Source organism: Humulus lupulus, chromosome 7 (genome assembly GCF_963169125.1).
Source record: "Humulus lupulus chromosome 7, drHumLupu1.1, whole genome shotgun sequence".
In the NCBI taxonomy this organism is placed as follows: Eukaryota; Viridiplantae; Streptophyta; class Magnoliopsida; order Rosales; family Cannabaceae; genus Humulus; species Humulus lupulus.
In genome coordinates, this window is record NC_084799.1 from 108,431,501 (window position 1) to 108,503,589 (window position 72,089).

At 37.9% G+C, this 72,089-nt stretch overlaps 3 protein-coding genes across 5 annotated transcripts in view; 2 read left to right on the plus strand and 1 right to left on the minus strand.

Moving 5' to 3' along the window:
• Positions 1-24,692: 24,692 nt before the first annotated feature.
• Positions 24,693-34,404, plus strand: LOC133788523 (E3 SUMO-protein ligase SIZ1). Of its 3 annotated transcripts, none has more exons than XM_062226039.1 (18): positions 24,693-24,971; positions 25,089-25,247; positions 26,557-26,637; positions 27,399-27,441; positions 27,889-27,961; positions 28,068-28,233; positions 28,348-28,478; positions 29,043-29,111; positions 29,993-30,080; positions 30,167-30,242; positions 30,453-30,526; positions 30,670-30,777; positions 31,124-31,285; positions 31,559-31,663; positions 31,743-31,823; positions 31,918-33,139; positions 33,594-33,933; positions 34,048-34,404. In XM_062226039.1, exons 2-17 carry the CDS (start codon positions 25,224-25,226, stop codon positions 33,659-33,661), a joined length of 2,571 nt encoding a protein of 856 aa, XP_062082023.1. In that variant the 5' UTR covers positions 24,693-24,971; positions 25,089-25,223; the 3' UTR covers positions 33,662-33,933; positions 34,048-34,404. The 3 variants fall into 3 exon arrangements, with proteins under 3 accessions (XP_062082023.1, XP_062082022.1, XP_062082021.1); XM_062226038.1 differs by having other exon boundaries at positions 24,698-24,971; positions 25,177-25,247; positions 33,563-33,933; XM_062226037.1 differs by having other exon boundaries at positions 24,699-24,971; positions 33,563-33,933.
• Positions 34,405-35,198: 794 nt separating this feature from the next.
• On the minus strand, positions 35,199-38,097 carry LOC133788524 (general transcription factor IIH subunit 2). Its single transcript, XM_062226041.1, has 4 exons — positions 37,637-38,097; positions 36,682-37,143; positions 36,031-36,406; positions 35,199-35,562 (listed from the first exon to the last, which is right to left on the minus strand). Exons 1-4 carry the CDS (start codon positions 37,910-37,912, stop codon positions 35,414-35,416), a joined length of 1,263 nt encoding a protein of 420 aa, XP_062082025.1. The 5' UTR covers positions 37,913-38,097; the 3' UTR covers positions 35,199-35,413.
• A 32,286-nt stretch (positions 38,098-70,383) lies between these two features.
• LOC133792063 (protein FAR1-RELATED SEQUENCE 5-like) overlaps positions 70,384-72,089 on the plus strand; it is a 2,562-nt gene continuing 856 nt past the window's right edge. The window contains exon 1 of the mRNA XM_062229969.1: positions 70,384-72,089. This exon is cut by the window's right edge and continues 856 nt beyond it. Within this exon, the coding sequence (XP_062085953.1) occupies positions 70,384-72,089 (1,706 nt within the window).

Genomic DNA, 72,089 nt, shown 5'->3' on the forward strand with positions numbered 1-72,089 from the left:
CCAAGCCGACCTAGGCGGCAAAATACAAGCCAATCCAACCCTAGTTCCTCCAAGATAACCCCGGTCGTGGTGGTTGAGTAGTCGCATATGTACACGCCGCCACTAAAGCTCTCCAACTCATGGCTGGTCCAGCTTCTATTTCCCCTTACCTGCACCACATAGCACTCATGAGTCGGGGCTCAGCAAGAAAACTTAAACATGTGCATGAACAGTAAATAGAGATTCCATATGCATATCTAGCATGCCCAACAGTAATAACCTATTTACGCATGCATACAATTACAAATAAATGATTATAGGATCATTATGGGGCCCGCTGCCCTGAATAGATGACCATAAAGCCAATTCGGGGCCCTATGCCCTAGTTAAGTGACCTTAGAGTCACCCAGGGCCCTTTGCCCTATCTAAGTGTCCATAGAGTCACCTGGGGCCCTTTGCCCTTGCTCTGAGTAACTAGCCATAGAGCTAGCCAAGCGCTTTGTTTTTCCAAACAACCATAGGGTCAATCAACGTAATAGTACGTCCCTGATTAGGCCTAAGCCTCTCAACCAATACATAACGTGTTATTGCCGCCCTTAACTAATAAGTCAATGCCTTAACCAGATATTCGGACAACCAAATAACCAAATACTGATAAGCATACTTCATATAATACAAGTATGCATACATATTAATCATATATATCTTAGTCAACTAAATACCAACACAGTAATAATCATGTTCCTTAATGGGGTTGAGCCCTAATCACGCAGATAATGCAAACAAGAGTATATTATTTAGCAATTATCCGGATACAGAGCATTCACGCATGCTTAATCAACGATCACGGGCATAATCACAATCATGTTCATCTCAGGGGCCCAAGCCCTATTCATTATTATATTTAACAACCGGGCCAAGCCCTAATCACGTATATCACGTATTGGGTGCAGTTTTCTTACCTCGGTCTGAGTGCAATGTATAATAAGAATGACCCTAGAGCACGATCCCGGTTCCAAGCCCCTAGCGGTAACCTAGTCTCAACCATAATATAGAATCCAGTCAATAACGAGGCTTCCAAACCGAGTCATGGCCTTTAGGACGTCAAATTCTACTAAATCGGGTAGTATAATTGATCCCAAGCCCTTAGGTTTGAGTTCCCATCACTCAAAGACCATCCTAGCCAATTTCCCCTATGTGCATCGCGGTGCCCTCTTACTGGTCGCGACACACCTCAAGTTGAGAGCCCCTCAGCCCTAAAGGGTCACGACTCGCCTAGGCAAAACAAAAAACCCCAGGCCTTGGCTTCACGTGGGTCGCAACGCCCTAAGAACAGGGTTGCGGCGCAGCCCTACGAACCCAGATTTCCAGCTTTTTCCTCAAGCCAATTCTTACCCAAAAATCATCCCGCATAATTCCAAAAACCATAATTCAGTAATAACAATATATTTCCAGCAACAAAACCCAACCTTAAGTTCACTCAAACCCCCCAAAAAACTCCAATTCAATTTCTTGAGCCACAAGCACAAGAACACTTCAAGAACTCTTGGAAACCATGGCAGAATTAATCAAAAGAGAGTTTGTAACCTTACCTCAGAAGTAGATTGAGTCCTCCTAGCTGCCACTAATCCAACCCTAGACTCAAGCCTTCGATTCCAAGCTTGAATTCCACTAATTTTCCCCAAAATCAAGCCAAAACATAGAGAGAGAGAGAGAGTGTGTGTACACGAGTGCAAGAGAGAGTTTGAGAGAGTTCTATGTTGTATTTTCTGTTTTGTGTAGCTTACTTAGAGTTCAAGTAACTTTAAGCAAATCACGAGGCTCGGGTTACCAAAAACGTCCCCAAGGATAAAATGATCAAAATACCTAAAATTCCCTCCTAATCTCACTAACTCCGAATATATCCTCCAATATTTATTCCCATTACCCGATATCCCATTAATGTACTAAATATTCAAAATTCCTCTTGACTCACCACGAGTATGGTATTTGGTCCCGTTGTGACTCTCCCCCTAACTTGCTCCCTAGGATCGCCTCGTGTCGAGTAACCCAAATATATCCACATAATATTGTGGTCTCACACATATATGGCATATATGAACTTATATTCCAAATATACCCGTAACGGGCCAAATTACGAAAATTGTCCTAATAAGAAACAGGCCCACATTCATATTTAATACACCTAACACATGCATATCTAGAAATATTATAATTTAAATTACGTAATCATATAATAATACACATATATATCACATAAACACATATTTCATAATTAAATCACATATATTCAAGGAATTCTTCATAATTTTCCATCATGGCCCCTTAATCAAGGCCTTAAGCCTTATTAGGTAATTTGAGACGTTACAACTATCCCCCCTTACAGGAATGTCGCCCTTGAAATTTTACTTGAACAGCTCGGGATACTGATCCCACATATTTGATTCTAGCTTCCAGATCACTTCCTCAACCTTACTGTTCATCCATAATACTTTAACCAAAGGTATAGTCTTGTTCATCACAACCTTGTCTTTCCTGTCTAAAATCTAAACTAGCCGCACCTCATAGGATAAATCTGTCTCCCACTTGAGATCCTTGTAACTCAACACATGAGTCTAATTTGATACATGCTTCCTTAACATAGAAATACGAAATATGTTGTGCACACTAGACAGTGTCAGGGGTAAGACCAACCTATGGGCTACCTGACAAATCATCTTCAAGATCTCAAATGGTCCAACAAACCTAGGGCTCAACTTGCCCTTCTTCTCAAATCTCTTCACCCCTCTCAGTGGTGAAACCCTAAGGAAAACGTAGTCTCCCACTTGGAACTCCACGTTCCTTCGCTTTTGGTTTGAATAACTTTTATGTCTACTTTGAGACACGAGCATCCGAGCTCTAATCTTTTCAATAGCCTTAGTAGTCCTCTGAACTGCCTCAAGACCCAAATATTTCATCTCACCCATCTCATCCTAGTGAATGGGCATTCTACACTTTCTACCAAACAACATCTCATAAGGTGCCACTCCAATAGTCGACGGGTAGTTGTTATTGTAATGCCCTACTTCCTTAGAGCCATTACTAAGTGAGTTTAAAACATGAAATTAACTCGCTAATCGAGGTTTTAGGTTAAAAGTGTAGCTAAACCATAATAAAATTCATACAATTTGAAAATATAATCATCCATTGAAAATTATAAAGCGATATACATTTGGGATCCCAAATCACTGTTTAGAAATACTTACAGCTCAAAAATATAATTAAAGTCGACTAAACGACAAAATCAAGTTTAGTACTAACATCTCCCAAAAATAACCCTGGCCGTGGTAGCCAGGCAGGTCAAACATGTACACGTCGCTTCACGCCCTCCGTACTCATGGTTGGTTGACTTTCCCCATGCCCTTACCTGCACCATAGAGCACCCGTGAGCCAAATCCCAACAAGAAAACTCCACACAAGAAAATAACATATGCATATTCATCAATTAACACATAACAAAACTGCCAACAGGCTAAACACATACGGTTATGCCGTCCCAGGCGCTTTACTAGGCCCTGGGTTTGCGGTCTACACCATGAGGATATCCTAGATATCCTATAGGGTCTTACCCTGGCAACTCGTACTCCGTGTGCTTAACGCTGCTCCCGACCCCATGTCGTTCCTAGCCCTCGCCATTCCCGGCACTTGCCGTTCATTCACATATGCACACATAGCATAATTAAACAAAAGCTTAAACACGTATAAACATAATCAGTGGGGCTACACCCTACAACACAGTCATATAGGGTCATGCCCTGCAACACAAACTATAAGGCCTCGCCTTGCTCTATGGGTACAACAATTTTCTTACCTGAGTCCCAAGCTTTCCAGGCACCGATGTCCTGAGCACAGTCCCCTAATCTGAGCCTTGCTGAAAACCTAGTCACGACGTATCAACATCATCCATCCATCAAGTTCTAATCCATTAAATTATTTTGGGTCATAATTCTAGTCTCCAGGACCTTGAATTCTATCAATCCGGTTGATAAAATCCATCCCAAGCCTTAACTTTTGGATTCCCGAGCCTAAAACCTCCTTGGAGTCCAAAAACACACTAAGTGTCGCGGCCCCATGAACCCATGCCACGGCCCGCCTCAACCAGAAGCCAACCCCCCCCCCCCCCCAAAAAAAAACACCCCATGCACGCCTCGGCCCAAGTTAGGGTGTGCTGCGGCCCGCCCTTCTTCCTGGCCTCCCAAATGTTCTAGAGGGTTGCGGCTCAGCAAGAACAATGCCACGACTCGACCCTTCGAACCCAGAAATATCCTCCATTTTCTCCACCAAATCCAAGCCAATTTACCCCAAAATCAACCCAACATTTCAAGTCAATCATCACAGAAGTTCTACTATAATCTCAGCAGCAAAACCTAACAAGAATTAACCCCAAACCTCATCTAAAACTCAAGAGTGATTCTCCACCTAGCTCACATGCATAACTTTGAAACACCAGCAGAAAACTCAACATAATTCAGTTAATTAAGTGTTAAAATCCTTACCTCAACTGATAGCTTTGCCCTTGAACTAATCCTCAACCACAACTAGCTTCAATCCCTTAAGAACTAAGCTTGCCAATTCTTTAACTTGTCAAAATCTTCAAACTCAAGAGAGAGAAGGGAGATAACCGAAGGAGAGAAAGAGAGAGATGTTTGGGTCGGTTCCTTAGTTTCTCAGGGCTTCCTTGGTTTTGTTTTACTTGACTTAAGTCTCTAAGGTTACCTCAAAGGCTCAGGGTACCAAAAATGTCCCCGAGGGAAAAATGGTAAATTTTCCCCAATATTCCCTCCTAAACGTTCTAACTTCAAATATATCTCCAAATATTTATTTTCATAACCCGATAACCCAATAAAATATCTAATACCCCTCGACTCGCCCCGAGTCAGGTATACGACCTCGTTGTGACTTTCTAGCTAAATCGCTCCTTAGGACTCTCTCAGATCGTGCAACACAGATATATCACAAATATATCATAATAATCACATTTATACCCTCAACAAGCTAAAATTACAAACATGCCACTAATACCCAAATGGGGCCCACATGCATATTTAATTCACCTAAACATGCATCTCTAATCACATACTCATCAAAATTCACATATTATAATAATAAATCACTTATTGCCTTCCAGGCATGCTAATCAAGGCCCTAAGTCTTATTAGCAAATTCGGGATGCTACAGTTATTATAGAAAAACACTATTAAGAGGCAAATATTTACTCTAGGACCCTTCAAAGTCCAATACACATGTTCTCAGCATATCCTCCAATCTGTATAGTTCTCTGAGACTGACCATCAATCTGAGGATGATAAATTGTACTGAACTTCAGCTGTGTACCCATCGCCTTCTGTAAACTTCCCAAAAACTTGGAAGTAAAAACAAGGCCCCTATTTGACACGATAGACCTCGGAGTCCCATGAAGGCGTACTATCTCTCTCACATAGAAATCTGCATACTGATCAACTGTGTAGTTCGTCCTCACTGGTAAAAAGTGAGTTGACTTTGTATACTTGTCCACAATGACCCATACTGAATCATGCTAGCCCACTGTCCTGGGCAACCCCACCATGAAATCCATCATGATGTCCTCCCACTTCCATTATGGGAAATCTAGAGGTTGTAGTAGCCCTGCTGGTCTCTGATGCTCTGCCTTGACCTTTTGACATGTTAAGCACTTAGCCACGTACTCAGTCACGTCCTTCATCATCTCAAGCCACCAATATAAAGTTTTTAGATCCTTGTACATCTTCATGGTGCCTGGATGTAGAGAATAAGGGGTAGTATGAGATTCATCTAGAATCTCTCGTCTGATCCCAGTGTCCATCGGAACACAAATTTGATCCTTGTACCTTAATAAACCCATGTCTGACACTTTATAGTCCTTAGTCACTCCAGCTTGAACGTCCCCTCTAATCTTTCCCAACTGTGGGTCACTCAACTATTTCTTTTTTATCATCTATAAAAGAGTAGACTGCAGGGTGATGTTGGCTAACTGGCCCACCACTAGTTTAATACCTGCTCTAGTCATATCCTCTGCCAACTCTCTAGATATCTGCCTAGAACTATACAATTGTCTCGGACCCTTCCGGCTTAAGGCATCTGCCACCACGTTGGCTTTCCCTAGGTGATAAAGGATCTCACAATCATAATCCTTCACTAGCTCCAACCAATGCCTCTGTCTCATCTTCAAGTCCTTCAGGTGAAGAAGTATTTTAAACTCTTGTAATCAATGTATATCTCACACTTCTCACCACACAAGTAGTGCTGCCATACCTTCAGTACAAAAGCCACTGTTGCAAGTTCTAGATCATGTGTGGGGTACCTCTGTTCATATTCATTTAGCTGACGTGATGCATAGGCAATCACATTTCATGTCTGCATAAGGACACAACCTAAACCCTGTCTCAAGGTGTCACAATAAACCACAAATGTGTCCTGATATGTAGGAAGACTCAGAACTGGAGCGGTGATCAGATTCTTCTTCAGTCTCTGGAAGTTGTCCTCACATCTGTCTGACCATATATACCTTTGATTCTTGCGTGTCAACTCTGTCAGTGGTGACACAATCTTGGAAAACCCCTCCACAAAGAGTCTGCAATAACCTGCCAATCCCAAGAAACTTCTCATTTCTGAAGCATTCTTCAGCCTTGGCCAATCCCTGACTGCCTCAATCTTCGCTGAATCCACCATAATTCCATCTTTACTGACTATGTGACCTAAGAAAGTCACATGTTGTAACCATAACTCACACTTCTTAAATTTTGCATACAGCCTGTGCTCCCTCAACCTCTGTAGTACTACTCGTGCTCTGTCTTTGACTGAGAGTACACCAGTATATCGTTGATTAAAATGATCACGAACCGATCCAGGTAATCTTTGAACACTTTATTCATCAGGTCCATAAATACTTCTTGGGCATTAGTCAATCCAAATGACATCACCAAAAAGTCACAACGCCCATACCTGGTGCAAAAAGCTGTCTTCGACATATCTTTCTCCCTGATCCATAGCTGGTGATAACCAAATCGAAGATCTATCTTGGAGAATACCATCTTATCCTGTAACTGATCAAACATATCATCAATCATTGGCAGATAATACTTGTTCACGATAGTTAACTTGTTTAGTTCTCTATAATCGATACACATCCTCAGAGAACCATCTTTCTTCTTCACGAAGAGAATTGGTGCGCCCCATGGCGAGAATTGGGCCTAATAAAACCCAAGTCTAGTAATTCCTGTAACTGAACATTTAGTTCCTTCAGCTTTGCTGGAGCCATCCTGTACGACACCCTAGACATTGGTTCTGTCCTTGATGTCAACTCAATCACAAACTCTATCACCCTGTGTGGAGGTAACCCTGGCAGATCCTCGAGAAACACATCCAGAAACTCACACACCAATCTGGTATGTCCTGGTCCCACTGGCACGACCTAAGTTGTATCCACCACACTAGCTAAGAATCATATGCATCCCTCGTGCAATAGGTCTCTTGCTCTAAGTATAGATATCATAGGTATACAGGGTTCATGCACAGTGCCAAAAAATACCATCAGGCTCAAAGGGATCCTCACCCTCAGGCTCAAAGGTTACCATCTTCTTCTTGCAATCTATCGTTGCCCCATACTTGGCTAACCAATCCATACCCAACATCATATCAAAGTCGGTCATAACCAACTCTATCAAGTCAATTAACAACTCTCTACCATCTACTGCCACTTGTAATGATCTGACTCATCTCCTGGAAACCACTAACTCCCCAGTAGGCAGCAAAGTACAAAACCCCACAGGATAAAAGTCACAAGGTCTACACAGTCTATCAATAATCCTACTAGCAACAAAAGAATGTGTAGCACTAGAATCGATCAAAACATTATAAAGGGTCCCAGCACTAGAAATCTGATTTGTAACCATCGAGGGACTAGCCTCAGCCTCTGCCTGAGTCAAGGTGAACACCCGAGCTGGCATTAGGCTATCCACCTTCTTGAGCTCTTCCTTCTTGGCTTTCAGGCAATCCTTTTTCAGTTGTCCCACAATCCCGTAGACGAAGCAGGCCTTCGCCCTACATTCCCCAATATGGTGCCTCCTGCACTGAGTACACTCTACGAATGCTTTCCAGGTCTCACCGCCACCCCGGCGGCCTATCTGTACGCCCCATGGCCTCCTATCTGACCCTGGAGCTGAAAATGTATCTAGAGTCTTCCTCTTTTGGTCACTAGGGCCTCCGCCCCTACTGTGATAGTCAGTATCCTGAGATCTGTAGGGGGAAAGACCGGGTAAAGCTGTTTAATCCCACACTGCCTGGGGAAGGTTAAGTGTGTTGATTCCAAAACTGTGTAGGTATGGGACTACACAGTTGAAGAGGGCTTAAATGGATTGGTGGGTACTACCTATGCCAACAAGATGCATCTACTTTTCGGTAGCTCATCACTTGAGAACTCCAAAGTTAAGCGTGCTTGACCTGGAGTAATCTCAAGATGGGTGACCTCCTGGGAAGTTTTCCCAGGAAGCATGTGAGTGAGGACAAAGCACGCTGGAAAGACTCATGTTGGTTTGTAGGGCCAGTCGTCATTCCAGGAAGCAGCCATAGTGACGTGGGGCGTTACACCTAGCAAAGCCTACAAATGGAGGTCCTGACCTCCTAAAATCCCTTCTAGCCGCACTCTCGCACCAGATCTTATTCTCTGCTCTCTCAGCTATGAGCGCCTTCTCAACAACCTATGCGTAAGTAATCATTTATGTCACAGTAGTGATGCAAACATCTCGGGCTATCATAGGTTGTATCCCCTGGAGAAACCTCTCCATTCCGGTCCCATCAGTGGGCACTAGCTCCCCAACAAACTTTGCCAATCTGTAAAACTTCAAAGCATAATTGGTCACTGACATGTTGCCCTGAAGTAACTTGCTGAACTCTTCGGCCTTCACAACTCTAACTGCATCGTTGTAATATTTCTCATTAAATAGAGTTATGAATTCTTCCCATTCCATAGTATCCTGGTCTGGGATACCACCTCCCACCATATTCAGGCATCCTCCCGAAACATATCAGCGGCACAGGCCACTTTCTCATTATGCCCACCCTCATGAAATCCATGATGGAAGTTATCATTACCATCCACTTCTCAGCCTTTAGTGGATCTGAGCTACCCTAAAAAATCAGAGGGTGTTATTTCCTAAACCTCTCATACAGGGGTTCCCATCTGTTTTCCACTACCTGAGGTTGTACTACTACTGGTACCGCTAATTGTATCACTGCCAGTATTGCGGGCTGTAGGTTCCCTACTGAAACTTGTTGCTGTCTTAAGAGGCGAATCTCATCTTCTTGCGTCTCTAACCTGGCTTGCATATCAACAACCACCTGTTGCCAGTTCTCTGGAGTTGGCGGTAGGGCCTGGCCCTGGTCATTCTCTTCCCTGGCCTGTATTTCTTAGTCAGCCAACCTCTCTGACCTTCGAGGAAGCATACTGACAACTGTCCCACTCTACAGTGATCAATTCAGCCATTAGGTAAGTAATAATTATACCTCTTACTACCTGGTGGTCCAAGACCGAACAAACAAACAGATGCAATGCTAATAAGCATGCCAACACATAATATATTCAACCATGGTGCTAATAAGCACTTTCTGACATCCATCAGCAAATAGCGATGCTAATAAGCATTTCTGGCATTCATAAGCAATTAACGATGCAAATAATCATGTTTAAGCATTTATACATGTACATCAATGCTAATAAGCATGTTCTTTAATCCTTGCAAGTATTAATGGTGCTAATAAGCATTTCCTAGCCTATATGTAATTAACAGCGCTAATAAGCGTTTCTTTAACATTTATAATCAATCATAGTGCTTGTGCATCCTAATTTCAGCACGAGTCCTTTATTCAGCTCATGTACAACTGGCAAGTAAAGGCACGAAAAAAATGGCCAATGAATCCGTGTATTCTCCACGAAGACAGCACGGTCCCCAAGGTGATGGCACGAGCTGGGGTGTATAAAGCGATAGGAATGAACTTATAATATGTATAAGGCATAGCATCAATGGCACGAGCTCATGGTATATTCAGCTTGGGGCATGCTAAAGATTTGGCATGTCCCTGGATCCCTGAAAACCCAGACACGTTACATAATCATGCATGGCCAGACATGGCATGTCCGCGGATCCCTAAAAACCCAGACACGTAATATAATCGTGCATGGTCAGGCAGGGCATGTTCGCATGTCCTTGAGGATCCAAGATTAGTTTTATTTCCTGATCAGACCATACCTTAGGATAAATTGGAATATTTATAATAAGTGCAATACTAATAAAAATAGATGTTAAGTCGCGTGATGACCCGAAGACCTATCCAAAGATTTTCTCTATAAATACTGAGATCTTGGATAGAGGGAAGGGGGAAGGATATCGTAATACTAAAACTCTGTCAAAATTCAGAGAGAGAAAAATAACATAGACTCGTGGACTAGGTGGATTTAACCACTGAAACACGTAAAAAAAGATGAGTGTTCTTGGGAATTTCCTTTGGATAATTCTTCAGAGTTCTTTTCTTATTATGATTTATCACTCGCACTAATTCATCCCAGTTATTCTCTTAATTCATTGTTGGCAAAAAACTGCGTCAACAATTTGGTGCTTTCATTGAGAGCTGCAGACTAGTGCTTTCATCAAAATCCCAATCAAAGTTCATCATGATGGTCACTCGATCGAGACACGGCAATGAGATGGAACAGCTTGGTGGGCAGGAAGCTCACCATGCCGCTGTTTCTAGTGAGCGTAGCCCTGAAATCCAGCAGTAGTCGGGAAGGCAATTGATGGGCCACGTCGACATTGGGAGTTCGGTGTCATTGCCGTCGAATTTGAACCCAAATTACTTGACTGCGGTAGAACTGGAAAACATGCAGTTAAGAAGCCACTTGGCCAAAGCAAACAAACAAATCGAGGAGGTTTTGGCCCGGCTACCCCCTCTTGCAATCGACGTTAATGTCGAAAAGAGGCAAAGTGGGTCTCATAAATCCCGCAGGAATGATCGATCCAAACCAAGTCGGTCAGGCAGAACTGCCACCCCAAGTTCTGCGCCCATGGCACAAGATCACCAAAATGCTTAGCCTAATGGCCCTCTCAGGGACCATCGACAAGTCAGCTGGTCGGTTAGGACCTCGACCCCAAGTTCGGTACCACCGTCGTATGCACTTGGAAACACCCATGGAAATCCACGGGGAAGGTCCAGTGCAAGCTCGCAAAGACAGCATGTTCCAGCCAACCCTCTTGCATCACGATCAGATCACCAGACGTAGAGAGTTAGAAATGGTGGAGCAAAACGACCGCAAGCTAATTTAGTTCATCCTGATGGTACAGGAATTGCCTCGCCAGTCAGGCATCCCCCATCACCCATAAGACATCCAACACCGCCTCGTTCTGCGCGAAATGTTCCTGCTTACGGGGACAGTAGGAGAAATCCTCCACCCGCTGCCCCTACTTATGCCCTGCGGACGTGCGTCAATGATCCAGATCCTCAGCCTCAACCACGAGCACTGAGTTTCACTAATGGGAGTTATTGGACTGGGAGCCATCGAAGTGGCAGATCCAATGTGGACCTGAGAAATCACCTGAGTTCGGCTCAGAGCCCTCGGTTCGATCCACAGCATGATCTGCGAGATCGCCTAAACTCACAGAGGAGAAATTCTGTCCAAAACGAAGGAGCCAGTTACACTTATCAAGAGGGAGGTCCTTCTGATGTACGTGATAATGGGAATGACCCACCAAACCAAGGTCGAACTTGGAGGGATAACAACCCGCTGAACACGTACGGTAGGACGGGAGCTGTTGAACAGCCCCAGAATAACCAAGGAATCAAAGACCAAACCCTCGAAAGGTTAGCCTAGATGGAGGAGCTGATGAAAATACTCCTATCAAAAAAGGAAAAAGATGAATATGATTCAGGGGATGAGCTCGAGCTTTTCGCCCCAAACATTGCAGCAACTGCATACTCGCTGGGTTTCAAGATGCCCCATTTATCAAAATTTGATGGAGAAAGAGGTCTGTTTGACCACTTGGGGATGTTCAACACCCTGATAATGGCCCAAAACATCAGGCCCGAGCTAAGGTGCCTCATATTCCCCTCGACTCTAATCGGGGCGGCTAGGCAATGGTTCAAACAATACAAAAAACACTCTATCAGCTCGTGGAAGAATTTCTCTGCTGATTTCAAGAGAGCTTTCAAGGCTTCTAAGGCAGCTCAGATTAAGGCCAACTCCCTTGAAAATGTAAAGCAGCAGCCCGGAGAACCTTTGAAAGCATATCTGAGTAGGTTTGGCAACGTTGCCGCACGAGCTAGAGACGCCAACGAGAGTTCTAAGCTCATGGCAATGAGGACGGGAATCCTTGTGGGAGGCAACCTATGGCAGGAACTACAGAGAAAGGGAGTTAAAACTGTGGATGAGTTCCTGAACCGAGCTCAAAGGTGGAAAAACCTAGAAGCGGTGCGAGTTTCTATTGTAGGAACCAGCCAAGCCCCTGTTCAACCCGTTGGAGCGGCAACAAATATGGCTGGTGTTGCAGCTCAAACCATTGCCCTGAATAACCAAGGGGGTAATAAAAGAAAGGGAAATGGTGAGGGTGACCAGAGCAGGTTAAAGAAAAAAAAATCCGTGGAGAAGTTTAAACCGGTCTATGCAACCTATATCGACCTCACAGATACTAGAGAGCGCTTCTTGGCAAATTCTGGTCGCCTTCCGTGGAAGAAACCAGAGCCGTTAAAGAATCAAAGGGCGAAAAGAGATCCCTCAAAATTATGTCGATTCCACAATGATATCGGTCATAATACTGATGACTATAGACAACTAAAGGATGAGATTGAGACTCTCATGAGGGCAGGACCCTTGGCTCAGTACGCCCGGAATCGAGTGACTTCCAGACAGCCCGCTGGACAAAACATTCCATCAGCTCTGGAGGCTCCAATGAATCAAAATGGAGATCAGATGAATCAAGACAACCCTCCTCTGATAACGGGAGGAGATATAGCAACCATTTCTGAAGGTCCTCATCTGGCAGGCACGAGCAAAGGTGCCCAAAAGAGGTGTATCAACGAGCTAAAATCCTACAACGGAGTGGAATTTGTTCCGGGGCCGCGATCATCAAAGCATCAATGATTGGAGAAGCAACCAATCTCTTTTATGGAGGAAGATGCCAGTCATGTCCAGTTCCCGCATAACGACCCTCTGGTCGAAACGGTCCAACTCGCCAACCAGAGAGTTAGGAGGACACTAGTAGATAATGGGAGTTCTGTGAATCTACTATTTAGGTCTACCTTAGAAAAAATGGTGCTCTCTATAACAGACCTGAAGGAAACTTCCATGATTCTGTATGGATTCTCTGGTGAGGGGTCAACGTCCATTGGGACAATCAAGCTAGTGGTAACGCTGGGTGAAGTTCCACAAACTATCTCCAAGCTCTTGGAATTCGTGGTCATCGATTGTCCAGCGGCCTATAATGCGATCTTAGGCAGACCTGCGTTGATGGCATTTGAAGCCATAACCTCTATCCATTACTTAGCAATTAAATTCCCCTCATCTGCGGGAACATGCACTGTTAGGGGTGATCAGCTCGCCGCCAGGGAATGCTATAGCATTTCCACCAAGGGAAAGTCACAACCTGGGCAGCAGACAATGACAATAAGCGACGGAGGCAAGGAGTCCCAGGAGAAGGAGGCTGCTCTAGGGACAGAAAAACCTCAAAAATCCAAGGATAGAGACGTCACCCCAAGTGATGATATCGACCCCCGAATAGGCGAGGACAAGTCAGAGCTCTAGGCTATTGAGGAGGTAATATAGATCCCAAGGGAGCCTCGAGAATCGTTAAGATTAGGAAAAATCTTGATGATGGTAGAAAAAAGGAGCTTGTAAAATTCTTGCAGGAGAATCTAGATGTATTTGTCTAGTCTCATGAGGACATGATGGGGATCAGCCTGAGCGTGATCATGCACACCCTGAATTCGGATAAAAGCGTGCTTTCCAGATCCCAAAAACAGAGGCGTCTGGGAACAGTCCAAGCTGAGGTGTTGGAGGAAGAAGTAGCTCGGTTATTAAAGTGCGGGTTCATTCATGAAGCAAAATATCTGATCTGGGTCGCGAATCCTGTCCTGGCCCCGAAGCCAAACGAAAAGTGGTGGACCTGCATCGATTTCTCCAACTTGAACAAAGCTTGTCCTAAGGATTGCTTTCCATTTTCGAGAATTGATCAGTTGGTAGATGCCACCGCAGGGCACGAGCTTATGTCCTTCATGGATGTGTATTCTAGATATAACCAAATCGCAATGAATCCTGCAGACCAGGAGCATACTAGCTTTATGACTCCAACAAATGTATACTGTTATAAAGTTATGCCCTTTGGACTAAAGAATGTCGGGGCTACCTACCAACGGTTAGTTAACAGAATGTTCGTTGGCCAAATCGGAAAAAATATAGAAGTGTATGTCGACGACATGCTAGTAAAATCTAAGACTGCCGACGGCCATGTGTCCGACCTAAATTAATGTTTTGAGATCCTGAGGAAATACAATATGAGGTTGAATCCTTAGAAGTGTACTTTCAGAGTGGCGTTAGGAACGTTTCTGGGATTCATAGTCAATACAAGAGGGATAGAGGAAAATCTAGATAAAATCAGGTCGCTATTGGAAATGCCTTCTCCCAGATCGCATAAAGAAGTCCAGAGCCTAACTAGAAGGGTGGTAGCCCTAAATCAGTTCATTTCAAAATCCATTGACAAGTGCTTACCATTCTATAACTTGCTCCGAGGAAATAAGAAATTTGAATGGACTGAGGACTGCGAACAGGCATTTCTTGATCTGAAAACACATTTGGTCGAGCCCCCAGTTTTGTCTAAGCCAGTGGCAGGGGAGCCCCTATTCCTTTATTTGGCTGTGACAGAAAATGCACCAAGTGCCATGTTGGTTCGGGAAGAAGATCGGGTTAAAAAATTGGTGTATTATATAAGCAAAAGACTTCTCAGAGCTGAATCACGGTATCCCTTAATGGAAAAGATGGTGTTCTGCCTGATATTAGCCTCCAGGAAGTTTAGGCCATACTTCCAATCCCATTCAGTCCACGTCATGACCGACCAACCTCTAAGGCAAGTATTGCAAAATCTTGAATCGTCGGAATGTCTCTTAAAATGGGCCGTCGAACTCAGCCAGTTCGAGATACTGTACGTACCATGGACCTCGATCAAAAGCCAGACCCTTACTGATTTCATGGCTGAATGCATCGGATTTCAAGATGAGCTCTTGAAAGAACCAGTGCAAGAGTTGTGGAGAATATCCGTGGACGGCTCCTCTAACGAGAACGGGTCTGGAGCTGGAATCATAATGATCTCTCCAGAGGGGCATCGATTCCACACCGCGCTACGATTCAGATTCGAAGCATCAAACAACAAAGTCGAATACGAGGCTTTGTTAGTTGGGCTTAGAGTGGCAAAGAAATTGAAAGCAAGGACCGTCCAATATTATAGTGATTCTCAACTCATGGTCAATCAAGTGTTAGGGGAATACCAAGCGCGGGGTACCAAGATGGCAGCTTACCTAGCCAAGGTGAAGAAAGAGCTATCAGAATTTGAGTGTGGCACCTTCGAACAGATCCCTCGTGAGCATAATGCTAACACAGACGCTTTGGCGAGGCTCGCCACCTCCAAGGAAGCTGAGACTTTGAACTTAGTACCGGTGGAATTCTTGGAAAGTCCAAGCGTGGCAGGAAACGCGATGGAGGTAGAGATGATTGACACTAGGCTGACCTGGATGACCCCCATGATGGAGTATCTTACAATAGGGAAGCTACCTGAAGAGAGAAAAGACGCAAGAATGATACTCTATCAAGCTCCAAGATATGTAATAATGGATGGAATATTGTACCAACGTGGCCATTCATTGCTTCTTCTACGGTGTGTTCTGTCGGAAGAGGCTAAAACCATTCTACAAGAGGTGCATGAAGGCTTCTGTGGGGATCATGCTGGGGGGAAAAACCTAGCCTTAAAAATATTAAGGCAGAGTTATTTTTGGCCCACTTTAACAAAAGATTCCATCTCCCATGTTCAGAAGTGAGACAAATGCCAATGCTTCGCCACAGTCGCACGAGCTTCGCCAGTCGAGCTAACGATGATCTCATCCCCATGGTCATTTGCAGTATGGGGAATTGATTTAATAGGAGCTTTACCTACGGGAAAGGGAGGATTTTGTTATGCAGTGGTGGCCATTGATTATTCACGAAGTGGGTAGAGGCCGAGTCTCTGGCAACCATCACCTCAAAGAGAGTCCTCGACTTTGTGGTTAAGAGTATTGTGTGCCGGTTTGGGCTTCCCAAGAAGATCGTGTCAGATAATGGAACTCAGTTCGACAGTGATCTCTTCACTAATTTATGTGAAAAGCATGCCATAATTAAAAGTTTCTCTTCAGTTGCGTACCCACATGCCAATGGGTAGGTCGAGGCTGTGAATAAGACCCTCAAAGTGAGTCTTAAGAAAAGGTTAGATGAGGCCAAGGGATTTTGGCCTGAGCAGCTACCGCAGGTACTATGGGTGTACTGAACCTCCCACCAGACCTCCACGGGACACACCCCTTTCTCCCTGACTTTCGGGAGTGAGGCTGTCCTTCCCGTCGAAGCAAAAGTAGCCACGCACAGGCTACAGACATTCAACCAGGAACAGAATGAGGAGTTGCTTAATGTGTCTCTCGACATGATTTATGAGAAATGAGAGGATTCACAACTACAGTTCACACATTACCAACAGAAAATCACTCATTATTTTAATTCCAAGGTCAAAAGATGTAGATTTGGTTTGGGCAACCTGGTTCTCTGAAGGGTCTTTTTGGCGAACAAGGACCCTAAAGACGGCGCTTTAGGTCCGAACTGGGAAGGGCCCTATCAGATTGTGGAAGTCATGCGTGAAGGAACTTTCAAATTAGCTCGACTTAGTGGAGAAACAGTCCCACAGACCTGGAATGCCATGCACATAAAGAAGTATTATCAATAGTGATACCATCCATCTATGTAAGGCTTAGATATAAAAGCCATTTAACTAAGAAATGAAGGGATCTTCATGTATTTCTTATTTTCGTATAGTTTTAAGCTTTTCCCTTCGCAAGATTATTTATATATCAGTTCGTGTGATAACGATCGTCTAAGTAACCAAGAAAGTTCACATTCTGGTTACTTGGGGGGCATATAACCTGAGATAGATTAAAATTAGAATATGCGAATTAAGGATGAGTTTGAAACACTTAGCATCCTGGATATAAGCAAGTACAAAACTATCCTGGATACAACCAGGTCCAAAACTTAGAAGTTAGTAAAATTGATTAACCGATGTTTTTCTTTCAAGAAAAACACGAGGTGTTAATAAACCTAGCACGAACTAAGTTTGAAACATTTAAAATTCTAGATATTACCAGGTACAAAACTATCCTGGATACAACCAGGTCCAAAACTTAGAAGTTAGTAAAATTGATTAACCGATGTTTTTCTTTCAAGAAAAACACGAGGTGTCAATAAACCTAGCACGAACTAAGTTTAAATCATTTAAAACCCTGGATACAACCAAGTCCAAAACTTAGAAGTTAGCAAAATTGAAAATTCGATGGCTTTCCTAGAAGCTCGAGATATTAGTAAACCTAACGTGAACTAAGTTTGAAATATTTAAAATCCCGGATATAACCGAGTCCGAGGCCTGACACTTAATAGGTATGATATAAATCAACACATCAGGTTCGAATGTAGCCAAATTCAAAATATCTATCTCGATCTAATAGTCGAGTCCTAAAATCTCGAATGTGCAAATACAAGAAAGCATAAACATGAGAGAATTAAGGAAAAGATTAAAATTAGATATACGGATTAAAAATAAACTTGTCTCGAAAAAAAAACCACAACAAATTGGAGCTCTGCATCAGACTCCTCCAGGACACTTCGAGGAGGTGACCTCCTCAACCTCCTGCTCACCCACAACAGAGGCTTCCCCTGTCTCCGATGGCTCTTGGAGGATATGAGCCTTGAATTTCTCAAGATAGGGATCCCACAGCTCTGGAGCCATGAAAGAAAAGTTGCCATCCTAGTTGAATGCCCAGCAATGGTACAACATATCTTCCATGGAGGACATGGAAGCCGCTTTCTCATCCTACACCGCAGACTCGGCCTCTTGCAGCTTTGCCTTGGCCTTAGTGACCTCGACCTGAAGAGTGGCCAGGGTGGCCTTCACGTCCTGCTCACTTTCTTGGGATGATGCAAGGGCGGCCTTTGCATCGTGCTCGCCTTTTTGCACGACTGCAAGGGCAGCTTTGGTAGCCTGCTCGCCCTCTTGAGCTGCAGTCAAGACGGTCTTTACAGTTTGGAGCTCGGTCTGAAGCTCATCGTTCCTAGCTCGAGCTCGGGCTATGTTGTGGTGCTAAGCTAGGGCTGCCTGCAAAGTACAAAGGGGATAGTTAGGCGCATACTAGGAGGCAAAATTGAAAAGAAAAAATTTCACTAACTTAAAGGAAAAGATCTTATCGTGAGGGTCATCCCCAGAGCTGACTCTAGGACTTTCTCCGGGCTGCGTTCCTCTATCATCTTGAGGTCCTTTGGGTTAGCTTTGTAGACATGCTCCACCATGTGGTTTGTAGTCTCATAAAGGGTCCCCGTGAAGGTGTCAGGGATTTTCTCCAGGTCGTGGGGATCCATGGGAATACAAACGGTAGCAGCAGGGGCAGCAGGAGCTAGGGGATTGACTTGTATGACTTGATCTCGAACAGGTGCAAACCGAGGAGGAAGAGGAGGAGGAGGGGGAATCCTTTTCTCTGTCACGGTGGAGGCCAGAGCTACTAAGCTCGTACCTTTCCCCTTAGCAGGGGACTTGGATGTGGTTCCTGCCACAGGAGGCGTTTTCTTTGTATATCGGGGCCTCTTTACAACAGGGCCCGAGTTGGACTTCCCGCCCTAGAAAGTGGTGCGAAGATCGGGAACCCCAGGTCGCTCCATTTCTTCGTCTGAAAATAATAAGAAGGGAGTTAGAGCATGGTAAATAAAACTCAGAAGTCAATAAAAAAAAAGAGTTTAGGTGAAACAATAAAATTTACAGTGCGGACGTCGGTGAGAGAAGTGTATTCCGCAAGGATGGGAGTGCTCACTCTTGAGTAGTTGTATGAATTGGTGTTGAGAAGATCTCGCAACAAAGAGAAAGAAGGAGGTTTGAAGATGCAGAAGATGGAAGACAGAGAAATTTTTTGAATAAAAGGTGATGAACTGTAGGAATGGTCTATCCCTTTTATACGTAAATGGCATAAATCAACGTGAGCCACCCGATTTGGCCAATGCAAAATCCGAGGGTTGCGATTTGAAAGACGAAATGGCGGCAAAGAGTTAACAAGACAATTAATGCAGTCCTCGGAACCCGAACAGACGCCAATTGTAATGTCCCACGTGTCTAGTACTCGAGTAGTGGGCAAACTTGGGTAATTGAAATGGAAGTCTAAAAGTCCCTACTGTGTAGGTCAGAAGATGACATCATAAAACATGAGCAGGGACTTGGGGGGCAAATGTGCATCCTAATTTCAACACGAGACCTTTATTCAGCTCGTGTACAACTGGCAAGAAAGGCACAAAAAAACGGCCAATGAATCTATGTATTCTCCACGAAGACAGCACGTTCCTTAAGGTGATGGAATGAGCTGAGGTGTATAAAGCGATAGGCCCGAACTTATAATATGTATAAGGCATAGCATCAATGGCATGAGCTCATGGTATATTCAGCTCGGGGCACGCTAAAGATTTGCCGTGTCCCTGGATCCCTGAAAACCCGGACACATTATATAATCATGCATGGCCAGACATGGCATGTCCGTAGATCCCTAAAAACCCGGACACGTAATATAATCGTGCATGGTCAGGCAAGGCATGTCCGCATGTCCCTGAGGATCCAGGATCAGTTTTATTTCCTGATCAAACCATACCTTAGGATAAATTAGAATATTTATAATAAGTGTAATACAGATAAAAATAGATGTTAAGTCACGTGATGACTCGAAGACATGTCCAAGGATTTTCTCTATAAATACTGAGATCTTGGATAGAGGGAAGGGGGAAGGATTCTGTAATACTAAAACTCTGTCAAAATTCAGAGAGAAAGAAAGTAATAACATAGACTCGTGGACTAGGTGGATTTAACCACTGAACCATGTAAAAAAAGACGAGTGTTCTTGGGAATTTCCTTTGGAAAATTCTTGAGAGTCGTTTTCTTATTACGATTTATCATTAAGCACTAATTCATCCAAGTTATTCTCTTAATTCACTGTTGGCGAAAAATCGCGTCAACAGTGCTAATAAGCATCTCTCTATAATGCACATAACAATCAAGGGCCCTGGCCCTATCAGATAACCTCATGCTTCCTAATAAGGCATATACATTCATTTAAATAATTAAGCACTTAATCATGTAAATAGTTACCAAACCCTGAGTCGAGATTATCTTTAGTGGCGAGTGCACATGCCTGGCCAGTCTTCAGGAACCCTTAAACCTCGGTAGCTCTGATACTAAGTTGTAACGTCCTCCTAATCTAGGACTGTTACACTATGTACTTTAAATAGTGCCAAACTTTCTAATCAAGTCCCTTGGTTATAAACGTGTCAATAAGGTTAGTGACAAGGGTTAGGATTAAAAATTTTAGTCAAAAGGAAATGTTGACTTTTTATTTATAAGTTTAGTATATACATGGGATCCCAAAATAACATAAATAGATGTTTAAAAAGTTATATACAAGTCAAAATACAAGCCAAGCCGACCTAGGCGGCAAAATAAGGGATACAACCCTAGTTCTTCCAAGATAACCCCAGCCGTGGTGGTTGAGCAACCGCATATGTACACGCCGCCACCGAAGCTCTCTAACTCATGGTTGGTCCAACTTCCTTTTCCCCTTACCTGCACCATATAGCACCTATGAACCGAGGCTCAGCAAGAAAACTTAAACATGTGCATGAACAGTAAATACAGATGCATATCTAGCATGCCCAATAGCAATAACCTACTCGTGCATCCATACAATTACAAATAAATGATTATAGGATCATTCTCCGGCCCGCTGCCCTGAGTAGATGACCATAAAGGATATTCGGGGCCCTATGCCCTAGTTAAGTGACCATAGAGTCACCCGAGGCCCTTTGCCCTAGCTAAGTGACCATAGAGTCACCCGAGGTCATTTGCCCTTGCTCTGAGTAACTAGCCATAGAGCTAGCCAAGCGCTTTGTTTTTCAAATGACCATAGGGTCGATCGACGTAATAGTATATCCTTGATTAGGCCTAAGCCTCTCGACTAGCGCACAGCGCGCTATTGTCGCCCTTGACTAATAAGTCAATGCCTTCACCAGATATTCAGACAACCAAATAAACAGATAACCAGATACAGATAAGCATACTTCAGATAATACAAATATCATACATATTAATCATATATATCTCAGTCAATTAAATACAAACACAGTAATAACCATGTTCCGTAATGGGGTAGAGCCCTAATCACGCAGATAATGCAAACAAGCGTATATTATTTAGCAATTATCCAGATACAGAGCATTCGCGCATGCTTAATCAATGATCACAGGCATAATCACAATCATGTTCATTCTCAGGGGCCCGAGCCCTATTCATAATTATATATAACAACCGGGCCAAGCCCTAATCACATATATAACATATTGGGTGCAATTTTCTTACCTCAGGTCTGAGTATAATGTATAATAAGAACGACCCTCGAGAACGATCTCGGTTTCGAGCCCCTAATGGTAACCTAGTCATAACCATAATATAGAATCCCATCAATAACAAGCGAATAAGGAATTCCGAACCGAGTCTTAGCCTCTGGGACGTCGAATTCTACTAAATAGGGTAGTAGAATCGATCCTGAGCTCTTAGGTTTGAGTTCCCGTCACTCAAAACCCATTCTGGCCAATTTCCTCTATGCACGCCACGACGTGCCTCAAGTTGAGAGCCCCTCTTGCCAAAACTCAGGGACACGCGCTGTGACTCAGCCCTGAAGGGTCGCGGCTCGCCTAGGCAAAACAGAAAACCCTAGGCCCTGGCTTCACGTAAGTCGCGGCGCCCCAAGAACAGGGTCGCAGCATGGCCCTACGAACCCAGATTTCTAGCTTTTTCCTCAGGCCAATTCTTACCCAAAAATCATCCCACATAATTCTGAAAACCATAATTTAGTCCCATAACAATATCAACATATTTCCAACAACAAAACGCAACCTTAAGTTCACTCAAACCCCCACAAAACTCCAATTCAATTCCTTGAGCCACAAGCTTAAGAACACTTCAAGAACTCTAGAAAACCATGGCAGAATTAATTAAAAGAGAGTTTGTAACCTTACCTTAGATTGAGTCCTCCTAGATGCCACTAATCCAACCCTAGACTTAAGCCTTCAATTCCAAGCTTGAATTCCACTAATTTTCCCTAAAATCAAGCCAAAACTTAGAGAGAGGGAGAGAGAGAAAGTGTACACGAGTGAGGGAGTTGTATGTTGTATTTTTTGTTTTGTGTAGCTTACTTAGAGTTCAAGTAACTCTAAGCAAATCCCGAGGCTCGGGTTACCAAAAACGTCGGGTAAAATGGTCAAAATTCATGAAATTCATGAAATTCCCTCATAATCTCACTAACTCCGAATATACCATCCAATATTTATTCTCATTACCCGATATCCCAGTAATGTACTAAATACCCAAAATACCCCTTGACTAACCCCGAGTCGGGTATTTGGTCCCGTTGTGACTCTCCCGCTAACTTGCTTCTTAAGATCACCTCGTGCTGAGAAACCCAAATATATCCACATAATAATGTGGTCTCACACATATATCGCATATATGCATATATATTTCAAATGTACATGTAACGAGCCAAATTACGAAAATTGTCATTCTAATAAGAAACGAATCCACATGCATATTTAATACACCTACACACATGCATATTTTGTCATATTATTATATAACTCACGTAATCATATATTGATACACATATATATCACATAACCACATATTTCATAATTAAATCACATATATTCAAGTAATTCTTCATAATTTGCCATCCTAGCCCCCTAATCAAAGTCTTAAGCCTTATGTTGACGCGGTTCTTCGCCAACAGGTAATTAAAAAAATAAGAGGATGAGATTAGTGCTAAGTAATGAACCGAAACAGATGAATGATCTTAAAATGAACTGATGGTACGAATATTTTTTTAGGTGGTTCAAATGTTAAAATCCTTCTACTCCACCAGCCACTGTTATTGTTGTATTTTCGGTATTCTTTACAGGGTATTTCTTTACACAATAGAATCCAACCCTTTGCAACTCCCAGGGTCTCCATATTTATAGGGGAGGACACCTGGGGGTCGGCAAGGGGGTCATCCTGTGACCTTCTTATCCATCATGTCATTCCTGTGACATTCATGATTAATTCTTAAAACCTGACAAATGAAGTGTGGTCTAATCAATAGGTAAGGGGGATAATGGGCCGCATGGCCCAATCCAGTCGTGGGTGCCTGAACACGCATGTTTATGCTGCGTGTCCGAGAATTCAGGGATACATCAGACACGTGATGTCTGGTATATGCACGTTTACATTGCGTGGTTGACTTTATAAAGGGTCACGACTTCCAACTCAAGCTCGACCTCGAGTTGGATGCCTTCTTAACCCGCGATCTTCAGACCTCTTACTCGGCTCCTTGGTAATCTTGATAAACTTTCGACTACCTCGAGCTAAAGAGGTAGGACCTGATAGCAGCAGTTCCGGCCACGTGGATCCACGTGGCTGATATAATTATGCCATACCTCAGCCCGCTAATAGCCCGTGGAAAATTAAGGCGTACACCTTATTAGTTAATTTGATACGTTACAATTAACAAGCTTAATATCTCTAATCAGATTTCTTAACCTCTTGTTGGCGAAAAACCACGTCAATAATTTATGAAATATTATCCAAAAAATAAGAAATAAGAACTTAATCACACCTAAAATTTGAAAACAAAAATATCACCCTAAATTTGATTTTTTTGCATATCATATTCTTTACATATTTTAAATTTAGATTTACCACATAATCACAATTAAACTTATATAGATCATAGATCATGTGCAAAATGAAGTTAGAGTTAAATTTACTAAAAAAAATACAAATAATAATTTCAAAAGGATATTAAGAAAAATATGTTATATTTGTTAATTAAACTATATTGTAAATTAAATGCACATGTAAATTATATGTTGTATATTATATTTTTTATTTTTCAAAATTTTTTATCACATTAAATTTAACAAAGTTAAAGCTAAACTTTCTTATTTAATTTGTGCAGTGGAGAAAAGTTTATACGCACGATGTTTTACATATATTATATTCATATGAATACAAAAGTAGAAAGGTGGGACAAATTTACTTGGGAGTTTCGATTATATTTGCCATTCTCCTTCCTTCTCTTTTCTCTACCCTCCGAGGAAAGTCTTGACAGCCCCACTGTGATCACGCCACGTGTTCGTACTATAAACGAACGGCAGTAATCGACTTGGCGAAATTTTGCGACGGCTTCTCCCAGCTTTACTCGATGACGTGGTGGCATTTTATTGGTTTTGGTGGTGAATAGAAAACACTCGGAGGTGAGTTTTGGCGAGGCGAGGCATGCAAGAAACAAAAATGCACGTGACCGCACCCTAACCCAACCCGGACGTGTCTCCGTCGAAAAACCGGATTGAATTATCGGCGATAGGTCCGAACATTGTAAATGGGGATTTGGTTCTGGTTGGGGTCTCGGTCAAAAAAGATACGCAGCAAAGGCGTGAGAACAGGGACGAGTTAGAGAGATAGAGAGAGAGAGTAAGTAAGGAACTAGGAAGTCGGCGTCAGAGTCCAAAATCAAAACCCTAATTTTCCTCACACCGGTCCTTGATTCCGCATGTGAGTTTTTAATTTTTTTTTATCGATTTTTATTGCGTTTTAATTAGGGTTTTCATTTGGGGCGATTTATTCATTTTACTTGATTATGCTTTTAATTGTTTGTTTTTGTGTGACTAGTTTGATTTTGATCGATTCCTGTTTGGAGAAGAAGGCTATGTGCTGGGTTTATTATTGGTTTGGTGTTTGATTGTTTGGTGCTTTTCAGCTGAGGATTCTTATGCTATTTGGGCATTTAAGTTTCGGGGTCAAGTAATGGATTTGGTAGCCAGTTGCAAGGTAATTATTTGTATGTTCTTAGCATGATCATCTTTTTTTTTTTGGTCTTTTTCTTTCTAAGGATTTATTAGATGTACGTGCATGATTTACCGGGCTTGTGCTATATATATTCTTTGCAAATGTACGTGTTTAGTTGAAGGAAAGCTCAGCAATTATAGAGGATGACGTATGGGATTTAGTTTTAATGAACTTTTTTAGTCTGTTATCTGAATATTAACATCTCGTTTTCTTGTTGTAGCAATAAAAATCAACTTAAACAGGTAGCTTTGGCTGTGGCAGTACCACACTAGATAGTATTATTATGTTTTGTATTGGGTGAAGTGGGATTATAGATTATGCCGTTGCACATGCCTAAATTTTAGTATCTCAATTTGCTTGTTATGAATTCATATTAAGTATATGTATTCTGCTTCAGTTATGTGTAAGACGTAAATACAAGAAGGAACCATTTTTATGTATGTTAGATGGGTGTGTGATGGATTCTTGTGCTACAATCTTATTGTCAAGATAGTTGGCATTGATTTTTGGTAAACATCTTTGAAGAGAAGAGTAGTTCTTATCTACATTGCTGGTGATCAGAAAGGGGTACTGTTCCAATACTGCATTTATTGGTGTTTCCCTTTTGTCACATATTTTTTTAGTGGCAACATTGGTATGTTTCCATGTGAGAAGCCCTGTCATTAACTGTGACGAAGAATATTACTGTTGCGCAAAATTTAGTGTCTATGTTATGATTGAAGTTTTGGGGCAAGCTTTTTGCATATGCTGATTAGAAGTTATCAAAAACTGATGGTGTTTATATGTACTCATGAGTTGCTGTCATTGGTTTTTCACAAAGCAAACCAGCGTAATGGGGTATTGGTATTGGTTGAAGACACTGTATATGTTAATCTTCTCTTATTTAGCAAGCATTTAGTTGTGACAGCAGGTACATCTCAAATGAAATATTGAAGCTGCAATAATTTTCAAGCCTTTGCTGTTTTGCTGGCTATCTGTTTCATTGGGAAATTGAACCAGTTATGCAGATTGAAAACACTTACTTTGGGGATAGCAATTGCAAATTCATGATTTTTTAATGAAAAAATAATGTAGATAGAGGTTGATATGACGAGTTACTGAATTATCATTTACTAAATCTATACAGACCTAAACTTGTCTTGTCTAGTAAAGAGGATAGCAACTTCTATGGCAAAGCTGTTTTTTTGTTAACCTTGTACTTGTTTTTTGTGATGAAATTATTTGAAAGTGTTTGTATGTTGAATTGTTGATGTTGCATTCAAGTTTATTGATGTGTTCGTTTTTGTTGCAGGAAAAGTTGGCATATTTTAGAATAAAAGAGCTTAAGGATGTTCTCACTCACTTAGGTCTTTCAAAGCAGGGGAAGAAGCAGGTGAGATGCTAAAGAAATTGTTTGTGCTGGGTGTTGCCTGCATGTGGATTTGGCAATTTATCACACTTTGGCTTCAACGTTTAAAAATTACATGTTGCTCCTTTCTTTGTTGATTAGGAGTAGCACTTTTTGTTTTTTGGTATGCATAATCCAATAACTTCTTTGTGATGTTGGCTTTGTAAAGGTTTTACTGAGAAGGTGCTAGCTAGTTTAATTGGTAGTTGTTAGTCATTTGGTGTCATGTCGCAGAACATCAGGTCAAATTTTGCCTTTCTTATGGGAAGGGATTATGGGCAAGGGAGAGGGTTACCTCCTGTTGTGTAACCCACTAGTAAGAGAAAAGGTTGTACTAGTATTTTTTTTTTTGGTTATTCAGTTAATACAGAATTCATACACAATTGATTTTTGTATTGGTGTGTATTCTTCTCAATAAATCTTAATTTTTTCTTATTTATCTGTCTCTCCCGCAATTATGTGAGAAAGGCAAACAGTTTGACAGTAGGGGCAGGGATTTGATCACTTAACTTGATGATTATCTGTAATAAAGATACAATAACATCAAGTTCTTGTAACAGTTGCCCATCTGAGAATAATTTTCTGTGATGACACCTTACTTGCACAAGACTAATGAATTTTAGTCTAAATATTGTCTATTTATGCTTTTACTAGAAGGGTGTTTGTTTTAATGATTCATTTTGAGCATCTTGTTAATGTTTTTGGATTGGTGTTTTATGACTTTACATTTGTTGTTATTAATGCAGGACCTTGTTGACCGGATATTGGTTGTTTTATCTGATGATCAAGGTATAGATGGTGTACTTTTTTGCTTTCCTACCCGAAAATAGCTAAATTCCTTTCATTTGCATTTGTCAGTCTTGTGTTATTTACTTTTCTTTCCAGTGAAATTTATATATTTGGACCTTGGCTATGTAGTTGATGTTTGTCTAGGTAGATATCTATTAAATAGTTAGTCTTAAACACTAAAACAGCGATTGTCTACATCACTCATCTTTGTTTTTCTAAATAAGTTATTATTATGTTTTCTATAGGTTAGTTTCCATTTCAAATTTAGCTTTCTGGCATTGTAGCCTGGTATAGAATTTGGTTGGGTTGCTCAAACTTGTGCTTATTAGTACTGTAATTGAGCATTCTGCTTTGAGGTTTCTTGCTTTTCCCATGTCCTGGTTGTGGTCTAAATTCTCTTATTTTGTGTGAAATTAATTCTAGCTGAATTTATGTTCTCTTTTACAGTTTCTAAATTGTGGGCAAAGAAGAATGCTGTGGGGAAGGAACACGTGGCACAGCTTGTAGATGACATATATAGGTTTGTCTTATATCTTGCACTATCTGATTCATAAAGTCACTGGATTCTACTCTTTTTGTTACTGTCTATTTTTTTCCCTTAGAAAATACATTTTCCTGTTTCTCAGAAAAATGCAAGTGTCTGCAGCCCCTGATTTAGCGTCAAAGGGGCAGGGTGTCTCAGATAGCAGTAATGTGAAAGTCAAAGGGGAAATTGATGATCACTCTTTTCAGTCAGAAACAAAGGTTCGGTGCCTCTGTGGGATTTCATCAGAAAAGGAGTCAATGATCAAGGTATTTGTCACACACTTTGTTTCCGTTCCTCTTTATGTTGCTTATGTTTTCTGTTGTGTACAAATAAATTTTGTTCTTGATTTTTGTTGTTTATTCATGTATCTTATATGACAGTGTGAGGATCGGAGATGCAATGTGTGGCAGCACATTAGTTGCGTTATAATTCCAGAGAAGCCTATGGAAAGCCATCCGTCGTATCCTGACCCATTTTATTGTGAAATTTGTCGACTTACTCGAGCTGATCCGTATGTTTCACCATTGTTTTCTTGTACTATGAATTGTATATAGTGTAAATTTTTTCTTTATAGCTGTATCTTATTATCTGTTAGAAATAGTCCCACATGGAAGCAATATGGGAATACAATCACCTTATATAGGGAAGGGTTACTCTACTTTAACACTAATTGGTTTTAAGTTGGAACCCCAATCCTATTTCTAAACAGACTTCCCTCTCAATCGTAATACTATCTAAAATGTGCAGCACATGTATTATTAGTATATGTTACATGGTGTGTCATACCTATTCTTCATAGCAATCGTTCTAGCATTTAGAGTTGTCTTTGAAGCAGGAATTCAGTTTTATAGTGTATTTCAAGTGGCATTTCAGCTTTTTTCCTTTTCATAATCACCTTGCGATATCTGTTTGCTTCCTGAACTGCTTATCTTCAATTATTTGTGCTATTCATCCTGGTTAGACTGTTTCCTAGATTGATTTATTGTTTTGCTGCACTATTTTTTCATCTTTGCTGCTGCTATTGTATCTTTGTCAGTTTATTTATAGTGTAAGTTTTTTCATTTTGCTCATGCAGCTTCTGGTTATCCATTGCTCATCCTTTGTATCCTGTGAAGTTGAGTACTACAAATATTCCAGCAGATGGGTAGGTGTATGATTCTTTTAAAAAATTTAGTTTTGACTACGCTCAATTGTATGGAACATACAATTTTTTTCTTGCTTTACTTATAAATTAATACTTAATGATTTGGACCAAGTTGCAGCTGGAAATGTAACCTATTTTTTTTCTATGGGTGTGTGTGCGCGCAAATGTCTACATGCTTATGTTTGGTGATAGATTTAATGCTTAGGCATATTTGTATTTGATGTTTTCTTGTTTGAAAACCATGAATGCACTCAAAGTGTGTTCCTTTGCTCGTGATGTGATCATGGTAGTGATAGATCTCAGTAATTGCAAGTGTATACTTCAGAAACATTATTATGTTTACCACAATATACAAAATTATACGAGTTTTAATTTAAACATGCCCATATAAAGTTGTTGATATTTTCTTCTCTACATTGTTCTTAGAATGTAAGCCATGTTTTTTAATATTATTTGTTGCCTCAGAACATTTTTTTAGTATTTGCAATGAGGTTCACTTCTGCATAAGTTGTCTTGTATAATATGGCCTATCATATAAGTATTACATCTATCATCTGCAACTTAAACTATTGCATTTATTTCTAATTTTATTTAATATAAAACATGTCAACGGAGGAATTTTAAAAAGTGATGATATGGCCTATCATATAAGTATTACATCTATCATCTGCAACTTAAACTATTGCATTTATTTCTAATTTTATTTAATATAAAACATGTCAACGGAGGAATTTTAAAAAGTGATGAAGGCTTTATACAGGCATAACTGAAGAAGCAGACTTCCAATTTGTGCATGTCTGCCTTTTCAAATGCAGCTTCATATTAGATATTGGGGTTTTTACTTTCCTTTCTCTAACCCCTTCATTTTGCAAACTCTTTAGAAGCAATCCGGTACAGAGTGTGGAGAGAACATTTCAACTAACGAGGGCAGACAAGGATTTAACGTTGAAACAAGAATATGATGTTCAGGTTGGTTTGTCTATTATGTGATTGACGAAAGTTATCCATTTGATAAACAAGATTATTGCTTTGCTCATTGTGACATTATTTTTCAGGTTTGGTGTATGCTTCTGAATGACAAAGTATCATTCAGGATGCAGTGGCCACAGTATGCAGATCTACAAGTTAATGGTATGGTGACTAATGTGTGGGGGGTCTATATGATCAAAAGTTTTTTTAGGCAAAGAAATAATTCTGTTTGTTTAGTATTATGAACTCAACGTCTTTAGTTGTACATTTTTATGCTATACTGAGAAAATTCCTTTTCGTTTTCTGCTAATAAGGTTTATATTGCCTTATATTTCTTTCCGCCAGTATTTATTGCCTTTTTACCTTTGTTAGGTATGCCTGTTCGTGCGATTAATAGACCAGGCTCTCAACTTCTTGGGGCTAATGGTCGTGATGATGGTCCAATTGTGAGTTTTTGTTCCCATGCAAAAGCAAGCTTTTTTATTACATCTTTCTTTTCAGGTCCCGTTTCATGTTTCTACAAATCTTTGTATACCAGGCATTTGTTCTGATTGCAATTTAATTTGTTAGTTTATTTCTAATTTGTCAGATTACAACATATACGAAAGACGGGCTTAATAAGATTTCCTTGACTGGATGTGATGCTCGAATTTTCTGTTTAGGGGTTCGCATTGTGAAGCGACGAACTGTTCCTCAGGTATCTGTCTTTGTGTGTGTGTGTGTATTTATTCACATTTAATAGTGTTCTTTGGCAAAGAATGAGATTTTAATCAGATCCTATAATATTTTTTTGCATAAATTACGAATTAATTTTTGTACTGAAATCACGAGGGGCAGTTGGTTGGTATTTTTTATGTTATTACAATTTTTTGAGTAACTATATATAGGGCAATTGATGATGCTGGTGTAATATTTTCTTAATATATTGATCCATGTTAGGTGTAGCGTATCCTCTTAAAATAAAAGCAAAGTGTTATGTCCCCTTAGCTTAACTATAAGCGTCTGTTTAATTGTACATTTATGTATGAATATATGTTCTCTAGATCCTTAGCTTGATTCCTAAGGAGTCTGATGGCGAGCCATTTGAAGATGCACTTGCTCGTGTTCGGCGTTGCGTTGGTGGTGGCGCTGCAAAAGATGATGCTGATAGTGACAGTGATTTGGAAGTTGTTGCAGATTCTTTTTCTGTCAATCTTCGCTGTCCTGTAAGTTGCATATCCCTGTTTATGTAAAATGCTCATGTAGGTAATTTCCATTTCACATAGTCTACTGGTATTTTTATTCATCTGTAGTTTTGTTACAAGTGTACTTCTTCTGGCATGTTTGTAGCTACCTTTTGGTAAAAAAGATATAAATTCTCTCTTTCTTTCTTTCTCAATATATATATATTGGTGAAAAGTACTTGTATGAGTATCATTTTCGAACTTTTGAACCCTTTTTTTTCTCCCATGTGCTTACTTGTGCATATATAATTATAGATGAGTGGTTCGAGAATGAAGGTTGCTGGAAGGTTCAAACCTTGTGCTCACATGGGCTGTTTTGATCTTGAAGTTTTTGTGGAACTGAATCAACGGTCAAGGAAGGCAAGCTCACCTGAAAAATTCTCTTTCTGCTTACATAACTTTCTCCTTGTGCTTTAGTAACCTTTGATTTTCTCTGCAGTGGCAGTGCCCTATTTGTCTCAAGAACTATTCTCTGGAATATATCATTGTTGACCCGTATTTTAACATTATTACTAAGCTGGTAATTTCTTCCCTGAATACTTATAATGAACTCTATTTTTTTAATATATATTTTACCCAGGTTGTATTATTTTTCCATCATGGGGTTGTTGCAGATGAGGCATTGTGGAGAAGATGTAGCAGAGATTGAGGTTAAGCCTGATGGGTCTTGGCGAGTGAAGACTAAAAGTGAAAGCGAACGTAGAGATCTTGGTGATCTTTGTCAATGGCACTTACCAGACGGTACTCTCTGTCTTCCCTCTGATGGAGAAAAAACTAAAACAGAAATGCTGAAGCAAATCAAACAGGAAGGTATCTCAGAAAGTCATCCTGGTTTGAAACTTGGAATCAGGAAGAATAGCAATGGTTTTTGGGAAGTCAGCAAACCTGAAGATACAAACACCTCTGCTGGTAATAGATTACAAGATGGATTCGGAAACTATGAGCAAAAAGTTATCCCAATGAGCAGCAGTGCAACTGGAAGTGGCCGGGATGGTGAAGATCCAAGTGTAAATCAAGATGGTGGTGGAAATTTTGACTTCGCCAACAATGGAGTTGTTGAGATGGATTCTATCTCTCTTAATGTTGATTCCATGTATGGTATTCCTGACCAAATGCCTTCTGCCCCGACTGGGGATGAAGTTATTGTACTCAGTGATTCTGATGATGACAATGACTTGTTTGCACATTCTGGGTCCATGTACAAAAATCATCGAACAGATGGTGGGCTTGGTTTTTCCATGCCGGCTCCTGCAATTACTGATTCTTATCCAGAAGACCCAACCCTTGTGACTGGTGGTGGCTCATGCTTGGGTCTTTTTAATGCAACTGATGATGAATTTGGAATGCCGCTATGGCATATGCCTACTGGAAATCAAGCAGGGCCAGGTTTCCAGTTATTTGGTTCAGATGCAGATGTCACTGATGCTTTAGTTGATCTGCAGCATGGTTCTATCAACTGTTCTTCATCTATGAATGGTTATACTTTGGCCTCGGAGACTGCCTTGGGATCTGCTGCACTAGTCCCAAATTCTGCTATTGGTCGATCAGATACTGATATGAACGATAGTTTAGTTGATAATCCATTGGCCTTTGCTGGTGGTGATGACCCATCTCTTCAGTTATTTCTCCCATCTAAGCCTTCTGATGCCTCATTGCAGTCTGATTTTAGAGATCATCCTGATGTGTCAAATGGCGTCGGCAGGGAGGATTGGATATCTCTTAGGCTTGGAGATGGTCCCAGTGGAAATAATGGTGAATCGGCAACTCCAAGTGGACTCAATCCGAAGCAACAAGTACCATCTAAAGACGGTCCTGTGAATTCTTTGGCTGACCATGGTTCGTACTTATCTTGCTCTGAATAACTAGATTTTGGCTTTTTCAAGATCATATTATGGCTATTTTGGAAGGGATATTCCATTCTCTTTAGTAAGAATTTGTTTTTTTAAAAAAGTAAAATAAAAAGTCTCCCCAAATTACTGTTGTTCAAAAGTTCTTATCTTTTCTGAAAATTCCCACGAATTACCTCATCGCTTAATACAAAATTAATTTTGGATGCTTGGATACACGAGGTATTTTTTATTTGATTTGTTTTTGGGCTTGTCACCGTTTTTCAAATTGGAAAATGCATGTTGATGATCAGAAACATTTAGGGCTGCTGATATTTTTTTTTTATCTTTCATCTTCTGCCTCTGCATTTCTTTTTCAAATTACCTCTTTTGGTTTTGAAATTATTAGAGCTTAGTTTTTCACCTTATGCAGCTTCTTTGCTTCTTGGTATGAATGATGGTAGATCTGACAAGGCAAGTAGGCAAAGATCAGATAGTCCCTTCTCATTTCCTCGCCAAAAGAGATCTGTAAGGCCGAGATTATACCTTTCTATTGACTTAGACTCCGAATAGAGTGGATCCTTGCTTAAGGAGAGTTATCCATGGTCTCATTTGCCTGGAGATATTATATTATCTGCCTCTCTGCAAGTCCAAGTTTTGTATTTAGAGAAGTAAGAAGGTTGACATAGCCTTTGGATCTTGAAAGATAAATTCTTCAGATGCAACAGGGCATCTAATATAGTTGAAGGTAAAGAACAACAAGGACGAACTGTGCTGGTACCTGCAAAATTTATCCTTGAATCGGTAAGCTATGGAGTGTTTGTTTATTTGTCTGCTCAGCTCGGTTTGGTTCAGTTCAGTTCAGTTTTCTCCTTTCCCTATCCTTTTTAACATGTTGGCCAATTTCTTCTCTTTCAGTTGTCAATGAGGATTGCAGGTCCAGCGCCCGATTTTGTACAGGATTTAAATCTGAAAGAAAAGTCGGCATTAACACATCTGTATCAGAATGAATGCCTTTGGATTTATCGGGGGAACCCCATAAAGTAATACCAACTATCGTAATTTTTTTTCCTTCCTATTTTGGTCTCAGTTCTATGGTGAGAGAAATAGCCGCCTGTAAATGTTCACTCAAATCTCAGATTTAGATATTTATATAATGATATTACTATTCTTTTCAGATGAATATAATTTGGCTGAGGTAGATTTTGTTATAATAAATTGCATATTGCAATAAGAAAAACCTTGATGGCAATTACAATACTACCTTAGAGCTCAGGTGTTAGTTAACTAATGTTTTTTTTTCTTGAAATTGTAAGTTTTGTCAGCTACACCCAATCAAATGAAGTGCTGCTCCTCCGTAATAGCTTTCAAAGTGAGGTGTGCTGTGAGACAATCATCTTGAGTTGTTACAGTAAAAGTCACTCATTTACACTATTTAAGTTTAGAAATAAATCCGTTCTTGCATGCCAGCCGTTATGATAGATCCAAATTAGTACTAGTATTAAATTAATTTAATTATACATTGCTAATCCAATTTTTGTGCTATTATTATTTTAGTTAAGAAATCCAAAATGAAATAGGCTTAGGGTAAAATTCCTATAGTGTTACTCTGTAGACCATGATCAATGATTGATTTTTGAGAAGTGATTTCTTGTAGGCTCTTTGATTTATAAAAAAATAACATAGTGCCCAGAGATGTCAGAAAACGTAACAAATCTAAGACGAATTGCTTTGTTTATTTTCCAAAATTTTTTGAAGGAAGTGCATCTTAGCTGGGACTAATTTATGAAATGGTAGCATGGTTAGTCAAACGAGTCGTGGTTTCTAATTTCAAACCCTATTTCAGTCGAATCACAAGCAAAAGATACTTGAATAATTAAGAATATTCTTGAGCTGCGTGATTCTGATGGCCTTGTAACTTTGTTGCAGTTTTTGATGGGGTATGTATTTATGTATTTCAGAATTTGTAAGGGTGGGTCAGGGAAAAAAAAACTGGAACATCTAAATTAAAGTTGTGGGAGATTTACAAGTATTTGCTCAAAACTGACTAATCCAACTTCTGCCAGATCAAAAAAAAATCTAGGTTTGTCATTTAACACAAATAATTTAGCTTTAAATGTTCTGTTTGGATCATGATCATACCAGTGTTCTCAAAAAATACATAGGCATGTGGAGTTGGTGCAGTAGCATCCATAAATGTTCTCAAGTATGTAGGGTTCTCATCTGATGAATTGGTAACAGAATATTCGTATGGAAGTCTATTCGGTTATGTCACAGTACTTGGTTATTCTTCAGTAGCAGCAACTGGCTTAGAATGCCTTGCGCTCTCACAACCTGGGCAGTTGTGCAAGCTCTCGTGAATGTAAATGTCGCAGTCAAGGCAGAAGTGCTGCTTGCATTTTGGGCAAGAAACTCGGGGACCAGGTTTATTTCCTGTGTCAAAAGAGCATAATTGAGAAGAAAAGACTAGAAACTTTGTCTAGGGAAAGAATATCTTACAGAACCAAAATGGAAAAAATTGTTGGATCAAAATAAAGGTGTTCATCTTAGTGAAGAATCCCATTGTTTCTTAGAAACACAGATTTTAAACTTTTCTCATATTGAAAGACATAGCTAATCCCCACAGAAATCATAAAAGTAAGATAACACGAGGAAAGACATTAACTTAGTTTGCATCTTCACTAAATGTGTGGTACCATTTTTTCATTGAATGTAACTTTCACATTCGCTAGCCTACTTTATACTGCACAAAATCCTATACTTTTTTTTAACTAGATTTATTTCTTTTTAGTGCTTATTAACAAAGAAAACAAAAAAACAAATGCAACCAACAGATCATGCAGCAAAAAAATCTGCAAAGTGCAAACCTTCATTTGTTATTTACTGTGTATAGCAACTTACCAGCATTTTGGAGAGTCTTTTGGCAGCCAAAACAAGCTCTAGGTAATTTTATATGCGGATCATTTAATTGTGACAAAGAAACCTCATCAAACGGTACTATAGGAAAGAGATGATGATAAGATCTCGCCAAATGGGGCGAAGAAATGAGTGTCAATCCACAAGTTCGACACTCTGTAGGTAAATCACATACACGCGCTTTGCATCTAGGACAAGTGTATCCGCCTCCAGCCTTTGCTTCCCTGTGACAAGAACAGATAGCAATGGAGCTCTCAGCCGCTCTTTGTGGGAAGCCCATTTTGATCAAATTAGCAATTGCGAATTCTGCTATGGCAGGAGGTGGGGGTGCATGCTCCAGTATTAACTCTTTGAAGTGTGACTACAAAATAATAAATAAATGAAAATGAACAGAATTAAATAAAAAAATCAAAACAAGTGTGGGGGATCTAGACTGTATTCATTGTCTTATTGCTATTGTGCTCTTGAAGTTGTGTAAATAAAGATGGACATTCTGGGATCTCTACAATAACCAGAAACCAGTTTCTTTTTCTAATTCAAGATTATAATTAATGGTAAAATATGTACTCTAGTGTATAAGAACTGAAATTATAAAGTTATGATTACGGTACACACTCAACAATTAATTAAACTCACCTCATCCAATGCAACTGAGTAAGAACCACCTGTTTCTTGGCAGAGATATTTGCATATAAAAATTTCTGCCGAGAGACCAATAACTGAACACCTTATTTTAGATTTTTTACACGTCTGAACGGTCTCCATTATATCTCCTGGATCACATGTACTTAGTGCTGAATATAAGATGAGCACTTCTCGATGACCATAAGAGGGAATTTGATGCAGATACCCGTGAACAAGGTCCAACGCATTCTGTATGGAGGAATCGCCTGAGCAATCAAGTTTTCCCATCAAAGCCTTCACATGAGACTCGGGACTGCCACCAAGATCTGTTAAGCAATTAGCTACCCCATCTTTAATGGTAACTAGACCAATTTGACTAAGAGGATTTTGGTCAAAGAACTCTCTAATGAAAGCCTCAACATGTTTTACTACTACAGCCCTTCGACTTGGTCGAAAATCCATTTCTGTAGCTGCCTAATGACATTGCCAGCAATTAGAAACCAGCTTAAGATTATACGCACATCAATTACAATAAAGGGTTTTTTTTTAAAAAAAAAAAAGCTCGCACAATATTTTAATACCTATAATCCAGTTTTGATAACCTATCAATTTCAACATTGCTTTTTTTCCATGTTTCATAACATATCAATTTCAGTATTCCTTAAAAGATGATTCAATGAATCCGAACCAAGATTTTAGATGTCCAGGTTAATTTTTTACATGTTTGAACAATTCCCTCAGTCTTCAGCATCGTTCATCAAAGCCAATCTTTAATTCTTTTTTTATATTTTAAATAAATAATAATAAAAAAACACCCATTTCTTAATGAGAGGTGTAGACGCCAAAAGCTCTCTTACCCAGATACCAAATCAATACAAAACACGAAACCCATCAATCAAAACAATGTGAAAAAGAAGTCAAATAGTTCATCAGTCAAAAGGGAACGAAAGAAAGAAGAATTAGATACCTTGGAGAGATCAATAACAACGAAAAGGTAGCGAATGAGTCCCTTCTGGATTCGAACAGCAGAGGCCGTACGAAGGCGGCGGCGGTACTGGGAATGGTAAAGGGACTTGTTATCGATAGGGCGAAGGAGACCAGACTCGTCCTCTTGAAGCGATTCCCATGACCTCTCATCGTTATAGGTTCTCTCCCAGGCGTCCCGGCCACGCCCATTTCCTTCGTCTTCATCATCGTCCTCCTCTGCTTCTACATTCAGTCTTCTTTCCTCTCCATTGTTCATAGTCTTGATTCCCCCAACCAAAGAGAATAATGAAGAGAAGGTATTAAAATCAAACTCAAAATTCAGCTGGTTTGTCAGAGACTTAGAAAAATGTTTTTCCCCGTAGTAGTTTTGTTTTAAGTTTTAACTCTTAAAGCCCCGTCTCTGATCAAGTTCAAGATCAAGGATGTGTTGTGTGTACGGTGTACTACACACCTTCTTCCAAAACCGGAAAATTTTATTATTAAAAATTAAAATAGAATAATTTTTTACCCACAAACAATTTTTTTTTAAAGAATTATTACTTATTCGCACTTTTTTTCTTTTTTATTTTCTAAAAAAATACTTAGAAATAATATATATTTTAAATCTTTAAACATAAATAATTAAGGCCCAATAGTTAATACAAAAAATATATAAAAAACATGTAAAAGTAAAATTTTAATTTATATATATTCCATAATATTTTTTTTGGGAAATTATAAAAATGTGATAAAAGATTGAAAGTCACACCAACATAAAAATATCAAACAAAGTAAAAAAAATATTAGGAATAATTTAATAGAATTAATTTGATTTGATTTTTTTTTAAAAGGGAGCCTATATATATATATATATATATATATGGTATTGCTCATGTGCGGCCCTTGAACCGTATGCACTCGTGGGGACTGTTTTTTTGCACCATTTGATCAAATGAAGGGCTGTGATTTCTTTCTCTCTTTCTCTCACAAGTGACTACAAGTCAGATCTATTCTCTCTCTCTTTCTCTCATAAGTCAGTACAAGCTTTCTCTCTCTATTTTCTTCCCTCTCTGCAACTTTTGTCGGACCCATTTTAGAGCTCAACCAGAGTTACTTTCTTTTGGAAGTGAACCAAAAAAGTTTCAGTTTTCAGAAGACAAGCTTTCGTAGCTTTTGATATCTTCTTGCTGATTAGAGAGAGTTTTTAGAAGACGAAGCTAACAGATTTTGAGAGGTGGGTTATACAGATTTTGGCTTAAATTATTGTTAGCTCTCTTTGTTATGCAGGGACTATCTTTGTCTGTTTATGGATTGAACCCATTACTAATCCATTGATTCTCTCCAAGCTTTTGCCTGTTTATGGATTGAACCCATTACTAATCCATTGATTCTCTCCAAGCTTTTGATATCTTCTTACTGTTTAGAGAAATTATTGTTAGCTCTCTTTGTAATGCAAGGACTAAATATATAATTAATTGAACAACAAATGAAGATAAAATCTAGTGAACAAGTGCACAGTTTCCATCTATTATACGAATTTAAATTAACCATATATGTCTATGGCAGTGGGACGTTAGGCTGTGGTTGATTTCAGATGGGGTTTCAAAGCAAGGCTTCTGGTGGTTTCTTATTTGTGGATTTAGGGGTTGCGGAGTCGGAGAGGGAAGCTTCTCTGTTGAAGCATCGAAGCAGGTTCGACTCTGTTATTTTGGGGTAATTTTTGTGTGGTCCGTAGTGATGTTAGCTTTGTAGCAGGTTTGTAATATTAAGACCAGTAATAATAGTTGATTTACAACTTAACTTAGCATTACCTACTGTGTTTAGTGGTTTTAGTTTGGCATTCTGTTTGCTTGTTATGTTTCAATGAGAGGGGTTTGCAGGAAAAAAAATGCTAAATTAAAGAAGAATGATGTTTATGCATCCAAGATGTCATTTATGTTATTAGGTTGATGAAGAGCTACTGTTTATGAACTTGAGTGAATTTAACTTTTGCTAAGGATTTGTTAAGTATTAAAGCATTTCTATTATTTTATATATATACATGATTTCATGTTGTTTGTTCTATAGAACATCTATAAGAAATGCATTATTAGAAACATCATGTCATTCAAAATCTTCACTCGCATGACTGTCCTTTGGTTTGTTGGTTGTTTCCGAAGTAGGCTGTGAAAACTTATTTGTAATCTATTCCCATGAATTGAAAAAGGTTGTGGTGGTTATAACTATGTATAATATTTTTATATATAAAGCTGGGGACAACATATTCCAATACTACTGGGTTATGATATGTCATTAAACTTTAACAATAGACTGCATTTCATTTTGATTGGTAATGAAATTCGTTTAAAATTGGTGTTTTTATTGTTGTTGATATATTACCCAATTTTGTCTTTATTGTTGAACTATTACTATTGTTTTGACTGGGAATGAATCTCTTTACTATTGTTAATCCATGTGATGAAGCTGATATTTTGGGGGGTTTCGCCAATATGTTAGGCGAAGCTGATATTTTGGTGAAGTAATTATTATTTTAATGTGACACCATTGATGATCTGTAAATGTCGACAACCAATTAAAATGATTATATAATAATTATAATTATGGAAAGAAATTCTTTGTTATTGTAGGCAACTATGGATAGGGAAAAGTTAGGGGGCATCTTGTTTGCATTGAATTCACATGAGAGTGAAGTGAAGGAATTGAAGCAGGAAATTGCATCTCTTAGACATGGTGTTTCCCAGCTTCGTTTGTCTGAGGTTAGAGAAGGAGAATAGGGCAATTCTTTTGAAGTTTTTTTGGAGAAAACATCTTTGCTAATGAGTGAATGTAACATTGTGAATGAGAAAATGAGAACTAATGAGTGAATGTAAAATTGTGAGTGAGAAATTGAGTAAATTGGACGGTGCAAATGTAGATATGGTGGAGGTGGTCTGTTTGGAAGATAAATTTAGTGTAGGAATGCCACCGATGAATTTGGGAAAGGTTGAGTTATCTAAATCAAAAACATTAGAAGTGGAATTGGAGTTGTGAAAACTTGATCCCATTGATTGTGGGGGGGGGGGGGGGGGGGGGGGGGGGGGGGGTTAAAAATTTTCAACTTGAGTCGGAAGAGGTTTGTTTAGTTGATTTAAATGAGAGAAGCAAAGTTGATAAGTTGCCTAGTGTGCTTCGTTGCGATGAGTTGGGTGTAGAAATTGGAGAGGGGCCTTCCAATGTTGGTACTTTTACTCTAGAAATGAATGATTTAAAGGCTGATGGTGTTGATGGTAATAGTTTGAATGATAAGATTTTATTTTATTCTGAAGTGGGTAGGGAGAAGAGTGGTGTATCTAATCATAGTGACAAAGTGTTGTTGACTAATACTTGGTCTGGTTGTGTAGAAGGGAATGATTTATGTATGCAACTGGAAAAATTTACAGATATTGTTAGTGGGAGCAAATGTTGTGATGGGATTTCATTGTCGACGACTGATGAAAAAATAAAATGGCACTTTGAGGGTGAAAGGAAATTGGTTTTGAAATTTGGAGGTGGTGGTTTTGATTGTGATATGTATGACATTGAAGATAGCGAAGTTGATAAAATTGTTGGGAAGGTATTGTTGATTATATTTTTTTGATTTTGGTGTACTAAATCCAATACAAATACATTTAGTTGGAATGATCTTAGAATCTAGTTAATTTGTGGTGTTTGAATTTAGTATACTTTGGATCGTTGTTGCATTAGTGGAGACCTCTTAAGCCAAACAAAGAGGTCAAATTTGGAGTTGTTGAACGATTATGAGAAAAAGATGTTAAACTATGTGATGGACTCGAAATTGCCTCCGGAGTAAGCTTTTGAATACTTTGTATTTAAATATTTGGCCATGTTATCAGTTAAACGGATGATATAATTCTTTGAACTCATTTTTTCATTCACAAGGGAGATAGTTTTCTTGGGAGACAAAGTAGTTGGGCGGAGGTCTGATTTTTTGAGTTTGGGAGATAAACAACTATGCAGCGCAAGAGTGAGGATGTTAAATAAATTTTTAATTTTTTGGTTGGTCAATGAAGACTTATACCCACATTAAATAATATGTGGCAAGTTTTTTAATGTTGAAGGTTGTCAACTGTATGATTGATATTTTATCAGCAGTTGAAGTGGAAAAGAATAGGAAAAAGATGAGATTCTGGTGGATCCCGACAGCTTTATCGGTTTGTATTAGTTAAAAGAATTTTGTTGTTCTTTTTGTATGCCATGTTGATGACAATATTGTTTGGTTTTTTTTATTTTCTTTTTGTAGCGACCAGACAGTTTATGTTATAGTACTATAAGTAATAAAAAGACATGGTTTGAATGGTGTGGAGAGGTTTATCAGTTGGAAAATGTTAAATTGACTACTTTTATCAATAGAATTTATGGCTTCATATTTTATTGTTATGAGATTTGAGTTATTCTTATTGATGACTATCTGGCAGGTTTACGTGCCTTTGCTTGCTAAAAGGCATTGGTTTCTAGCAGTAATCAATTTGTTTGAGAAGAAAGTTAATGTGTTTAATAACTTCAGCATTCCTTCGTATTTATTATGTGGTGGCATAATTATGTCGATGGTTTGTATATATTGTAAAGTTTTTTAATTCACAGTATAATTTCATTTATTACAAATGTTTCAAAATTTATGAACTGTCAATTTTTTACACATTTTGATTTTTTTTTTCTCTTTTGTTAACAGCTATGCTCCATGGACAATGCATTCAGTGAACAATTCAAAAAAGTTTACGGATCCGATTTTTCTTTTACACAATTTAGTAAGTGAACCTGTTTCCCATCGATACAAATGCGTTGATTATGATTGCAGTGTGTATGTCACAAGGATGCTTCTACAAGAATATGTGAAGGGAGTGTTAGGTGATGAAGCAGATGATGTGGTTGATGACTATGTTCCTAGAGTAATTATTCGATTAGGACCATTATATGTTAGTGTATCTGAATGTTTAATAAAAATTGTGTGAAAATATACATTTACTAATAATTATTGTTTCAGTTGTATTAGGTATCGCGGGAGTTTGATAGGAGGGTTATAGGTGCAATAATTTTGACATCTTTACTGAACAAAAGAAGAGATTTTATAATAGAGAAAGCGTCCTGCGTTTGTTAACTTTGTTTTATAATTTTGTGAGTAATGTGGATAGGCACACAATTATCAAATGCAAAGAATGCATTAGCTACAAACCTACGCCGAGGAAGAAGCAGAAGAAGAAGAAAAAGAAGATATTGAAATGTATTGGAATAAATGAATGTGTTGATTTAAGTTTTGTAATATATTACTATTTATCAATTATTTTATAGTTAACATACCTAATTTTGGTTTTGTTTGTACAGTCTACAATCTTTGGAGTAGCTTTTATTTAGAAATAATAGTGAACGTTACTTAATTTCACTTGACAAAATTAGGGAAAAGCTTGGTGTTGTTGAGGCTTTAAATTGTTGAAAAATATTTAATATTAGATGTTTGTACTTAACCAATGACCCACACGCATGGCTGATATTTCAACCATGTAACTGTTAAACAACTATAGGAAGCAGTCACTAATTTTGGATGTTACTTGGATTCTATAACTGGTTATTATACAAAGCTTCATCACAAGTGGTCATATTAATTAATAATACAGAACTGGAAAATTTGGGAAACAATACTTGTTTTTAAAGCACACATATAAATGTCCATTAATAAACAACATCTTCCATATTGTAATTATGTTCTAAAAGTGAAGGAAGAACATGTATGAGAATTAATTTTATTGTTGCTGCTGCCCCACAGACCCACTATATGAATTGTTGATGGAGTCCTTGTAATCTCCTTAGTTGTCCCTTTTGAAATCACTTTCGCTGTCTTCACCTGTCTAGTGAACCTGCAATTTGATTAATTTCAATTAGTTTTGAGTAAAATATAATTCCTATTCTTATATTGTGGATTGTTATTTGATTTAAGTTACCATTTCCTTGTGGACATTTTCAAGTATGTACTTGTAATTATTCAAGGCAGTCGTTGTTCTAATCATTTGCTGCATTAACTCTCTTCGAACTGCATCTATTTTTCATAGACGTGTTTTCGGTGTTGACTGTGTTACCTAATATTGAATTTGAAAAAAATATATAAGATTGCAATATGTATTCACAAAAAGTTTATGGAATACTGGAATGAAGGATGCAACTGAGACATACATGTGTCTTTTTGCACTGTAATTAAAATAAATTATGTTTGGAGTTCGTGCCATAGCGAGATAAAGTGAGATTAAATTTTTTAATACAAAAATACACAGTACACATACCAAGTGAGTTATAATATTGAATTTAACTTTCATCATCAAATTGAATAACATACCTTGTGGTGTGTTATTTTACACAAAACTTCTCTTTTGTACTTTTCACAGTTCTCATTTGTTTATTCTTCCCAGAATTCTGATGTCGATTTACCAGATAAACACCACGGCTTTGTAATTATGACCATTTTTTCTCGAACAAGCATTGACTTGGGTGGTAGCTGTGGTATTCGGCTGGGAACAATTCCACAACTTTGCATTGAAACTCGCTCCCCCAAATACCACTCTGCTCCGTTCGGGCCAACCAGTAAGATTCGACTGGAGTTGGCTACCTGACTTAGGGCACATAATAAGGTTGAATTTCTTCATCTCCCCATGGACAGAGCTCAACCTGGTTAAATTAGAAATTTAGTGAAATTGGTTTCATAATTACAGTGTATACGCTAGCATAGCATACATTTGATTTTACCTCGTCCAATGTTAAATTTGTTAGTTTTTCCCTATAGTACTTCAACAGGACCGCAATCCCCATTGATGGTGGAGGGAAATTACTCCACAGAAGGCTTCGTGGAAAGACTTTTGATGATATTGATTGTGGTGTAACATGTACACATGGTAGGTATTCCCTTGCCCAAACCTGTTATAAGAAGAAAACCGTTTGTTAATGTCAATAATATAGAAAAAACTAATGTTTTATACAACATTCTGTGATGAATAGAAAAAGGCCAACACAAACATGCCTCATATAGAGATTTTGTATTACCTCCCATGCTTTCCAAAGGCCTCCCATGCAATGTGTGTTTTGTCTACATAGGTCATCCATTTGCTGGTACATAAAAGCCAATGTAGCTCCCCCCCAATTGAAAGATCCTATATCTCCTATACTAGCCAAACACGGTAAGTAGTACAAGTGCACCATCTTATTAGAACGTGCAAACAAAGTGCACCCTAGTAGTGCGAGGATGAAGACCCTAGTTAAAATGTCATGGTCTTCAGTATTTCTTAGTTCCATATTGCGGTAAGCTTTGTATAGCCAACTCAATTTCACCCTTCTTCTGCCAATGATTGCTAATGGTTGTCCTAATAACTTTGTTAGTTGTTCTATTTTTTTGTGGATGCGTCTATCCATTTTCAATGGGTTACCATGCACTGGTATTCCAGAAATTGAACTAAAATCCTTGGGGGTCAATGTCATCTCTCCTAATTCCTCGAATATGAACGTATGTGTTGTATCCCACCACTTCTCGGCAAGTACTTGTAATAGTGCAACATCCATTTCTGATTGGTTTATGTTGTCCACTAAAGGTTGTAATCCTGTCACTCTAACTCTATCTTTTACTGAATTTGGGAGCTTAGCATACCATTCGATGATTAGTTCACAATCTCCTGCCCTGTCAATATCAATCTCTTTCTCCTGACATGGTATATTAATTAATTTAGTTCTCGTAATAATACAAATTTTCAATTTTAAGATAATTTAAATAAACACCGACCTTCCCAATACAAATAAGAAATTTTATGTTGTATGCATAAAAATAGAAACATGTAAAACCAACCGAGAGGTGTAAGGACTAGGAATGACTTTTAATAATACGTTGGAATAAGTGTTTGTACAGCTAACATGCCTATATGAAATTGGAGCTATATATACTTAATTTTTTTACCTCAAATGAAAGGTGGTTCATTGAATTTAATCTGATAGTGTCCACTGACTTCCTTCTCCTTAATTTTTTCTCTCTACGAATGCCATGTTGTCCTTGGTGTACAATGATGTTTGAGTTGTGGTCGGACCCCCCCACCATGAAATCCTTGGTGCCAGAGCTGGAGGAGGAGGAGATGGGGGTCTCCGACTTACATACACGCTTGGAGGCCAGCTTCATCTTCAGCTCATCTGACATGGTCATTCCTCTTTTCATGTTCTGTGTTTTGATAAATTTGATTACCAAATTTAAGCTACATTGAAGTGACAGTTATAATTTTAATCCAAAATGCGATGAGACAAATGGAGCTAATGGTACAACAAATAGTGCAAATAAATTGGTGATTCGTACATGGGAAAATATGTATTCACTAATCTAAGACGAATTAAACATATTTTCCAACCCCCACCTCGGGAGTGCAGTAATGTTGTCATTTGTGACATATGGCTTTTACTTGAGGATGCCATCCTTGTGTCCCTCCCTCTGTTTTCCTAAACTTTGTTGCATTAGTTTGGGGAAGACATATGCTTTATATATATATATATAGATATATATTAAAATAACGCAGTGGATGGTTTTGGTCAGTTTGTCAGATCCCTAATTTTCCTCCAGCTACATTTGTAAAAAAAAAATTGTCCCTAAGTTTAATGGATATTAAGTAAATAAATAATGGATGAAGTAAAAATGGAAAGTGATTTTATTTGAAGAACATACACCTTTGAACGGATCTGCAATTTCTCCTTGCCGACGATTGGATTCGAAGCTGGTCGGTGCTTGTGCTTTTGTATTCGACGACCATCGCTCTCCAGAGAACGTCAATGTACCCAGCCACCACCACTGTCGAATCTCTTCGATAGTACAAGTAGTCTACACAATGACTTCGTGAAGGTTGGGAATGGAGTTTTGAGACCAGATTCACCAGAGTTGAGTACAATGTCAAAAAATGTTAACATCCACCATGAATGAAGACAAATCTGTATATTTTATCTTACAAATTAATTGAAAACCTACCCAACCCTAACAGGTACACCTGGCCTTCGTTAAAATAGGTGTAACAGTCCAAAATAGGCCTAAACCATTCAATAATTAATAGGTTATTAACTAACCATTTACACTGATAACCATGTGTAAATTGACATAACTACCCTCATACACTGACATCATTAAAATAACTAAATAAAAATTTCCTTATGGAGAAAAAATTACTATTAAGCATGATAACTAGAGATAAAGATAAAATACTATTGTTTATCATCATTGACTATACATAACATTATTCTTTTGTAAATTTTAAGAGGGGTTTATTTTGAAATGGTGTGAGAGGAGAAATAATGTGTGCCAACTATGACATTAGTACAAGTATTATAAAAAAAAATTGAAAATAACCTGTAAATTAAATAAATCGTAAAATATACCGAGGGTGTTCTATGTATTTATTATTTTTCTATGACCACACACTTTTTTATTAACAATTGGTACGAAAATGTTAATTTAGAAATTCACTTATGCAACTGCCCAAATAGGGAAATTTGACTGCATTAAGTCACACTGTATAATAAAATTATACTAACCGAAAAAACCTCACATTTTTATTATAGTATTATTTGGATTCCCAAAAATGCTCCTATCATAAATTTCCCTCTCTTTTTCTCCCATTGTCTTCTCCCTCTCTATCTCTCAAGCTCTTGTACACAAAAAAAATAAGGCAGCTTAATCTATACAATTTTTCGAGCTTATTTCAAGGAAAGTTGTGCATCCTTTGAAGGCAAGGACTTCATTTTGGATAAAAAATCACATGGGTAAGTATATATTTGTTATATGTAGTGAGGAAACTTGTTTATCAACATTGCTTTTGCTATTTCAAACAGATCTGTGTATGCCTTGATGTTTCATTGTAATTTTTCACTGTCGGAATGGATTTTTGTTCCTTTCTTGGTTATTTTTTTCAGGGTTTTTTGTCTGCCTCAATAGAACTCAATGGTCCTCGATGGACCTCGATAAACCCCTCATTTGTTTATATCATACCTCGATATGCCTTGATAGGAGTCGATGGTCCTCGATGGACCTCGATAAACCCTCACATATTTATATTATTTGTATACCTCGATATGCCTCGATGAGCCTCGATGGACCTTGATGGACCAATACATAAGGGGGAAATGGCTACCTCGATGGTCCTCGATGGACCTTGATAAAACCATCACATAAGGGGGAAATGGCTACCTCGATGGTCCTCGATTGACCTCGATAAAAACCTCAGATTTTAGGAACAATGGGTACCTCGATGAGACTCGATGGTCCTCGATGGACCTTGATAGAGGCATAAAACATAATTTTTTTAGTGTATGCCTCGATGGGACTCGATTGGACTCGATGGGTTGACCTCGATATAAATCGATATTTTGCTGTTTTATTTGTAGTTTAACTTTTTTACCTTTCTTTTGTTGCAGATTTGACTGTTTCCATATGTGTTGCATTCAATGGTGTTTGGGAACTCGAAAATAGGGATTGGACTTTCAGGAATGCTGAAAATCAAGTTCTGCCCGTGGAGAAGGGTGTGACTTATGACCAACTCCTTGAAATTCTGTACGATGAGCTTGAGGTGGATAAATGTGTGCATGACTTGAAAATTGAGGTCCCGTACACATGTCTATCATAATCCGTCAAGCCTACCATTATAAAAAATGATAGGCATGTGCGTGCATTCATTGGGTTAGCATCGAAATCTGTAGAGAAGATAATTCCTCTATGTGTGACATTGATTAAGAAGAGAGGTATAAGAAATGCATCGACTTCTGCCAGCGTTAATAAAGAAGTTCAATTTGAAGAGAACATTTCTCCTCCATGTCATGGTTTCAAAGGAACTCAAGGTGACGTTGGAACATGTGTTCCCAAGACAAATCCAGACGTCATAGTCCATGATGATATCCCGGTTAGAGATCCACCATATTTGCATGACACGGCGAAGTACAATCCCTATGGCTACGATCCTTATGTTAACGACGATCTTGTTGCATCAGCAACAGAACTTGGGGGCTAGATGTTAGGGCAGATTTTCCAACACAGAGTTCAGATGTTATGGTAGATGAGGAGCGCAGAATAGAAGATCGGCAAACACCTGAGACCAGCAGTAGTCGTCCAGGTCCAAGTAGAATCGATAATAGTTTTAGATGGAGTTATCCACTGGACTTAGGTGAAGATCGTAGAACATGGAGTGCTCCCATGTTTGCCAAAGAGGATATAAAGGCCTCACATCAACATCATTCCTCAACCAGCAAAGCTTCAGGAGAATTGCACCTTGGGAAGTTCTTTTAGACCAAGCTTGAATTGAAAACCAAAGCATCCATATTTGTGATGAAGAATAATTTTGAGTTTATGGTGAAGAAATCTGGGACTGATGTGTGGTACATTACCTGCAAGGATCCTGATTGTGGTTGGAGATTGAGGGGTAAGAAAAAAATGCGATCTGAAATGTTCGAGATTACTGTATACAACAAAGTACACACTTGCTCACAAAAAATTCGAGATGAGGACCACCGTCAAGCATCACCGTGGGTTGTTGGGCACCTAATCAAGAGGAAATTTGCTACAGATGGTACTCGGTACATGGAAAACAACATAAGGGAGGACATAAAGCACCATTTTGGGGTCAAAATGAGCTATGAGAAGGCGTGGAGATGTAGAGAAAAGGCTCTTACGTATGTCAGAGGGACACCTGAGGAATCATACTCCAAGTTACCTGGATACCTGTGTCAGTTGGAGCATAAGAACCCATGTACAATTACTGATTTTGTAGCAGAAGATGGTCGTTTCTTGTATTCCTTCTTTCCCCTCAGTGTTTCTAGGCGTGGTTTCTAGTACTGTGGTCCTGTAATTTGTGTGGATGACACATTCTTGAAGAATAAGTATGGTGGCCACATGCTCTATGCTGTTGCGTTGGATGCAAACAACCAGTTGTTTCCAATTGCATTTGCATTGGTGGACAGTGAGAACCATAACTCTTGGACTTATTTCTTCAGAAAATTGAAGGAAGCCATAGGGGACGTTGAGAACCTTGCTTTTGTATCGGACAGGCATAAAAGCATTAATCATGCTTTGGAGCTTGTGTTCCCAGATGCCTATCATGGTCCATGTTACCATCATATCTGTATGAATGTGGTGGAAAAATTCAAAACTGACCACGTGCAAGACATCATGGGGTGTGTAGTGTACGCATTTCGAAGAATAGAATTTCACAAGTTCTTTGACAAGATTAAGGTAATTGATCCACCCATTGCTCAATATCTAGAGGGAATTGGCTTTGAAAGGTGGAGTAGCGCTTATTTTCCTGGTAACCGATACAATATCATGACGAGTAACTACGCAGAAAGCTTTAACAATAAAACCAAGGAGGCAAGGAGCTTTCCAGTCGCCACTTTTCTTGAATTCATAAGATTCACTCTTCAATCTTGGTTTGCAGATAGACGTGAAAGAGCTGCAAAAGCAACAACTGTGTTATCACCTGAGATGGAAAAGGATTTGAAGCAAATAGGTGATAAAGCAATTTTCCTGGATGTCCAAGTCCTTGGTCATCATGAATTTCTTGTGGTCGATGGTAATGGTGATGGTGAGGTGAACTTGGCCACAAAGTCATGCTCTTGTGGCATGTTCCAAACCATTGGGATACCCTGTGTATATGCTTTTGCTCTAGCCAAAAAAAGAAGCATAAACATTTACTCAATGTGTTCCCCTTACTATAGAATTGAGGCATTGAGGGATACTTATAAAGATACTATTTACCCTGTTGGGAACGAGGATGAATGGGTAATCCCTGATCACATCACGGATACGATTTTCGGCGTCCCCGTTGAGAAAACCCTTGTAGGAAGGCCTAGGAAGCAGAAAGTGTGTAGGCGAAAGACAAACCGCTATGCTTCATGCGTGGAAAAGATCGTCAAGCCACATAAGTATAGCAGATGTGGTGGTAGTGGGCACAATATGAAGTCATGTAAGGCTAGGATTTAAAAATTTGTGTTATGTAATTATTCAATTGATTTTGATACTTTGTTGGTTTTGATCTAAATATATGCATTTATTATTATTTAGCTATCGAGGAAGATTTGGTTTGACCCATAGTGTTTTGTCGAGGCAGACACATTATGTGAATTTAGTAGTTTTTTTTAATAAATTTTTCAAAAAATATTGTTTCATAAAAAATAATATACAAAACTAACTATATGGTATACTATACAAGATGTGTATCAAGAAAATGTAAGGAGCATCACAGGGACAAATTATGATAGAATAGGTCCACACACCACTTCATCTTGAAATGCTGGATGTTCTCATCGATAACAGTATCGAGTGGTATCCTGGCAACCAAATGCTCGATATGTTTGCTGGCAAACATACCACAATCCCCACTGCATATAATCGATTTAGTGTCAATACAAGATAAAAATAACTTTGATATTTAGTTTTCAAAATACACTAATTAAATAGGGGAATACCTTGCCTTAGTCTGAGGACACTCCTCTGGAGGAATATGACAATATGAAAAAGGCTTCACGTTCTGCTTAGGAGATACCTGGAGGTCCTCATGGTCGTCAAATATGCCAGAACACCAAAACAACGAAGGCAACAATAAGCACCAAGGCTTGATCACTTCATCCAACAGAGTCGGACTAAGCACGTATGGTTGGAATCATAAATGTTGATGCACCACGTTGGAATGGAGACTTCAATGGAGATCCAATGTGCGGCTTTCTCGACGTGCAAGGCAAAATATACTTCACTCATATTTTGCCATGATACGAGGAATTGATTATCATCTCCCTTCAACATTTTTAGAACATCGTCGTCCCATGTATACTTAGTGCTGGTCTCTCTGAAATGATTCCAATGACCTAGGCACACTTGGGGGAATGTGGTGTTCATGATCGCAGCATCCTGCCGAAATGCAGCATGATAAAAGTGGCGTTGGCGGCATAGCATGTGCAAAGTGGCATCAATATGCTGATAAAACATGAAAATTCGTTAATACTTCAATATATTTTAAGATTGAATTGAAAACATAAATGTAATTAACATACTGAATCCCAAAGCCAAGTCTGGATTGTGTGCAACTGCAAGAACCATGCCACACCGTGCATCCCAGTATAGATGTTTCGATCTCTCTTGTTATCGATCTTCCCGATGATCCACTTATGGAAGCTCTTCTCCTGCTGCGGGTCGCACTTCCTCAAAGGTTCTGCAACTAGCCCCTGTTTATCTTGTCTCATCCTCTTTGTTGGGTCGGTGAAGTCATCAAAATGCTTGGGCCTGCGTTTCTTCCTGACTACTTGAAGGCCAGCTGCCTCCTCAGGCTGTAGTACTCGTACACTCGGACTGTTAGCATCACTGGCAACTAAAAATGTCTGGGCCTGTGGAGTGGAGGGTTGATCACCGGGCTCATAGTCTGCAGGCAAGATATCAGACTCTGTATCTGATTTTACATCGGTGGATCGACCTAAGACCATTGAAAGCAGCTGCGCCAACTGAGCCATGATCGTAGTCTGATTCTGAAGTAAGGTTGCTTGGCCCTCCTCAACCCTCTTGAGCCTCTGCATCAATTGCTCATAATCAGGCTGGGCAACCTAACTAGACGAAGCTGCAGAGGCCTGTGAAGTGCCCTCCTCAACCCTCGGGACATCCTTGTAAAAAATGGAGGCTTCCTTTGCAACTTTTGCCAGCTTCTCTGCTTCCTTCTCAGGTACTACTACTTCCTCCGCTGCAGTCCCAACCTCCCCCACAGTTGATTCCAACTCAGGGAATAACCTAGAATCAACTTATGGGAGGCTGTTGTAGTAGACTACCTCACCGGGGCGTGGCTTCAGCATGGAAAATACCACTAACTGCATGGTTGAATAACATGTGTCAGGAAAACTTTAATAAAATAAATCGCCAATCAATTAATTTGTGACATTTAACAAGATAAAATGGGACTTACTCGACGGTTAGCGAATATAGGAACCAACTGAGCTGTCGAAATAATGATATCAGTTTTCGTAGCCCAGCTAAGCATCCTCGGTATCTGGTTCCCACTGTTCTTGCCGAACTTACTCCTGAGAGATGGCATGGCCTCAAAAGCCCAGTAAAGAAGCGCGGGTGCATAGCCATAGAAACTATACTTCGCATCCTTCTGTTTTTTTCTTGACCCCTCTTTCTTCTTCTCCTCGTAGTGTTTAAATTGCTTCTTCATGTCCTTCTGAACTCCTCTGCTAACCTTCTTAAATGAAAACTTCCCCCATGGATACTTGAAAAAGTAATCAAGATCCTCAACCATCCTCAGGGAATCTCCCCATATCGTCGTTGTCTTCTCGGGGGCATTCAGTACCCCCTCTATCAAATAGCACAAACCCAGCTTAAATGCATCTTCTGGGTTTGTTGAGGCCTTCAAAGCATCTTCTAACTGACCAAAACTAACCTTCGAATCACCATTAAAATATTCCTGGATGATCCGATCACTTGAAAGATGCTCTTTCAATTCATCTGGGGACGGTGATTTCCCAAAATTTAGCCCGGTAACTAAGGCAAACTCTACAATACCAAATCTACTCAGAGTGTTGCCCATGTAGAACTGATCATCTTCAGGCTTCTTGCTTTCTACCTTACGCAACATTAGCTGATGCAGCAGAACCCCAGAAAAACTAAACAGCTTCACCTTAAAGAACTGTCCCAACGGGCATGCCTGTGCCCTTTCAATAAGACCATGCCTCTGAAACTTCTCTATAAGGGTATCCAAGTAAGCACTACCCCTATAAGTGACACGGCCAGGAAAGTGCTTCTCCAACGGCACAATAAGGTGAGGCATCTGAAAAAAAAAAAAAAAAGTAAAAAATGTAAAACAATCTGGTAACTATCGAGGCCTATCGAGTCCCATCGAGGCAGCTACTATCGAGGCTTATCGAGGTAAGTGCTGAAAACCCCAAAGCATGATATCATCGGGTTACTATCGAATTCTATCGAGACCTATCGAGATAGGTGCTAAAAATCCCAAAGTCCCATATCATCTAGCCCTATCGAGGCCTATCGATTCCTATCGAGGCAAAGGCTACATAAGCCATATGCCCCATATCATCGAGTCCTATCGAGATAGGTGCTAAAAATCCCAAAGCATGATATCATCTGGTTACTATCGAATCCTATCGAGGCCTATCGAGATTAGTGCTAAAAATTCCAAAGCCCAATATCATCGAGTCCTATCGATTCCTATCGAGGCAAAGGCTACATAAGCCATATGCCCCATATCATCGAGTCCTATCAAGGCCTATCGAGATAGGTGCTAAAAATCCCAAAGCATGATATCATCTGGTGACTATCGAATCCTATCAAGGCCTATCGAGATAGGTGTTAAAAATCCCAAAGCCCGATATCATCGAGTCCTATCGAGGCCTATCGATTCCTATCGATTCAAAGGCTACATAAGCCATATGCCCCATATCATTGAGTCCTATCGAGGCCTATCGATTCCTATCGAGTCAAAGGCTACATAAGCCATATGCCCCATGTAACGACCCCAAATTCACTATTAAGGCTTAAGGGCCTGGAGTAGTGTGCCTGGAGGGCATAATGGGTTTTGGTGTGTGTCTTTAATGAGTTTTATGCATGATTATGATTTAATGCATGTTATATGACTATTTGATTATTTGAGATGCATGACTATGTGAATTAGTATGCATGTAGACCTGATTGTCTTAAAAAGAGCATAATTGTAATCTGGCCATTTTAGGGCATAACTGTGATAATTGTCTTATGTGATTTTCACATGTATGTGTGGAGTTTTTATTGTGATGCACGCGGCGAGACGGTCCTAGTGAGCTATTTAGTCTAAAAGTCACAACGGGATTTTGTACCCGGCTCGGGAGGAGCCTAGGGGTACTTTGGGAATCTTATACGGTGAGTTGTGAATGAGTGGTTATAGTTACTGGCAATTGAGTAACCTGGGTAACCATTTGTAACTGCTGTGAGTAACAAGTTTTAGATAGAAAATGGTAGAAATGAAATAGAAGTGAAAGGACTTAAGTGCCCTTGAAGGTTTAGTTAGGAAGGGTTATTAGGAAGGGGTAAATTGGTCATTTGGCAAGGAAATTGGACAATTTTCAGCTGGGTTTATGGGGTATACGGTTTGGGCATTGGGTCACTTGGTGTTTTGATAAAATTGGAAGAGAAGAAAAAGAAGAAGAAAGAAAGGCTAGGGCAAGAAGAAGAAAGGAGAAGAGGTGTAGAAAGGGCTGAAGTGGGAGCTTAGGAGGAGATCAAGGAAGCTTTTAGGGTGGATTCTCCACTTGAGGTAAGGATCTTATGCACATTTAAGTTTGATTTCTATTTTGACTTGTGAATCTAAAGCTTGAGTTAGTTTATTTTGAGTTTTGGTTTGAGTTGCTGAAATTAGAATCAAGGGGGTGGATTTTTGGGTGTGTTGGTGTTTGGCTCTTGATTATAGTATCTATAGGTTGTTAGATGGTTCATGTGAGGTTTTGATTTGATTTTTGGGGTTTAGGTAATTGTTTGGGGTGATTTGGAGAGGTTGAAGCTCGGGAAAAACGCATGGGAAAACCCAGAAAATCTGGGTTCGCGAAGGAGCGCCGCGGCCCTGTTCTTGGGCGCCGCGGCGCGAGGATGCTTCATGATGGGGCCAAGCCGCTGGGCGCCGCGGCCCTTGTAGGGAGTGCCGCGGCCCTAGGCCATTTTTGGCAGCCCAAAAGTTGGGTTTTTAGGGCTTTTGCCTGGGGACACGGGGGATGGTTCCGATGTTTTGTTTTATGGATTTAGAGGTCCCGGGAGTACGGGATTGGTCCCGGGAAGTGGTTTTGGGTTTGGTTAGTATTAAAAGTGTTTTATGTGTATTGTGACTAGGATTTCGGGGAGGCTCGTACTAGAGGACCGTGCTTGTGACCTTGGTGCATCGGAAAGCTCAGGATACAGGTAAGAAAACCGTAACACCCGAGAATAGGGCATGGGCCCACTGTGTGATTGCAGGGCACGGCCCTAGATTGTATTGTGTGCAAATGTGTAATCTTAGATGAACTATTGTATGTTTGAATGGTTATTTCAGAATGTATTATATGTGTGATTCTAATAGAATGAACGGCTAAGGCCGAGAGCGGCGAAGGCCGGGTACGGTAGTGGGGCCGGAAGTAACGCTCAGCACATGGGATGCTATAGCCAGGGTGGGACCCAAGGGATACATGAGTTATCCTACGGTGTGGACCGAGACCCCAAGCTTTGGTAAGGCCTCTGGGGCGGCATGGCTGTGCTTGTTTAATCTGATGGTTTTTCTATTTATCAGTGAATTATGCCAGCTATATTATTTGCATATGTTATGTAGTATTTGGGTTTTCTTGCTGGGCTTCGGCTCACGGGTGCTCCGTGTGGCAGGTAAAAGCAAGGAGTCAGTCAACCGGCCATGAGTATGGAGAGCGTGGGGGCGGCGTGTACATGTTCGGCCTGCCCGACTGCTTTGGTTGCGGGCATTTTGTAAATGGCTGTATTAATCCATTCTTTTGATAGTTAACCTGGTGTAAATCTATTTTTGAGTTGTAAATATTTTGTAAACCTTATTTTGGGATCCCAGATGTTTGATACTTAACGTTTTCAATGAAACTAAACATTTTCAAAGAGTACAGCCTTAAATTCTGATTTATTCACACTTTTGGTTTTAGAAACCACTTAGAGTCAGTCAAAAGCACGATTTCTATTTTAAACTCACTAAGTAACGGCTCTAAGGTAGTAGGGCGTTACACCCCATATCATCGAGTCTTATCGAGGTATATGCTAAAAGTTTATATGAGCCTAAAATATCATCTAGTCCTATCGATTCCCATCGAGGCCTATCAAGGCGCAGTCAAATCCCGACCCTAACATATACTATCGAGTCTTATCGATTTCTATCGAGGCGCATAAAAAATCTTGAAAAAAAACCCAGATTTCTTCATTCCCTAGCCCCGATCTATCCTACGAACAAAAATCAACAAAAAAACCAGGCACAGTCAAATATTGAAGATTAAAAATGAAATCCCTCACCTTCCATTTCTTTGGGGTTGTTTCCTAAAAGTTTGGTCTATTTGCTCGACGTTTTCTCCTTCGCCTTCTCTAATCGTCAACTTCGACAATATCCGAGCCCTTGTTCGTGGTCGTGGAAGACAATGCTTGGGTTTTGACGGATTCAATTGGGTTTGAGTGTTACAAAGTTTGCTTGCTTCGGGACTTTGGGATAGAATACGGAGAGTCTGTGAGAAAAAATGCCAGGGGTATTTTGGGTAGTAAGGTCATTAGTAGGACCAAAATGAGAGTGGGTATTTTTTAAATACAGTGTCGCATTAAAAGTCAAATTTCCCTTATTTTAGGGTTTGAGTATTTATGCATAATGTAGGTGCATATATCAAAAAAATATCATTCTTTAACATCATTCCAAAATAATGCTAGTATTTGTTTGGTTTCCAAAAATACCCTTGTCATTTTTTTAGCCTCCATCTGTCTTCTCTCTCGTGTCACCTCTTTTTCACAATTTTGGAATAAACTAGTGCTTAAGGGTAAACCGTAAGGAGAATAATCACTCTTTAAGTTATTTATAATGATATAGTAAGATCACTCGTTCCTTTTTACGTGGTTCGGAGGTTAAAATCCTCTTAGTCCACGAGTCAATATTATTACTGTATGTCTCTCTATTTTGACAGAATATTTGCATTACATAGAGAAAATCCAACCCCTTTTCTATCCAAGGTCTTAGTATTTATAGGAGAATGATCCCTGGGTAGGTGTTGGGGTCATCCCGTGATCACTTGATCCCTCACATCATCTCTGTGACACTGATGATTAACATTTACATTTTATATTGAAGTGTGGTCTAATCATTAGGTAAAATGGATCATGGATCACATGGTCTAAATCAGGCGTGTGATGTTTGATCATGCACGTTTATATTGCATATCCAGGAATTCGGGAGTAAACAAACACGTGATGTCTGTTTACGCACGTTTATATTGCGTGTTCAACTTTATAAAGGTCCTGAGGTACGTCAGACCTCTGCCGTACCACGAGCGAGCGTAACGTCAGCTTGTGCCTTTTGATGCTATACTCCACAAATGGTTCCTGGCAGTATGTTGCTTTGAACTCATCAGCTCGAGCTATTTGTGTAGGGAATCGTGCTAAATTCCCCCAGATGAAAAGTGAACACGTGGAACATCGATTATAGCCTTTTGCTAGGCAGCTGTACCCGAGCTACCTAAAAAGGTATGGGCTGATTTTGAAGGCGTATAATAAGGTATAACAATTTCAATGAGATATTGCATTTGTTACTTTAGGTAAGAATGGGCAGTAAAATCGTAGCCAAATATCAAAACCAATGATTTTTGAAAACCTATTTCAATGGTTATTGTTTTAAAATTGATCTATTCTTTTGACAATGTTCTAGCACCAATGATAGGTCTTTATATTTTTTGTAGTTGATCGTATGAATAGTGAAGAGGCAACAAAATTGGAGGATTCTTTTATAGGAAGGATACTTAATGCGTCTTCTGTTACATGGTTATATTTTGAACATGTTGGAAAATCAGATGCCACAACTGAGTTCCCATTGAAAGTGATTAATTCATTGATGACATTAGATAAAATGTGTGTTCTTTTACATTCGTTAATTTGTTGTTTGTTTTAGAGTATGTTTTGAAGTCTCCCATTTTATTGATGTCATTCAACCAGGTAAGTCTCACAGATTCTTTCCCAGTTTATACTCTTGGCTTCCCATTATTTATTGTGTTTTTGTTAGCTCGGTTGCAATTACACTTGATTAATAATAATAATAATAATAATAATAATAATAATAATAATAATAATAATAAGAAGAAGAAGAAGAAGAAGAATATTAAGTAACTATTAAATTTAATAAAATCCTTCAATTTATATGTTACACCCCCTAAATTGGGAATATAATAAATAGATTATTTATTGCAAAAATAAGGTAGGGAGGTGGAAGAATTGTTTTGTAAATCAAGTGTATATGAAATGGAAAATTATAAACCAAAATTGTTGTGATGATCATTGGAATAATTTGTTTAATATTATATTGGAAAGTAAGACATAGTCCTTGGTTATACATTAAATTTTTTCATGGGTGAGATTGTGCGAACTCAATTTACATGTTCCAAACACAGTTAATTGGTCATATTACATGAAATAGGAACTAAGATGACATTTAAGGCCGTATTAGCGAACAATCATCATTGACAGGAGTTTCAAACTTGTACGGTGACAAAATATCAAAGCAAAAGGTAGAAGTAAAATAGACATGTTGATGTTCATTGGAAGATTAAGAAGATTGTACAAAACTAAGCATACAAAAGTCCTCCTATTGTAGTCGGAAACATCAACCATACAAAAGTCGTGCTATTTGAGTCCGAAGCATTACGCATACAAAAGCATGAACCACTAATTCACATTAGGAAAAGTCTGATGTTTTTGGATACCCAATATGCATTATAACAAAATAACCAAAAGGTACTTCTCTAGGTTTTCCATGCCTGGAAGTGCAACACTAACCTGACTTACGGGAGAGTAGTCTTGGGGAACGGCGCAGTGTCATAGTAATTTGATTATCGGTCACCCCCTTTAACTTAGAATTACCTGTTGCAGCCCCATATACTGCTTGTGGGAGACGCTCGCATATGTCACTCAGCTTTTGGTTACACTTAGCCAGCTCCTCCTGGATTATTCGCATGTTAGCGATTGTTATTGCCTGGAAGATATCAGGGCTCATGTACAACATGGACTCCTCCAGCAGGTCTTCGTCGTACATCACAGCATGTTGGGAATCATCTCTAGTGCGACCACCTTTGCCTGGCCTAAAAGAACTTGTCTGATTATCTGGTTTATGGCGAGGAACTCCTGCATTTTTTGGGTAACAAATTTATTACAAAAATGGTTTTTACGCATATTATTATAGTTTGTGTGAGGAGTGGAGTAAGGAAAATTCCCTTGAACATGAAAAGGGACGAAGTTATATAGTAAAGGAATGTACCATTTGAAGTTGGTGAGAAAGTTAAAACAATAGAGAAAATGAAAGTGCATAAGCCAAAAAATGTGCTTATGTTTGGGTTTTATCCTTTTATTTATAGACTGAAAAAAATATACAACAACTCAAGAAAAATAACTGAAAGCCTAAACTAAATAACTGATATAATACAAACTTAACTAATCAGAAATAATGAACTAAACACAGTTATAACAAACAGTTAACTATTAACATGGTGAGCAAAAACACTGATTGAACTTGGGAATAACTACGTACCTTGATTATGGGTTGAACCAAAAGCAGTTGGGATATTTGACTGCGATTTACTGGTATGGCGAGGTTTTGGTGGACCAAACTCCTCAGATGAAGCAGTGAGGTCAACGACAGTCTCTTTCTCCCCCTTTTTTTGAATATAGTCCGTTGTGAAGGGCATCCGTTTGACATATCCTTTTTTCTTAGGTCGGATATCTGGTGGCACTTCGAAGGAAACTTGAACTGGCCCAGAAAAGTTAGAGTAACCATCTGATGTCCAAGAATCAGTAGAATTATTGGGGATTCCTCTACCGAAGTCGCCCCTTCGGGATCCTTTGTGGGTGGAAGGCATCAACATTGCAGAATGTGTGGGAGGTTGACTGAGTTAGAGAGAGAGGATAATGGTTATGCAAGGAAGAAGAATAAGGGTTTTTGTATATGAAATATCAAAATTGTGGCCAATGGTGTTGATTAGTGGTCAGACACTAATGAAAGGTGTCTAATCACCTTCCCAACGTGTGTAAGTGGTAGCGTCTATGAGAAGTAAACAATATTTTCAATACCATGTCGGGGAAATTATAATGATAACTGACATCGCCTATCCATATGCTTTGATTGAAAGGGTGTAATTGAGGGAAAGGATGACATGTCATACACAGGTTTGCAAGCGGATTATTGGGCTCATGGGCGACTGATGTTCAAATTTAATTGTATTTGAAAACCATCATATAGCATTTAAAATAAAGGGAAAAATAAATTTATTTAATCAACTTTATAAAAGATTACCGTAAGTTACTTTCAAATTTTTGTCATATTTTTTTTTATTATTCTTTTAAAAATGTATGTTAACAAAAATATAAATATCTATAAACAAACATATTTAATTAATTTTCATTGAAATACAAATTAAGTTTTTTATAAAATTCAACTCTATCTAATTAAATTGGATTTTTAATTCTTCTTTTTACAATATTTAATTATGAATTAATAATTATACAATAAAATAAAATTAACACATAACATACCCAACTTTGAAAATATAAGAGTATTATTTTGAACATTGGTGTGTTTTCAAACTTTCAACTTCCCAAATGTGTGTTTACATATCCCAAACGTGTAGATCTTAAGAAAATACCCAAATTAAAAAAAATAACCTCAAACGGACACCCTAGTGGAAAATTATGCACTTTCTATGACTTGCATCGAGGTATGTCGAGGCTTATCGAGGTGTGTTGGACCCAAAACGAATATGTTTTAAATATTTATACTCGCAAGCGCACGAATCGTATTTATAGAATAGTGTTCGTGTAAGCACGAGGTCGAACCCAAAGGAGTTGTCTAAACTTGAAAAGGAAACTATTTTAAACCAAAATTAACAAATTCTAACCTAGCTCCAAAGATTGAAGAGATTTTTGAATAATGAAAATACAATAAAAGACAATAATATAAAAATTAAAGACAATATATATAAATATAAATTAAAAGTAGAAATCAAGATAGTAAAATAAGATTATTAAGGATTAGAATCCACAAAATATAAGTTCAATAATATTTATAAGTACATTGATTCCCAAGTTTTAGTGATAGTTAAAATAAATCAAACTATCATTTTTCCAAATAGATGTATAATTTTAAGCACAAATTACTTCTAAAAAGATAGGATTTTTCTTCACTTTTCAAAATTATAATTTCAAAGCATTTAGTGTAAAGCAATCTAATGAAATAACAAATAAATCAATGAACATTATTTATAAGGCAAAACATAATATTTTTGTTTTAAGTATGGATGTGTACAATTTTATGACACATCTTACACAAAGAATATTATGTTTTTGCACTAATGAAGAACAAAGTGTAAATATGTGCTAACAATCCAAAATACATGATATTTAAGATGAAAGAAGATATTTGAAGATGAAAATTCCACAAACTTTGTTGCACAAAATGGGAAATCAACATACAAAATAAATACTATCTAGTTACATATTGTTTCATCATCACCTTAATAATCTTAAAAAGATTAGAAACACATAACTAGAATAGCAAATACAAATTAAAAATTACAAACATAAATAGGAAAATTTGGAGGAGAAACCCCCAAATTTTTCCTCTAAAAATACATAGAAAATCACCAAAAAGAAGAAGAAGATGAAGAGAATAGAGAGGTTTTGAAATGTGTAGAATTTTTGGTATGGTAACCTCTCCTCTCAAATGACACCTAATTCCCTTATTTATAGCCAAAAAATGAGTATTAAAATAATCAATTTAAATTAATTTAATTAATTATAATATGACAAATATGGGTAAATTATAGGGTATAATAATGATATTTTGAGGTAAAATGTGTAGAAAGTGGGGTAAAAAGTGACATTTTTGAACATGAGGGACAAGAATACATTGTGGCATTTTTATGGGCTCAAGAAAATAATGCTTTGTGGCATGCTTGCAGCTGGCTGGCAGAGAAGAGGATGGGGCTGTTTTGGGCCTCAGGTGATTGGCGCAGGCCCAAGTGGAAGCCCATGATGGCATTGATGTTGGGAGGTGTTGATTTTGGTGGCAGCTTGTTGGTCTACGGCTGGGTGAAGGAAGGGAGGAGCTTCGGCAGGAAGGTGATGGCTAAATGAATTGTTGGTGGGCTGGAGCATCAGGCATCGGCCCAAGGTGCTGAGAAGAAGAAGCTTGGGGAGGCAGTTGCTGGGCCTTCGCCTGGGCCTGGGCTGCTGAAGGCAAATACCATTTTTTTCTTCTTTTCTCTCAAAAATGCCGATTTTCCTACAAAATAAATATAAAATAAATCATAATAAAATATTTTCAACTATAAAATAAATCAAGTTAATTATTTGAAAATATTAATTATAACTTAATTTATATTTAACATTTAAGCTTAATAATACCGCATTTTTTTACCTCAAATTAAACAACAATAATTCAAATAATTAACTACAACATTTTACAACAAAATAACTACAAAAACACACAAAAATATATAAAACCAAAATAAACCCAATAAATTCAAAATTACTTTAAAACTTACTAAATCAATTAAAAACTCAAAGACTAAGCAATAATTAGCATAGAAAATGTGGTAAAATAACTCTATTTTGTAGAGTTATCAAGGTGGTATCGAGGCATATGGTTTTTTTTTCATGAAAATCATGATTTTTAATATATACCTCGATAGAACTCGATGTACATCGATGTATCTCGATACCCAGCTCGATAGAGCCTGAAAATTCATGATTTTCAAGAAAAAACCCATCTGCCTCGATAGGACTCGATAGGTCTCGATGGAAAGCTATGCAATTAATAGAAAGTGCATAAATTTTCACTCGGGTGTCCGTTTGAGATGATTTTTTTTTGAATTTCGGTATTTTTTTGAGATCTATACGTTTGGGATATATTTACACTTACATTTGGGAAGTTGAAAGCTTGAAAACACACCAAAGTTAAAAAACAATACCCTTATATTTTCAAAGTTGGGTATGTTTTCAAACTTTCAACTTCCCAAATGTGTGTTTACATATTCCAAACGTGTAGATCTTAAGAAAATACCCAAATTAAAAAAAATCACCTCAAACGGACACCTGAGTGAAAAGTTATGCACTTTTTATTAATTGCATAGCTTTCAACCGAGACCTATCGAGGGAGATGGTTTTTTCTTGAAAATCATGACTTTTAAGGGTCTATCGAGCTGGGTATCGAGGTACATCGAGTTCTATCGAGGTATATATTAAAAATCATGATTTTCATGAAAAAAACCATATGCCTCGATACCACCTCGATAAACCTCGACATACCTCGATGCAATTAATATAAAGTGCATAATTTTTCACTAGGGTGTCCGTTTGAGGTGATTTTTTTTAATTTGGGTATTTTCTTAAGATATACACATTTGGGATATGTAAACACACATTTGGGAACTTGAAAGTTTGAAAACATACCTAACTTTGAAAATATAAGGGTATTGTTTTTGAACTTTGGTGTGTTTTCAAGCTTTCAACTTCCCAAATATATGTGTAAACATATCCCAAACATGTATATCTCAAAAAAAAATACCGAAATTCAAAAAAAAAAAAATCACCTCAAACGGACATCCGAGTGAAAAGTTATGCATTTTCTATTAATTGCATAGCTTTCTATCGAGACCTATCGAGGTCTATCGAGTCCTATCGAGGCAGATGGTTTTTTCTTGAAAATCATGACTTTTAAGGGTCTATCGAGCTGGGTATCGAGGTACATTGAGGTACATCGAGTTCTATTATAAAGGCTTGTTAAATAAAGTTGAGTACACTTCAATTGAAACAACCTCTAAGGTCTTCTTAAATTTCCAGTGACACGTGGACTATAGGGAGGAAGGGAGATTTTATACACATCCAAAATAACAATTCCTGGTGTATTAACTAGGCAACCTGAAGTGACCTAATTTTTTTTTTTATATTTCTCCTTACAACTAGTCCAATCACAGTTCTTGAAACTATAACCTATACCTACACGCCACTCTACTTACACTGTCTTGTTACTTCTCATGCTGTCCCTGCCGCCTAATAATAATGACCACTGCGCTTGACCATGTAAAGAGTTTTATTATAAAGGCTTACTATTGTGTTATGCCCATAATTTATGTTATCTCTAACACTTGTTATTAAATTAGACCATTGAGTATGTTTATGTTAATGAACTCATTTCATTTCATTTCAGTAGATCAATTGGAATGAGACAGAGCTGAGCTCACTACTAACGTGGAAGACCTAAAAATAAGCGTTAATATTTAATATTTTTGGTTTAGGCATTCCCTATTACCATCATAATTCCTAAATCTTTACAACACTTCAAACACATAAGAAGTAAACACAAAGATGCTAGTAATACATTCTAATAACTAATTAAAATGATATTAAAGTTTTGTAGATAGGATCCTAGAGTTCACTGGAGCCTTTGTTGGTGATCCCCAGAATTGATTATTTCTCATCACTCCTCCCGAACAGGCTAGAACTGAGAACATCACCCATCTTCATCTCAATGCAAGCTTCATAGTTGGCCATTGCCTCAGCCTTCAATTCATGCAAGCCTTTCACTAACCTTTCTCTTTCAACCATCCACGTATTATACTGATATGCCGCTTCTTCAGTTGCTGCAACCCATTTATTGGTCGTCTCCATCAGCTCAGCCTCTAGCAACTTTATCTTATTTTCAAAGGATTTATTACACTCTTCCAAGAGACGGCGGTCACAATTGCTTTGGAAGAGCTCAAGCTTCTGTTGGTCAACTAATTGCCTGAGATTGTTAATAACCTACAGTGCATTACTGGGAAGGAATTTAAGGGGGACAGTTGTGAATTCGTCATAGTCGGCCAGCGATGTGGGCCGTCCTCTATTTTCGGGGAAGACCTCCAAATTGCAGGAATCAATGGATGAGTTAGAGTCCATTTCGCAAAGGGGCTAACGACGTGCATACTATACCAGCAGTTGCTCAACCTTACGGATCTTCTTTTGGAATGGGCAAATGGCAGTGTCGTCGATTAAGCGGTGGGTGGAACATACACCAAAATATATAACAAAAATCCCCTGCCCTGTTTACACTATTCTTTGTCAGATTGGTCATAAGTAAAACAGAACTCGACGGTTGTACAAAAAAATGTGGGGTCCTGCCACGTTGGCCCATTTTATAACTTTATCTATGAAGTATTACAAAATGGTAAATGTAACCAGTTATTCGGAATTATCATAAATGTTTCCTACATTATATTTTTAAATAATTTTAAACTTAAAAATATATATTGGAATCACTTACCAAGATATATAATAAAAATAGGTGGATAAGATAAATAAAAAATATATGTACAATAATTTTAATTTCTTAAAAATTTGAAAACATACTGACTATATGAGGAAAAAAAAATCACTACACAATAAAATATAGCCATTAAATATACCATCACAAATTTTGACACAAATAATTATAAAAAAAATTATTTTATCCTTTAATTTAATAAAATATAATTGTTGCCTCGTTAGCTAATGACATAGTTCTAATAATAAAAACAATATTAATAATTGTATTTTTCTCTTATTTGATATTTTCTCAAGCTTTTGGAAAAATGATACTACTAATGGTATTGTTTGAATTTGTGATTTATTTTAACTGTAGTAAATAGATATTTTCTAGATTATAATTTAGTGGACCATCCAACAGCAACAAAAGATGCGGATGTTGATGTGAAGCACAAAAAATATTTTGTTGAAAGAAGGAACATATGATGAATTAAAAAGTATATAATTATGCCAACTGATGTTAATATTGTTTGTTAGTTTAATTTTTTCACATATCTTACTTTTCAAATTCTATTAAACATTCTATTAATCTATTAAAAGGAGAGACAAACAAATAATTGATTAATTAGATATTTAATTTACAGTAATTATTTAATTAAATTATAAATATAAATAACTGTGAACTTTTCTTATTTTTTATTTTACTTTTATAATTTATATTTAAGGGAAAAACTCTATCTATTTTCTCTTTTTTATCATTTTTATTTTAACGATAAATCTAATAATAGATGTCAATTAAAAATATCTATATACAATAATAAATTTATAATCTATGTATTTTTAACATTTTGACAAAACAAAATATAGCCAAATGTTAATTTTTAATAATAAAGGATTCGAACGGGTAATCAACCTTTGGACAAAATAGAAGGTCTACAAGTTAATTTAAAAAAAAAAATTACAAACTGGTAATCAGCTAAATTACAAAGTTAAAAATAGTGTGAACCCTTATAGAAAACATAAACTATGTAGATAATTATATAATTTACTTTTTATACAGAATGTTAACACTTTGAATAAATACACGGTCCAAGGGTTAATTTTTTAAAATAATGACTCAAAACGAGTAATCGACCAAGATATAATGTTCAAATAACCAATCTATCTATTCTTATTTTTAACCTTTTGATAAAACTTGAGGTCTACAATTTCATTTTTAAAAATAAATGGTCAAAACGGGTAATCTGTCAAAATACAATGTTCAAATAATTGTCTCGTCCAATGTTATATTTAACATTTTGACAAAACATAAGACCTAAAAGTTAATTTTTAAAAATAAAGGGGTCAAATAAGTATATTTTTTAATAATTATATAAGACTGCGCGAAAGCGCGGTTATATTTTGTAGTATTTATATAAATGAGAGTCCCAAAGAGATTATGTGACACTCTAAGGTTACTCTAAATTACTTTATCTATTTTCTTAGTTTTTCTCTTTTTTTTTATTAAACTTTTCAAAAAATAATATATTTTTATTCTACTTTTTTTTTTAAAAATATAATAATAATAGTAATTAACTCTATTTTATTTTCTAAATGTCTATCTATATATAATAATAAATTAATTACTATTAACTCTATTTGCTTTTACCTTAGTTGCTAAATATCTATTTTTATATAATGATAAATGAATTAACTAATTTAAATGAGAGATATTTAAGTGTCTCCTCACATAATAGATTTTTTTTACAAAAATATTATAATTAAAATGAAATGTACATGCATACATAAATATATATTTAAATGATTTAAAAAAAATAAACTGCAACATAATTATATAAAAGAAAATATATTATGATCTACTCTATTTTAGTTAAATAATTTTTCTGAACATTCAATACGAACTCTTTGTTCCATAAATTTTTTATAATTTAGTTTACCATTTGAAAAATAAAGGGTCTAAATAAGTAATCAACCAAAATACATGGGGTTCAAGTAATATATATATATATTCCTATTTTTAACTCTTTGACAAAACACAAGGTCCAAACGGGAAATTGACTAAAACAAAAGGTTGAAAATTGTGTGAACTCTTACACAAAACATATTATATATATAATTTACTTTTTATAAATTATTCATATTTTTAACATTTTGACAAAACACCAGTAAAAGTTAATTTTTAATCAACACAAAACATAATAGATTTTTTTTATACATAATTTAGAATTTTGAATATAAAATTCATGCAAAATGTATAATAATAATAAATATATAAATAAAATTACGCGTACAACAAGATGTTTGAACTTTGTTTTTGACACTTTAATTTTTCGTTATACAATGAACACAATCATAAAAAAAAAACTGGGCTGAAGACGCGAAGCGCAGTTTTGTTTTCTAGTTATTACTATGGTTAACAATAACTATTTTTTTTTGTATTTTTTTTTTATCAAGAAGAAATAAAACTTCATTGAACAAACATTTATATAATAAATTTAATACTATTTTTTTGTAACATTTATATAACAAAAAAATAGTTAACAATAACTATTTTTTTTTTGTATTTAATACTTGTAAAATATAATAAATTTATTTATAATAATTACATTTATATTAAACAAACATAATTTATTTAATTTTTAACAATTTTTCTAGTTATACTAGCATTTTATCATCATTATTAATTTCACTACTCTAATTACATTGAGTTTTATGATAATTTATTATAAAGCTTTTTAAAATTTTACAAATTTATTTCCTAATTCATTAATTTTCCAATAATTTAATTAATTAATTATCCTTAATTAATTGGGAGTGGCATATAGTCTGTTGTTTTGCGATTTAAAAAAACATACTCATTGGTCTATATCATTCTAGTAAATGGAACTGGACCTTAAATGTAGTTTGTTTAACTCTGTTATGTTAGGAAGATCACATTTAAATTTTTTGTAAGCTTATATGATTCAAGATATGTTGTGTAGGTTATGCTTACATTTCAGTTGAGTTGGGATGAAAACAATGACCATATTTTTATAGAATGAATGATTTATCAAAATTACTCTTTATTTTAATTTATTATTATTTCTTCCATTTGGGTATAAGAAATGTTACACCTACAATATGGACATTTTTTTGGGAATTGATTAATTAAATAAGAACATCATGTTTATCCCTATAATATGTATGAACTAGTAATAAAGGGCATGGAGCAGAGGTGACTTTGTTGAATTTAATAGTAGGACATTGATATTGATATAGTTTGGCCAAGTGGTATGTTCTTTCCATAGTATACATTCACATACAACGCATAATTTTGTTTTTGTAAAAAAGGGACATTTAAAACCGGAATATTGATGGGTGGGATTGAGAAAATATTAAAATAATATATAAATGCATTTCATCAGAGGCATTTGACTTCCAAGTGATGGGACAAATAAGGTCAATACTTGTTCCAGGAGTTAGATAACATTATACAAGTGTTATGATGAAACAACTCATCCATCTCAAGATGAATAAACGTGGGTCAATAAACTGCACCGAAACCAATATTGTTTTTCCATAACTTTAAAAAGATCATGTATACGGCTGTCAAATTTTGGGGAAGTTGGGACAGGATTGAGTGACGTTTGTCATTGTGTTAGGAAGGCAACATTACAAAGCATGGTAATTAATTGCTGGAGAGGAAGATTGATGAAATATTTTGACGGGTTCAATGGGATAATTATATTTAATGTCGAATCTAAATATTATTAAAAATCGTCCATTGATCTTTAACTATTGAATAACATAACAAAACATCGTCGGTTAAAACTGGATTGGAGGAGGTGGAGTGAGAGTTTTCTTTGTTGCTCATTCGGCGACTGTTTTGTATCACTGCAAGATCGCCTACAGGAGGAGTACATTTCAATTATAGGTCATAGTTGAGGATGCACAATGGACTACCAGTAAATGAAATAGACTATATGTTATGTTATTATACATGAATTAGTTGTTCAAGCTAGTTAGGGTTTGATGAGTAATGTGAAATACGTGATGGCTTTATATTTATGGTGGGTTCGTTAGTAACTTATTTTATATCTGGTGAAATGTTGAGCGGGTGTAAAAATGCATCTTCTGCCGAGGACTTGTAAAGTTTTGGATTGGCCCTGTCTGAAAGCCTCATGGAGGCCTTCAGTTTTTATAGGATGAAGATGTGACCCTGTCCTGAACCTTATTAGAAGAAAAACGAAGTGAATGTAATATTAGGATAGCTAGTATTAAGTGTCAGTCCATTATTTGGCCCAGTACGACAATAGGCCTATACAAATGAAGTAGCACATAAGGTGTATAACGTGTTTCTATTTTCTTTTATGAGAGACCTTACACTTCTATAGTAATAGGGTCACTTGATTGAAATACTGTTACTGAAACAATATTATAACCGAATCTAAAGAACACATATTATATATTAAATATTTGAAATCCCTAAATCACTCACATATTATTTGCTCAATTAATATGTGAGTGATTCATGAATTCATTTTCAACTTGTCGTGTCATAATGAGATGAAAATTATGATTATGGTGAAGGGAAAATATCATAGGAATTAACAATTAATGAAGAGAAATGTGAAGAGTGGGACAATTTGATTTTACTGTAGATTTACATATGAATATTTGGCTAAAAAATACAATTTAAATTCTAATTGTGGAAGAATTTTATGTTTCACAGGTCTGAAACAGACATTATCGAAGAGAATGATTGGGATTGGTTTGGCTTACGCTTTTCAGAAGAATATGAGGAAGAAGAAGGTAGGGGAGATGCCATGGGGGATACAATTGATGAAGGTGGTGGAGATGCCATGGGGAATATAGTTGATGAAGGTGGGACATCAAGTCTGGAAAAGACGGAATTGGCATCTTATGAAATGAAGGATACCAACCAATTTTGTAAATATGATTTATACGAAAACCCATTGTTGTTGAGTAGAGATGACATGGTTGGCCATGTTTTTCAATCACTGGACATGGCTGAAGAATTCATTCATGAATATGCAAGATTCATTGGGTTCAGCCTGCGTAAAAGTATTATGCGAAAAAATATTACAGGTGATGTACGTCAACGTCAGTGGGTATGCTCCCGTGAGGGCTGGCGGTCTGAAATGCATGTGGGAAGGCTTGATAGAACAAGGGAGCCTAAGCCAATTAGTCAAGTGGGATGCAAGGTTTGCTTTCGAGTGAACTTGGTGAAGGGTAGTAGGTATTGGATATGCAAAGAATTCATCCCAATTCATTCTCACAACGTTGTAGCAGACAACCATAAACAATTCCTTCGGTCCAATCGGGTAATCTCAGAAGGAACCTTGACGATTGCACAAATAATGAAGGAGTCATGCATAAGAACTTGCCACATCATGTCGTACATGGCAAAGAAAATGGGTGGTTATGAGAATATTCCATTCACATCAAAAGATCTTTACAATCGAATATCCCATGCTTCAAAAGTTGAGTTTATCGGTTCCAATGCAGGGCGGGCAATCAGATATTTGGAGCATAAAGTTGATGAGGACCTTGGTTTTTTTGGACAATTTTCGTACAATGAGGACAATCGTCTTCTTAATTTATTTTGGGCAGATGGGAGATGTAGATCAGACTATGAAACATATGGCCATGCAGTAGCTTTTGATTCGACGTACAAGACTAATAGTTATAGGAAGCCGCTTATGATATGGATAGGAATTAATAACCATTATAGAACGTGCATTTTGGGCTTTGCTATTCTTGACAATGAGTCTGGCAGCAGCTACAAGTGGGCGGCAAGGGCTTTCCTAGAATGCATGGGACGTGTTCTACCCAAAACAGTAGTGACAGATGGAGACGAAGCTATTGCTAACACGTTAGAGGAGTTGATGCCAGATGTACCCCATCGATTGTGTTATTGGCATTTACACAACAAAGCCGTTTTAAAAGTGAAAGATCCATCTTTTGCGAGTAGGTTTACCAAATTGGTATTCCGGTACTACACAAAGGACGAGTTTGAAGATAAATGGTACCACTTAGTGAAAGATTTTGGGATACAAGACATTGAATATGTTGCAAAACTTTATGCAGATAAGGAGAAGTGGGCTGAAACATTTCTGAGAGGGAATTTCTTCTGTGGAATGACAACTACTCAACGGAGTGAAGGTATTAATGTGATGTTGAAGAAAAAAGTGAATCAAAAGTTGAAGTTGTACGAGTTCGTGAAGGCGGTCAACATGGCCTTATCTTTAATTAGACAACGTGAAGCAAAGGATGAGTACATTACACTTCACACTAGTCCCGAGCTCAGGAAGACAAATTTGCCACATATAGAGGATGAATTAGCAAATCTTTACACATGGAACATGTTCTACAAGGTACGACACCAGATGTTGAAAGAAGATAG

Excerpts from the sequence above, each read along its gene's own strand:
- LOC133788524 (XM_062226041.1), bottom strand. The coding sequence starts at position 37,912 with ATGAACAATGGAGAGGAAAGAAGACTGAATGTAGAAGCAGAGGAGGAC. Across the intron at positions 37,144-37,636 it reads TTGTTATTGATCTCTCCAAG|GCAGCTACAGAAATGGATTT; the intron begins GTATCTAATTCT and ends CAATGTCATTAG. Across the intron at positions 35,563-36,030 it reads AAAGACTCTCCAAAATGCTG|GAAATAAACCTGGTCCCCGA; the intron begins GTAAGTTGCTAT and ends CTTTTGACACAG.
- LOC133788523 (XM_062226038.1), top strand. The coding sequence starts at position 25,224 with ATGGATTTGGTAGCCAGTTGCAAG. Across the intron at positions 25,248-26,556 it reads ATTTGGTAGCCAGTTGCAAG|GAAAAGTTGGCATATTTTAG; the intron begins GTAATTATTTGT and ends TTTTTGTTGCAG. Across the intron at positions 28,234-28,347 it reads AAAAGGAGTCAATGATCAAG|TGTGAGGATCGGAGATGCAA; the intron begins GTATTTGTCACA and ends CTTATATGACAG.